A 72,089-nucleotide genomic window follows, 5' to 3' on the forward strand; every position below is an offset into this window, starting at 1 on the left:
GAGACACACAGAGATCCTAGTTAACTTGACAGATCTAATCTGGTTAAGAGCATCTCATCAAAAAACCACAACTTGACCCCAAAGAACTAGTTAATTATAGACCAATCTCGAATCTTCTGTCCAAGATACTAAAAAAGGTGGTATCCTCACAATTATATTCCTTCTTAGAGAAAAATGATGTGAGGATTTCCAGTCAGGATTTAGACCATATCATAGTACTGAGACTGCTCTCCTTAGAGTTACAAATTATCTGCTCTTATCATCTGATCGTGGATGTATCTCTCTATTAGTTTTATTGGATCTTAGTGCTGTGTTTGAAACAATTGACTACAACATTCTTTTGCATAGACTTGAACACTTTGTTGGCGTTAACGGAAGTGCATTAGCATGGTTTAAATCATACTTATATGACCACCATCAGTTCGTAGCAGTAAATGAAGATGTATCATATCGATCACAAGTGCAGTATGGAGTACCTCAAGGCTCAGTACTAGGTCCGCTACTCTTCACGCTTTATATGTGACCCTTGGGAGATCTCATCAGGTGTTAGCTTTCACTGTTATGCTGATGATACTCAGCTCTATATTTCTTTGCGGCCCGGTGAAACACACCAATTTGAAAAACTAATGGACAGCATAGTCGATATAAAAAAAAAAACTGGATGACGAGTAATTTCTTACTGCTAAATTCTGAGGTGTTAATTATAGGACCTAAAAACTCTGCTTGTAATAAACTAGAACACTGTCTAAGACTTGATGGTTGCTCTGTCAATTCTTCGTCATCAGTTAGGAACCTAGGTGTGCTATTTGATCGCAATCTTTCCTTAGAAAGCAACGTTTCTGGCATTTTTAAAACTGCATTTTTCCATCTCAAAAATATATCTAAATTACGGCGTATGCTCTCAATGTCAAATGCAGGAATGTTAATCCATGCATTTATGACCTCAAGATTAGATTATTGTAATGCTTTATAGGGTGGTTGTCCTGCACGCTTAGTAAACAAACTACAGCTAGTCCAAAATGCAGCAGCAAGAGTTCTTACTAGAACCAGGAAGTATGACCATATTAGCCCGGTCCTGCCAACACTGCACTGGCTCCCTATCAAACATGGTATAGATTTTAAAATATTGCTTATTACTTATAAAGCCCTGAATGGTTTAGCACCTCAGTATTTGAATGAGCTCCTTTTGAGAGGCAATTTGATAATACCTAGAATATCAAAATCAACTGCGGGCGGCAGATTATTTTCCTATTTGGCGCCTAAACTCTGGAATAACCTACCTAACATTGTTCGGCAGGCAGAAACACTTTTGCAGTCTAAATCTAGATTAAAGACCCATCTCTTTAACCTGGCTTACACATAACATACTAATATGCTTTTAATATCCAAATCCGTTGAAGGAACCAGGAACACTTCCCATAACACCCTATGTACTTGCTATATCATTAGAAGAATGGCATATACGCTAATATTAGTTTTATAAGTTTCTCTCTTATTCCGAGGTCACCATAGCCACCAGACAGTGGTGTCAAAAGTATTGGCATTCATTACTCAAGTAGAAGTATAGATACTAGGGTTTAAAAAGACTTTTGTAGAAGTTGAAGTATCAACTCAAGCTTTTTACTCAAGTAAAAGTGTAAAAGTACTGGTTTAAAAAACTACTTAAAGTATAAAAGTAAAAGTAATGTAAGGGAAAAAATGCCATTAAGAACAAAAGCTTGGGCCGTGCCACAGGGGCCTATTGTGCACTACCCCACCTCCTCAAAAAAAAAATTTTTCTAAAGGCCATAATGACTATAATGTTATATTAAAATGTTCATGTTGAAAAATTTGGGATGCACTATAGGCTACCTCTTTCAGCCGCATATATGCCCATTGAAAATGAACGCATTTTAGTACAATGCAAATACATTAAAGTACTAGAGATATGATGACTAGTTGCCAGTAAGTATTGTTATGGTGGAAAAAGTCAAACTTCAGAGGCATGTCATCAATAACCTTTAATGGAATGTAAATGTACATCCAAGCTTAGCTGCAGGAATCTCGAGGGCAATGGACAAGAACAGTGGTGCAGGCTTAGTAACAATTACACTTCTAAGGTTGTCTATATACAATAAACTTTATAGTGCTGTCAAAATGAATGATCAATCCAAGTGAGTAACCAAAACTAAAAATGAAAAATAACTCATAATCCTGATACCTTCTTGATTGATAGCTTCTCGTATTCGGTACATACGTCTGCTATGTCCAGTGTGGGAGGGGTAATGAGTTACAAAGTCGGTATAGCCTACTTATCACAACATTGTCAATCGCGTCATCAATCGCAAACGATAATTTATTAAAACGTCTCGCTACCGAACTACCTACAATAGCTTAATTTGCGGAGGAAGAAGAGAAAGTACTCATTTGGTAAATGAGCCAGTGAGAAATAATAACTTTTAAGTAAGGTCCAGTGCCTTTTCGATACTTTTATAATGGTACCGGTGCCTAAACGGTGCCTAAACTAATACTTTTAAAAAAAGAACCACAAAAAAAAATATGGATATGGATAACATTACAGAACATTAAAAATATTTAAAATAAATCCATAACTTTCACCTTGGATGCTCTCATTTTCCAAGATGTGCCTCCCTTAATCTAAGGTTAAAAAATTTCATTTACAATTTGGGTCATTATTTAATACAAAAGCACACATAATGTTTCTACTGTATCTCTGTCACTCACTCTGATATTTAGTTAAGATGAGTGCTGTCTGTCACTGTCTTATATCAGTTCTGTGAATTACTGTATGGTCATTCTTTATAAAGTAGCTACAATGCCGTTTTTAAAATACAGTACTGTGCAAAAGTCTTATGGAAAAGAAAAAAAATAGTATTTTCACCCCAAAAAAGGGTTTTAAGCCAGTTATTTATATCTTTTGCTGCAGTGTGTCAGTAGGAAATATCAGTTTGCCATTAATTTTAATAATAATCTAGTGAGATTTTGAATGCACAAGCAGTTTGACAACTGATATTTTCTACTGACACACTACAGCAAAATATATAAATAGCCGAACACCATTCTTTTAAGTGAAAATACTAACGTGCCTGATTTTGCACAGTAGTGTATGTATAAAGTACTTTTGATTAAATTAAGTATATTTAAATAAGTGTAATTAAAGTATGTGTTTGTTGTGTTAAGGGCTAGATTGTCGCTGGAGGAAACGGCTGTGGTGTGATGAGCTGTGACAAGCGAAAACTTTACAGTAGATGAGAAAGCGACTGCTTCTTCGTGACCTTTTGTAAACCGTATTTATGACAAAAAACTGCACAGATACGGACATTCTAACAATCTATCGATAAACACACACCTTGTGTCCTCTGTCTCGGTTTGAGCTCACGCTGCTCCGCCGCGGTCTGCGGATTGAAGAGCGCGTTGAAAGACGGAGAGGAGACCAGTCTGATGCCGGTTTCATATGAAATTTAAGCGAACTGACTCTGAGGCGATCGGATACCGGTTCCATACCCAACCCTACTTTTAAGAAATATATTTTTTGATAAACAAACCCAAAACTGGCTATGTCCTTGCTGGAGTGTGATGTGATCTGTGTCATGTGCAGGTGCGATGGATCGCCTACAAACCAATAGGGTGTCGGGATGGTATCTGTTTATACTTCTCATCCAACCACAATCCAATTCACTTCATCCGGATGGCGTGATTTATCTGGATACATTTTTTTTTTTTTTTATGATGACAAGCCGGAATGAAAACAAGCCGAAACGAAATAGCAGTAACGAAGCTATTTTTTAAAATGTAAGGAGTAGAAAGTACAGATACTTGTGTGAAAATGTAAGGAGTAGAAGTAAAAAGTCGGCTGAAAAATAATTACTTGAGTAAAGTATAGATACCCCAAATTTCTACTTAAGTACAGAAACGAAGTATTTGTACTTCGTTACTTGACACCTCTGCCACCAGATCCACTATGTATCCAGATCAGAGGGTCACTCTAGTCACCCGGATCCAGTACGTATCCAGACCAGATGGTGGATCAGCACTTAGAAGGGACCTCTTCTGCCCTGAAAGACAGCGGAGACCAGGACAACTAGAGCCCCAGATACAGATCCCCTGTAAAGACCTTGTCTCAGAGGACCACCAGGACAAGACCACAGGAAACGGATGATTCTTTTGCACAATCTGACTTTGCTGCAGCCTGGAATTGAACTACTGGTTTCGTCTGGTCAGAGGAGAACTGGCCCCCCAACTGAGCCTGGTTTGTCCCAAGGTTTTTTTTCTCCATTCTGTCACCGATGGAGTTTTGGTTCCTTGCCGCTGTCGCCTTTGGCTTGCTTAGTTGGATATGCTTTTAATATCCAAATCCGTTAAAGGAACCAGGAAGACTTCCCATAACACCCTATGTACTTGCTATATAATTAGAAGAATGGCATCTACGCTAATATTAGTTTTATAAGTTTCTCTCTTATTCCAAGGTCACCATAGCCACCAGATCCACTATGTATCCAGATCAGAGGGTCACTCTAGTCACCCGGATCCAGTACGTATCCAGACCAGATGGTGGATCAGCACTTAGAAGGGACCTCTTCTGCCCTGAAAGACAGCGGAGACCAGGACAACTAGAGCCCCAGATACAGATCCCCTGTAAAGACCTTGTCTCAGAGGACCACCAGGACAAGACCACAGGAAACGGATGATTCTTTTGCACAATCTGACTTTGCTGCAGCCTGGAATTGAACTACTGGTTTCGTCTGGTCAGAGGAGAACTGGCCCCCCAACTGAGCCTGGTTTGTCCCAAGGTTTTTTTTCTCCATTCTGTCACCGATGGAGTTTTGGTTCCTTGCCGCTGTCGCCTTTGGCTTGCTTAGTTGGATATGCTTTTAATATCCAAATCCGTTAAAGGAACCAGGAAGACTTCCCATAACACCCTATGTACTTGCTATATAATTAGAAGAATGGCATCTACGCTAATATTAGTTTTATAAGTTTCTCTCTTATTCCGAGGTCACCATAGCCACCAGATCCAGTATGTATCCAGATCAGAGGGTCACTCTAGTCACCCGGATCCAGTACGTATCCAGACCAGATGCTGGATCGGCACTTAGAAGGGACCTTTTCTGCCCTGAAAGACAGCGGAGACCAGGACAACTAGAGCCCCAGATACAGATCCCCTGTAAAGACCTTGTCTCAGAGGACCACCAGGACAAGACCACAGGAAACAGATGATTCCTCTGCACAATCTGACTTTGCTGCAGCCTGGAATTGAACTACTGGTTTTGTCTGGTCAGAGGAGAACTGGCCCCCACAACTGAGCCTGGTTTGTCCCAAGGTTTTTTTCTCCATTCTGTCACCGATAGAGTTTCGGTTCCTTGCCGCTATCGCCTCTGGCTTGCTTAGTTGGGGTAACTTCATCTACAACGATATCATTGACTTGATTGAAAATAAATGCACAGACACTATTTAACTGAAAAGAGATGACATCACTGAATTCAATGATGAACTGCATTTAACTGTCATTTTGCATTATTGACACACTGTTTACTAATGAATGTTGTTCAGTTGCTTTGACGAAATGTATTTTGTTTAAAGCGCTATATAAATAAAGGTGACTTGATAGAGAGCTGCTTGTAATAGGCAAGGAGGCCACCACCTGACTACAGCACTTTTCTGTCTCAAATTTCTCAGAATTAATTCAATTCAATTTTATTTGTATAGCGCTTTTATTATACAAATCATTGCAAAGCAACTTTACAGAAAATTAAGTTTCTACAATATTTAGTAGTAGCTTATCAGTGGTAATTGTCAGTTTATGTGCATATGGATTTTACAGGATGTAAATCCTGTGGCAAAACAGAGAAACAAATAGAACATTATTAGCGTAGCTGCTGTTCCAACCAAGTAAAATTTATTAGTTTAACCCAAGCTAAAGAACAATAATGTGCATTTGATCAGGTATAACTTTCTAATATAGATTTAAACAGAGAGAGTGTGTCTTAACCCTGAACATTATCAGGAAGGCTATTCCAGAGTTTGGGAGCCAAATGTGAAAAAGCTCTACCTTCTTCAGGGGAATTTGCTATCCTAGGTATTATCAAAAGTCCAGCGTTTTGGGACCTTAGGGAGCATGATGGGGTTGTAGCGTGGTAAAAGGGTAGTTAGGTGCTAAACCATTTAGAACTTTATAGGTAAGTAATAATATTTTGTAAATGGTATGGAACTTAATAGGTAGCCAGTGCAGAGACTGAAGAATTGGGGTAATATGATCATATTTTATTGACCTGGTAAGGACTTTAGCTGCTGCATTTTGGACTACCTGTAGTTTGTTTTTTGAAGATGCAGGACAACCACCTAGCAATGCAGTACAAATAGTCCAGACTAGAGGTCATGAATGCATGAACTAGCTTTCCTGCATCAGAAACAGGTAACATGTTTCGTAGCTTGGCAATGTTTCTAAGATGGAAGAATGCCATTTTTGTAATATTGGATATATGGTTTTCAAAAGACAAGTTGCTGTCTAATATAACACCCACATTTCTTTACTCTAGAGGAAGTAACAGTACAGCCGTCTAGTTGCAGATTGTAATCTACAAGATTCAGTGTACTGTTTTTTTTTTTTTTTTTTTTTTTCAATAAGTAATATCTTTGTCTTATCCGAATTTAATAGGAAATTATTGGTCATCAAATCTTTTTAACACACTTTGTTATCTTAGAAAATTGTGAAGTTTCATCTTCTCTCATTGAGATATATAGTTGAGAATCATAGAATTAGACACATAAAGAACAATAGTGTTATTCGAGTCAACAAGAGGAGCCAAAAAAGGAAAACTTCCTGTAACTTCCTGTATGACTCATCCATGCTCTGCCTAAAACCCCTGCGCTTAACTCTCGAGAGAGTCAAGCAAGGGTGGATTACTGTGACCGCATTGTGAAAGGCACGCATTTAACCTGAAGTTCAAATGACAGATTCTATCACTCTGAAGAGAATCATACGAGAACAGTTGCAAATGAATCTCTATGAGTGCCTTAAGGCCCCTCAATAGAAAAGTTTATTTTTATCACTTCTGAGAACTAACCACCTTACAGATTTTGTAGAGAGCTGAACCCACTCATGCAAATGCTAACTATCCCTCAGGAGAGAGCAGAAAGGAAAAGGTTCCTACCTGTTTCTTATAGACAGTCTCATGGATCATTATGCCTAGCGCATCCAGCTTGCTCAAAGAGAAGACAGAATTCCACCTAAAAACACATCCCATATTCCTCGAAAATAGGGATGGAACAAACATAGCTTTCATTGAGAAATCATTCAATGAATGGAATGTGCATCCTCCTAACTCATTTACAAACAGTCTCCGGAAGAAAAGAAAAGAGGATAACATATTTTACAGGTTTCCTTTAATACTCTCCAGTGGTGGACAAAGTACACAAATCAAGTACTTGAGTAAAAGTACAGATACGTATAGTAAAATATTACTCCATTAAAAGTCCATAAAAAATGCCAAAGTACTCCTTTTTCAATTTTACTCAAGTGAAAGTACAAAAGTACTCAATTTTTTATATGCTTAAGTAAAAAAGTACTGAAAGATAGATGTTTGCAATTTTATATAGGCTACTTAATTTAATTTTATATTAGTACATATTATTTTTATAATCCTACTGCTCAAAATACCTGGGATTTTTTCCAAAATAACCACTATATGGAGTCAAGATACATTTTTGTTGTTGATATGGACTACGTTTATGAGAATAATGTTCACTGTGAAGCTTACACTGTGATGTACCTGAGGGAAAACAGAGATGACCATCTGATTTTCACCAGTAAGAACAAAGTATTTTAAAGTTTTGTTTTACAGAACATCACAGCTATATATGACATGATAATAAGGCCTGAAGATTTTAAGGAAAATCTAAATATATTTTCTTAATGATTTCTTCCTTCTCAAACCTTGTCCGTGGTGTAAAAACACCCCTGGCCAAACGGGGTGGATTACAATTACTGTAGTTACCATGTTCTGAACCTCACATCCTTTCTTTTCTCCCCAGATGTAATCTTTATAATAATAATATAAAGATTATAAAATAAAAAGATTATATAAATAATATGTAAATATTTTGACATTAGTTATAAAAATTACCTCAAGTTAGCACAAGCAAGCTTGTTAGCTAGACAGTTAGCATCAGCTAACAATATTTACTTATTTTCAGTACGGTTATGAATAAACATTTATGTCTGTCTACTCGTCTAGTTAATCCAAACAACGATAATAAAATATAAAATAAAATAACGTTACTGTTGATAAACAATATAAACACAGATGTCACATAGGGCAGCATTTTAATAAAACTGTTAATATTACGGCAGCGGGGAATTTGAACATGCATGAGTTACTTTATTTAATCTGTGTTAGTTTAATGGTTAATTATTTAATTTTTGTACCTAAAGCACAGAGACGCTGATTAATGTGTCTGCATCGTCTGCACTCGAGCATTTCAGTGGGCTTAAATAATCACTCTTTACAACGGATTTAGTTCCCAAACAACTGACAATTTTGACCTAAATATAATTTTCAGTTTCAATAATTAATCCTAAATTTCGACATTAATAACTTACTTTTTTAAAATATTTTATTTAAAGCTTATATACACAGAAACATACAATATCCGTACATACTTATGTACAAATACACATTATAAGCATCTGCATACACATACATTAAAGTCAAATACTTAAAATAAAATGCCAATACCATTGATTACCCAATTATAGAAAATAGTGAGTTATTGCACCCTGCAAGATCCTATATGATCTACAGTACCACACCCATTAGAGCTTAAGTCCAAAATGTTAAATTCAATCATCCCCTTCCAGAAATTCCAGAAAGGACTTCCAGATCTGTAAGAATTTGTTCGGTTTACCAGCAATTTCATATCTGATCTTTTCCATATGTAGGACTCTGCTAAACTCTGCCAGCCACATTTCAAATTTAAGTCCAGACTCTTTGTTCCACATCAACAAAATTGCCTTCTTCGCTATTGTCATCCCATATTGTATCGACTGGATTCGATTAAAACTAAAGGTCTCTAAAGAAGGGGCCCAGCCTAATATTGCAACAAGAGGATCAAGAGGAAAATCCTTCTTAAGTACCTTTGAATAAAAACAGAAGATCTCAGACCAGAATTTACATATTTTGGGGCAGAACCAGAATAAGTGAGCCAGTGTGCCCTCATTGTACTTACATTTAATACACAAAGGTGAGACAGAGGGATATATAGAATGTAACTTTGTACGAGAATAGTTCAATCTATGCACAGCTTTGTATTGTATCAGTTGAAAATTAGAACTGATGGTGCAAGACTTAAAACCCCGGAGGGCCTCATTAATAACTTACTTTTAGCAACATCTGATGCACGTGCGCTCACAAGATCTCCCGGTTTTTACTGACTCTAACTAAATGGTTCATATGAATCAGTTAGTGGTCGACTCCAGAACAGCTGCAATCGGATAACTCTAATTCATAAACGAATCGTTTTGTGCGATTTGCGATCCGATTTAAAAGTTTATTTTGAAAACACTCAGTTCATTCATGATGAATCAGACACCGCTTCTGCGTGTCGGAGCACGTGATATATTATAGGGAGTAACGATAGGTTTTATGAGATGTAGTGAAGTTAAAAGTATGATCATTTGCTTTGAAATGTAGTGAAGTAAAAGTAAAAGTTACTCAAAATAAAACTACTCCAGTAAAGTACAGATACTTGAAAAATGTACTTAAGTACAGTAACGAAGTAAAGCTACTCCGTTACTGTCCACCACTGATACTCTCGATCACACCAGTTGTGACGTCATAGGCTGCCGCTTGCCACTGTCAATTTTATTGTTATGTTTAGAGTCATGCTTCAGACGCTGGTCATGCCGGAGGCATTCCCCATAGTGCCCTCTAGGGGACACATTGCGAGTGCCCATTCAGAAGTCTCAAGTCTCAAGTCTACTTTATTTGTAGAGCCCTTTCCACTACAAACTAGACCAAAGGACTGTACAGCAACATAACAAGATGAGAACAGTACAACTAAAATCAACAATAACAGAAAAAAAAAAAAAAAATACTTACTCCAATAATATACTCCAATAATACTCCAAAGTCAGCAATTAAAAGCCATAGAAAACAAGTATGTTTTCAAGAGTGATTTCAAAACATCAACTGAGGGTGCAGATCTGATGTCATGTGGAAGGGTATTCCACATTCTTGGACTAACAACCGAAAATGCACTATCCCCCTTTGTTTTCAGGGTGAGTTTTTGGAACTGAGAGCAGTAAGCTGTTAAATGATCTTTGAGATCTACCAGAGTTCAAATGAATCAGGTCCATAATATATTCTGAGGCCATATCATGGACAGCTTTAAAAACGTACAGCAACACCTTATACTGAATCCAATATTTAACCAGAAGCCAATGCATCTTTTCCAAAAGTGGAGTTGTGTTTCCATTAAGGCAAAATGTTTAGGACTTTTATTTTGATATGATGTAGACCTGGAGTTTGGGGTTAGAGGTTATTTCCTGTATGGAAGAAAGGAAGCTGACAGTACGTGTGCACATGTAATCCATCTGTTGTTAGCTCTAGAAGCAATGTCGTAAGTACAAAATGTATTATGTTAATAAGTTAATGTTACAGTACTGTTTAAAAAGAAAAGACTACGCAGTTACAGTGTTTATTTACGTGTAGATACAGGTATATTTCATTAGACAATATTTATGTTAAAAAATTCAATCTTTTTTCCTTTCTTACAGTTTTCACTCTGTCATGTAAGATGATGTTGAAAGCCACAGTAAACAGCAAGAAATCGCTTTAGAGATAGATGGCTGTATAGCTACAGTTGCTACAATGCAGTGAGGACAGCACAGTGAAAAGACAGAAAAGTTAGTGTTGAGCATTGTGGCAAGATGGAAGGAAAACATGCTAAGTCTTCTGTAGCAAGTAGAAGTTCTCACTCACCTGCGTCATCAAGCAGTGCATTAATCCGCGACGGGCTAAAGCAGCAGCTAAAGTATGTGCTGAATATGCAGAAAGAGAGGCTAAAGCTAAAATAGAAAAGGCAGCTAAAGAAGCTGAATCAGAGTTGGAGAAAATAAAAAGAGAGACTGAGCTTGAAACACTCGCCATGTGTCGGGAAGCAGCAGCTGCTGAAGTAGCCGTTTGGGAATCGGCTGCCACAATTGCTAAGTGGAGCACTTGAGGAGAAGACAAAATGGAGCGGACAAGCGAATACGTCCAACCTCATTTTGGCCGACTAGCTCCACAAAGCGAACAGCTACAAAGGCTTGCTCACAGGCTTTTCAGCCTGCTACGGATGGCACTCTCATGTTCAGTCCGAACAATTCCTTCTCTTCATACCGGCAGGTCTATATTCCATCACATGAGCCACGGCAGGCTAATAACATGGGAAATGTCAATTTATCAGAGAATGGTCTAAACAATGCTCATGTTTCACTGGCAGTCAAACTATCATATGGTGAGAATTTAACTGACAGAGGGAATACTCAATTTGATTCAAATAATTTTCATACTGACTTGAATATTTCTGATCCGTGCTATTATCCCCAGCTAAAACCCGACCAGGGCGTGTCTGCAACTGAACATCTTGTGCAATATTTAGCTCAACGTGACCTGGTGAGTGCAAGCTTGTATGAGTTTGACGATAAACCAGAAAATGATCGTGCTTGGCAGTCTTCATATAAAATGCTACACAAGGGCTGGCTCTCACTGCTACTGAGGAGCTAGACTTAATGACTGGTTGGTTTGGAAAAGAATCCAGCAACCAAGTGAAACGGCTGTGATCAGTGCATGTAGCAAGTCCAGACATAGCACTCAGAAAAGCCTGGGATGTCTTCAGGAATGATACGCAGCAACAGAGGTAGTTGAAAAAGCCCTGCGGGTTCAAGGTATAAAGAAGAAAACGGAGGACGGTTTCCACCATTTGAATTCTTTACCAGATTCGTCTGCGATGAGGCAAAGAAAATGAATGATCCCAGTTTTGCCTTTTTAAATGCTAGTGGATCTTCTGTAAAGGTTGAAAGTCCCTATCTTAAAAGCACCAAGAACCCCATTGCAGTTAATAAGACCGATCTCCCCCCCAGCAGAGTCAAGCACTTCCAGTAATCCAAATAAGAGCTGCCCAATACATGCAAAGCCACATCCACTGAAGAAGTGCAAAGCCTTTAGAGTCAAAGATCCTCAAGACAGGAAAGCCTTTCTGAAAGAGAGAGGATTCTGCTTTATGTGCTGTGGTTCAAATAGTCATGTGGCGAAGGACTGTACTGCAGTAGTGAAATGAGTGTGACAGCACCAAACATGTCTCAGCTATGCATCCGGGCCCTCCACCACAGACCATGGCTCCTGTAAACTTGTCGCAAAATGGCGGGGAGGGAGAAGAGGGTAACGACAGTATGGAAGTTGTCAGCTCAAGCTGTACTGAAGTATGTGGTGCAGGACAAGTTGGGAGGTCATGTTCCACGATATGCCTAGCAAAAGTGTATCACAAGGGCTGTCCAGATAAACCCATCAAGGCATATATCGTTTTAGATGACCAAAGCAACCGGTCATTGGCGACATCCAGTTTCTTTGACCTTTTCAACATTCAGAGTAAGCCATATCCCTACTTACTGAGAACGTGTTCCAGCACAGAGGACACATTTGGCAGAAAGGCTGAAGATTTTATGGTCAAAGTACATGATGTGAAAGTGACAATGCCTCTTCCCCCGCTTATTGAATGTAACGACTTACCTGAGAACCGGGCAGAACGCCGCTCTTCATCAACCTCACCTCGTCAAAGTAGCAGAACACATTCCTGTGTTAGACCCCACTGCAGAGATCCTCCTGCTGCTTGGTAGAGACGTAATTAGAGTGCACAATGTAAGGGAAAAAGTAAATGGCCCTCCCAATGCCCCATTTGCTTAACGTCTTGACTTGGGTTGGGTGTTGGTTGGAGAGGTCTGTCTAGAAAATGCGCACAAGCCAAACATCAGCACTTACAGGACAACAGTGCTTGATTGTCAACGGACCTTGCTCCTTCAACCATGCATTAGTTTTATGCATGTCAGCGATGAACTTCATGGCAAAGAGCCCAGGAAAAGTGTCTTAGGGCTCAGAAGGGCTAAAGAAGACAGGCTGGGCAACAATGTATTTGACCGTACCGAACAGGACAACAAGTTGGCACCATCAATTGAGGATGAGACTTTCTTGAACGTAGTGGACAAGGAAGTCTACAGAAATGATTCACACAGTTGGGTCGCTCCACTACCATTCAGGCAGCCTAGAGAACGGCTGCAACAAGAGAACAACAAGCCAAGCACTCAAATTATTTGTATCACTTCAACGCAACTTGAGAAGAAAGCCGGAGATGGAACAGCAATATGTGGCATTCATGGGTAAACTGCTGGAAAATGATCATGCTTAGGTGGCAACAGGACTAAGGGAAGACAAAGAGTGTTGGTCCTTACCAAGCTTTGCAGCGTTTCACCCACAAAAACCAGGTCAAATCAGGGTGGTTTTTGATTCGAGTACCCAACACTACGGCCTCTCCTTAAATAATGTGCTATTGACTGGCCCTGATCTTAACAACTCCCTTCTGGGAGTACTCAAGCGGTTCTGAAAGGAAAAGGTGGCTGTTATGGCAGACATACATCAGATGTTTTACTGCTTCCTTGTAGAAGAAAAACACATGAACTATTTGAGATTTTTATGGTTCAAGAACAATGATGTGGCAAGTGAAGTCATAGACTACAGGATGAAAGTCCATGTGTTTGGGAACAGCCCGTCTCCGGCAGAGTCAATTTATGGGCTTAGAAAGGCTGTCAGAAAGGGTGCACAAAGATATGGACAAGACACCATCAATTTTGTGGAACGTCACTTTTATGTCGATGACGGTCTTTGTTCTGTCCCTTCTGATGCTGAAGCCATTCTGCATCCAACCTCAGGCTCCACAAGTTTGCATCAAATAGTCCGGCTGTCTTGGCAGCCTTCCCAAGCGGCTTCAGAGTGGGATGCTCAAACACCTGAAGAGAAATTATGCAAGTGGGAGGCTTGGTGAAACTCACTTCAAGAGCACTTCCATATATCAAGGATGTACACAGGACTCTCTCTAACCAAGGCCGAACGGATGGAACTCTGTGTCTTCTGTGATGCTTATACTATGGTCATTGGGGCTGTAGCCTATTTGAAGACCATCCAAGCAGACATCGTTGATATTGGATTTGTCATGGGGAAGTCGAAACTTGCTCCTCAATCAGAGCCAACCATACCCAGACTTGAACTTTTGGATGTGGAAGTGGCCGAGCTGATTCAGGATGAACTGGACTTGAAGTTAGATTCCATTAAGTTCTACACTGATAGCAGAGTGGTTCTTGGTTACATTCAAACATTCAAACTTTTTTCTGTTACAGTTTTCACTCTGTCATGTAAGATGATGTTGAAAGCCACAGTAAACGGCAAGAAATCGCTCACTAAGACTTGTGGTCATTTTGCAACAGAGTTAGCTGGCTGTATAGCTACATTTGCTACACTGCAGTGAGGACAGCATAGGAGTAATATGTAGTTCTTTGTACTAGTAAGGAGCCTCACAGCTGCATTGTGGACCAATTGCAATTTTGAAATAAGAGCTTGGCTCACTCCCAAATAAAGTGCATTAGAGTAGTCCAAACAGGAAGAGATAACTGCATGAATGACTATGTCAAGTTCAGCACCATACAAAAAGGATTTTTTTTTTTTTTGCTGCACATTAGTTGATCAAAATGGAACTGCCTGCAAACTGCAACTAACAACCAGCCTGAATCAATGGCTTACAGTTGCTTAAACATAGCCACTATGTTAAAACTGTCTAAGAACTAGATGACTACCTTTTAAAGACTTGTCTAAGCGGTTTATGCAACATGACAAACTTCCTGCGAAATGTATAAACAAGTATCCAATATATATATATATATATATATATATATATATATATATATATATATATATATATATATATATATATATATATATATATATATATATATATATACAGAGGTGGGTAGAGTACCCAAAAACTTTACTCAAGTAAAAGTAAAAGTAATTCTAGAAATATTTACTCAAGTAAAAGTAAAAGTGCTAGTCTTGAATAGTTACTTGAGTAAGAGTAAAAGAGTATCGGATAAAAAATCTACTCAAGTAGTTAGTTACTAGTTACTTTGGGTCATATATACGGAGCCTATTTTTATTTAGATAAATAGATAAAATGTATGTAATGTATGTGTGTGTGTATAAATGTATATATTTCATCAGCCTTTACTCCAATTTATGTAATTTATTATAAAACCCTGTCTGTTTACTTAAGTAACAAATATAGGTGTCATGCCATAATATATTTTTAATATGACTGACTTTATATTAAATGTGAATTTAACATTGAAAGTTAATGTGATATAAATATTGCTACTAATCTTTCATTGTTCAGAAAGAGAGCAAATAACATTTACATTATCAAAGATCATTTTCACTGAATGTCTAGATTTCAATCACTCTCAGAAACTCCCATTAAAATCACTGAAACTGCTGTTAACACTGAAATCAATATCTTAATTATAGATTCGTACACACATCTGCACTTTGTTGTTTCTGACGAGAGAATTCGCCAGAAAGAGGTCTCCATTCAGTGAGCGAGTGAAGGAAGCGCCGGCATTTCAGCGATGACTCATCGGAACACCTCTGATTGGCCATTGCATTCAAAAGCTCAACAGAATCGTGTGTGATTGGTTATAATGCGCAGCGCTGTAAAAACGCGTCTGTCTCTGGCTCAGCGCCAGCAAGCGATCACAGATCTGAATTTAGCAGCTGATATGACTTGTTGAACGTACTCGCACCGGTGTGATTGTATTAAAATTAATAAAATCTTAATCGGCTATTTTTTTGTCTTTTGGAAGCTGCATTCAACTTGACTCCTCTCTGTTATAAGCCACACACGTACAACAAACTAATGTCACAGTGGTGTCGTGTACTGTAATCGATTGTAGCCCAAGTTATTACCTGTTAAACAGTAGACAGCACACGCGGTGTTCATCTAATAAGGATCTCCATCGCAAGCAAATAATAGCCTTTGTAGATTTGCTTTCAATTCAGTGCAGTTCCATAGCCCCGTTTTCAGCGCTGCTGATGTTATTAAACGTTACAACTCTCTGAGTGAACCGCTTCAGACGCTCAGCGCGTGCGGAGGGAGCTGAACGACTCATTCAAACTGATTCATGAACCAATTCACTCGTTTGCCAATTGGTTTGATCAAGCCTTTGAACAGAATTGACTCAAAAGAATGAATCATTCGCGAATGGGCATCGCTCATTGCCCAGAGAAAAGTAGACGGCGTGTTTGGAATAAACTGAAGCATTTATAACATTTATTGCTTTAAGATAAAGTAACGAGAGGGGCGTCGGCCACAGTAACGAAGTAAAAGTACAGATTTTTCCCAAAAAATTTACTCAAGTAAGAGTATAAAGTACCCATCTTTAAATATACTCCGAAAAGTATTAGTTACCCCGAAAAATTACTCAAGTAAATGTAACGAAGTAAATGTAACTCGTTACTACCCACCTCTGTATATATATATATATATATATATATATATATACACCATGTTATGTCATTAAACTCTATATGGTGCAGGCTGATGGGTTAATAATACATATTCACCCCAAAAAGATGTGATGTGGTTGAGGATTTGAGATTTCCGCAGAAAAAATAAAAATAAATAAATGAAGCGCTTTATTCAGCAGAGATCATACACTTGAGTAAGTCTCTATTTATTTATTTACAGTTGCAATCAAAATTAATCAACCCCCTAGAGACTGCAGTACTTTACAAGTACAAGCTTTTCTGAAGATCCAGGATAAAATAAAAATTGCATCTGTAACAGTTCACTGGCATATTAAAAGTGATATTGTCAATATATCATGTAATACTTTTGAGTTATAAGATTTTTTTATAATACTGCTATGTCATAATTATTCAAACCCTATTCAACATTGCTGTTTTTAAATCACTTATTTGCATGGTGGGGAATAAAACAGTCTCAAAACACAATTAAGCTTTTAGAAACCCTATTAAAAACAGAATTAGCTTGAGCCATTACACATACAGTTAGCCCATGCATGTGTTGAAGTTGAGTAGCAAAAATGTCAACAGACATCTCTAAAGCTAAAAGAGAATAAATATCGTAGTACTTTAGAAAGGCTTAGGCTATATGAAGATTTCCAAGACACTGAAAGTTCCTAGAGACACAGCTCTCCACAGCTCTCCTTAGCTTAAAGTGTGTTTTACCAGAAAATCTTTGAGGTTGTGGAAGAAAAATATCATAAAATGTTTAATCAGAGCAACTGAGAAAAATTTGCAATGTTAAGCCAAAGACTTGCAAGATGACCTGATGAAAGGAGGAAAACTGGAACTTTTTGGACCCATGGATCAGCGGTATGTCTGCTGCAAAAAAGGCAAAGCTCATAAGCAGAAGAACACCATCTCCATCCTCAAACTTGGAGGTGGATCAGTCCTGTTATGGGGTTTCTTTACTGTAGAAGGAAGTGGAAATCATTACTGTATGAAGGACATCATGGATTCTTTGAGGTATCAGGCCATTTTGACAAGAATTGTGATGGATTTGGTGCAAAGACTGAAGCTGATGATCAATGGACTTTCCTGCAGGCTAGTCATACCAAAGTACACATTCAGTTCTACTTCTGCTTGGTTCAGGGATCAGTCATATAATGTTCTTAAGTGGCCTGTTCAGTCTCCAGCCTTAATTCTCATTTAAAATATCTGGTGGAATTTGAAGAAAACAGTGGTGAATGTGAAAACTAAAGATTATCAGTGATCTGCAATAGGGCTGGGATAAACGATTATTTTTTAAACGATTAATCTAGCGATAATTTTTTCGATGCATCGATTAATCTAACGATTAATTTTTCCAGACCGATTCGATTTCGATTATCTCCCCATTAATTGACTACTAACAATTTATACATGTTGATTTACATATCTGAATGAAAAAAAAAAAACATGAATTCCTTAACATTGCAATATATGTTTATTGCTCTTAAAATTACAAAATAAAAGACTGGCTTAGAATGCATTACTTTGCACTTGTATAGAGATAGCATTCAATAAAACCTTGAAGCCTTGAAAATGCATAGCTTACTGAAACAAGCTTACTTAACACATAGGGCCTAGCTTACTAAAAAAAAAGTTATTCTTTCAGATGAAAATTTCAATTCAATTCAATTCAAGTTTATTTGTATAGCGCTTTTTACAAAATAAATCGTTACAAAGCAACTTTACAGAAAATTATGTTTCTACAATATTTAATAGTAGCTAGTAGTTTGTGCACATTTGACAGGATTTTAGAAAAAATAAAAATAATAATAATAATACAAGACGTAGTCAGCTAGACGATGAACTATCAATATTATTAATTAAGTTATTATATGATTCAGTCACACATTTAGCAATAATTGTTAGTTCTGTTTGTTGATTCAAGGTTAGCATCATCTGAGGTCCTCTGAGGGTCAGCATCATCTCTTCTCAGGTGTTCTGGATCCAGACTGGAGCTTGTTTAAATCCTAGTTTCCACGGGATGTAAATCCCGTGGCGAAACATAGAAACAAAATACAGACATCATTAGCATAGCTGCTGATCCAACAAAGTAAAATTAGTTTAACCCAAGCTAATGAATAAAAATGCAACTTTGAACAGATGCAACTACACTCACAATTAAAAAGATACATTATTCGAATGCTTGGCGAAAGAGATGTGTTTTTAATCTAGATTTAAACAGAGAGAGTGTGTCTGAACCCCGAACATTATCAGGAAGGCTATTCCAGAGTTTGGGAGCCAAATGTGAGAAAGCTCTACCTCCTTTAGTGGACTTTGCTATCCTAGGAACGACCAAAAGTCCAGCGTTTTGTGACCTTAGGGTGCGTGATGGGTTGTAACGTGGTAGAAGGCTAGTTAGGTACGCTGGAGCTAAACCATTTAGGGCCTTATAGGTAAGTAATGATAATTTGTAACTGATACGGAACTTAATAGGTAGCCAGTGTAGAGACTGTAAAATTGGGGTAATATGATCATATTTTCTTGACCTCATAAGGACTCTAGCTGCTGCATTTTGGACTACCTGTAGCTATTTTATTGAAGTAGGACAACCACCTAGAAGTGCATTACAATAGTCCAGTCTAGAGGTCATGAATGCATGAACTAGCTTTTCTGCATCAGAAACAGATAACATGTTTCGTAGCTTGGCAATGTTTCTAAGATGGAAAAATGCAGTTTTTGTAACATTGGAAATATGATTTTCAAAAGGCAAATTGCTGTCTAATATAACACCCAGATTTCTGACTGTAGAGGAAGCAACAGTACATCCGTCTAGTTGCAGATTGTAATCTACAAGATTCTGTGTAGTGTTTTTTGGTCCAATAATTAGTATCTCTGTCTTATCCGAATTTAATTGGAGAAAATTGTGTGTCATCCAATCTTTTAAATTTTTAACACACTCTGTTAGCTTAGATAATTGGGAAGTTTCATCTGGTCTCGTTGAGATATATAGCGGAGTATCATCAGCATAACAGTGGAAGCTAATTCCGTATTTTCTAATAATATTACCAAGGGGCAACATATATATTGAAAATAGAAGGGGACCTAGGACGGATCCTTGTGGCACTCCATATTTTACTGATGATAAATGAGATGACTCCCCATTTAAGTAAAAAAAATGGTAGCGATCGGACAGGTAGGATCTAAACCATCTTAGAGCCTGCCCTTGAATACCTGTATAGTTTTGTAATCGATCTATGAGTATGTCATGATCTATGGTGTCGAACGCAGCACTAAGATCAAGTAAGACTAGAAATGAGATGCAGCCTTGGTCTGACGCAAGGAGCAGGTCATTTGTAATTTTAACAAGTGCAGTTTCTGTGCTATGGTGGGGCCTAAAACCTGACTGAAATTCTTCATACATATCATTTTTATGCAGGAAGGTGCTCAATTGAGCAGACACAACTTTCTCTAAATAACAACAACTTTGATGTCTAGCATTCAATAAAAAAGGTCACCCAAAATACTTGTTTAGAGCAATTGAAAGAATACAGCAACCAATGTAAACTTGAGGGCTTTAAGCTAATACAGAGAGTGCTTTTGCAAAAAAAAAAAAAAAAATAACAGTGGGAGCCAGCAGCCTGTCATGGAGAAAAAAAAAATCTCTGAATGCTCCACGTGAAACTTTGGCGTTCCGCCCTTTTTCTATTGCGTCTAATGATTTTGGTTAATATGCACGAGAGAGAGAGAGAGAGAGAGAGAGAGAGAGAGAGAGAGTGCCAGACAGCGCTCGTGTAATTTGAAGACTGTGAGTGCGTGAGCGCACGTGAAATTTTGGTGTTTCGCCCTTTTTCTTTCGTGTTTAATGATTTTGATTAATATGCACAAGGGAGAGAGAGAGCAAGGATCGCTTGTGTTGTTTGAAGACTGTGAGTGTGCGCGCACAGCCGGGGTTCTCTCTCATACGCACCCTGTCAGGCGCAGCAGTCATTCTATTCTACATCACTCACCGATCAAATAAGGCTTTGACAGCCGCCAAAAAAAAGATCAATGCAGAAAACCCCATGGATTGGTTATATAACATTGAACAGAATGTTGATCCAGCCATCGCGTATATTCAGCGCACATGAGGTAAACGTTTTGCAAACGTTTTTTAGAGAAATAAAAACAGGTCAACGAATCGATGCGCATATTTTGCGTCGACGTATTTTTTGCGTCAACGTCATCGATGACCTCAATGCGTGTTCCCAGCCCTAATCTGGAAGCTTTTTCAGCCAAGGAATTGGCCAAAACTGTAGTAGAGAGGTGACAGAAGCTTCTAAAAACTTACAGACAGCGTTTATTGGTGATTTTAAAGAATAAAAGATTCTGCACAAAGGGGGTTTAATATTTTTGAACATGAATGTTTAGAGCCAATTCAAATTTTATCATGATTCATCAATGTTCCATTCTCAGAATCACTCAAAAGTGTATTAACAAACTTTCTCTTATACTTTACTGATGCCTTTGTTAAATTGATTTCATAAAATGTTATCCTCCACAGCAAACTGTCAGCAAAAAAGTCAAGAGGGTTGAATAATTGTGATTGTACTGGTTTGCACATAACATGTAAACATGTTATTAGTTAGACTTTTTCCAAAGACTTTTTCCAAACTATAATTCCTGACTAAATGTATAATCAAGTGAAATATTATGAAGTTTAATAACAATATACATTACTATACCATTCAAAAGCTTGATGTAAATAATATAACAAATAAATGTAACTGTAACAAATGTAATAATGCTGTTCTTTCAATTTATCTCCCTTCAAAAAACCTGAAAAAATATCCTCAGCTCTTTTCAACATTAATAATAATAATAATAATAATAATAATAATTAAAGCTGCAAGCAGCGATGAACGGGCCCTCGCACCCGGGCTCACCGCCATCGTGTGGCTTTAGTAAAAAGGTGAACGTTGAGAAATATGCATTTAAACTCATAAATATAAGTGCAATATATCAAAGTTTATTCCATATGTGTGCCAATCTTCCTGTTGCCAGCAGGTGGCGCTATCGTTATAATGGAATATTGGCCTTCAGATGTGTTCAAGCCAGGACCCTTATCACACATGTGAAGTTTGGGCAAGATCGGACATTTTATGCCTGAGTTATAACATCTTTTATTCCCATGACGAGACATCGAACTTCGTCACGGCACCATGGAAACGCCTTTTAACAAAAACTCAAGATCTTCACAACTAAACATCACACAGGTCTTTAGATTAGACTGACCACAAAAAAGACATTGATGTCATAAAATTTCTAGGAGTAGTCTGTCACAGTGTAAAATATGTCACTTCCTGTTGCCAATAGGTGGCGCTATGACTATAACTGAATATGGGCATGTAGATCTGTTCAGGTCAAGAGTCTCATCCAACATGTGAAGTTTGGGGCAGATTGGACATTGTATGTCTGAGTTACAGCAACTTCCTTTTTCATGGCGAAACATCGAAATTTGTCAGGCCGCCATGGACACGCCCTTTAACGAAATATAAAGATCTTCACAATTTAACATCGCAAAGGGCTTAAGATTACACTGACCAGGTTTGGTGTTGATCTGAATAAATCTCTAGGAGGAGTTCGTTAAAGTACAACCCCTGAAAATGGCAAAAACAACACCAATTTTGAAGGGAAAATTCAAAATAACCGACTTCCTGTTGGGATCCGGATTTCGTACCAAGAGACTTTTTTGTAGGTATTGGAGTGTTACATGTGTGTACCAATATTTGTACATGTACGTGAAACATAGCTCGAGGCGCACTCCGTTGAAAGTGTATAGGTGGCGCTATAGAGCCATTCTGCCACACCCGGTGGAATATTGGCCTGCAGATCTGTTCAGGCCAGGACTCTTATCACACATGTGAAATTTGGGGAAGATCGGACATTTTATGCCTGAGTTATAACATCTTTTATTCCCATGGCGAGACATCGAACTTCGTCGCGGCGCCATGAACAAGCCTTTTAACGAAATCTCAAGATCTTCACAACTGAACATTGCACAGGCCTTTAGATTAGACTGACCACAAAAAAGACATTGATGTCATAAAATTTCTAGGAGTAGTTCGTTGCAGCGTAAAATATGTCACTTCCTGTTGCCAATAGGTGGCGCTATGACTATAACTGAATATGGGCATGTCAATCTGTTCAGGTTCGGAGTCTCATCAAACATGTGAAGTTTGGGGCAGATTGGACATTGTATGTGTGAGTTATAGCAACTTCATTTTTCATGGCGAATCATCGAAATTCGCCAGGCCGCCACGGACACGCCCTTCAACGAAAACTCAAGATCTTCGCAATTTAACATCGCAAAGGCCTTTAGATTAGGCATACCAAATTTGGTGTTGATTTGAAGAACTCTCTAGGAGGAGTTCGTTAAAATACAACACATGGAAATGACCAAAATTACACAAAATATGCTCATAATATTAAAAATAACCGACTTCCTGTTGGGTTTAGAATTTCGCTCCAAGAGTCTTTTTTGTAGGTATTGGTGTGTTACATATGTGTGCCAATTTTCGTGCATGTACGTGAAACATAGCTGGAAGGCTGTTGATTTTCTTGGTATAGGTGGCGCTGTCGAGCCATTTTGCCACACCCTCTTCTGAATCCTATATCAGACGAAAATTTTCACCAGGTTTGACGCGTGTGCAAAGTTTCATGACTTTTTGAGCATGTTAAAGCCCTCAAAAATGCGATTCATTCGGGAGAAGAAGAAGAAGAATAATAATAATAATTAAAGCTGCAAGCAGCGATGAACGGGCCCTCGCACCCGGGCTCACCGGCAGCGAGTGGCTTTAGTTAATAGGTGAACGGTGAAAAATATGCGTTTTAAACTCATAAATATAAGTAGAATATATCAATGTTAATTCCATATATGTGCCAATCTTCCTGTTGCCAGCAGGTGGCGCTATCATTATAATGGAATATTGGCCTTCAGATGTGTTCAGGGCAGGACTTTTATCGAACATGTGAGGTTTGGGGAGTATTGGACATTTTATGCCTGAGTTACAACAACATCCTATTTCATGGCGAAACATCGAAATTTGTCAGGCCGCCATGGACACGCCCTTTAACGAAACCTCAAGATCTTCGCAATTTAAGATCGCAAAAGGCTTTAGATTACACTGACCAAGTTTGGTGTTGATCTGAATAAATATCTAGGAGGAGTTCGTTAAAGTGCAACCCCTGAAAATGGCCAAAACAACACTAATTTTGCAGAGAAAATTCGAAATAACCGACTTCCTTTTGGGATTCGGATTCCGTACCAAGAGACTTTTTCGTAGATATTGGTGTGTTACATATGTGTACCGATTTTTGTACATGTACGTGAAACATAGCTCGAGGCGCACTCCGTTTAAAGTGTATACGCACTCCGTTGAAAGTGTATAGGTGGCGCTATCGAGCCATTTTGCCACACTCTATGGAATATTGGCCTTCAGATCTGTTCAGGCCAGGACCCTTATCACACAAGTGAAGTTTGGTCAAGATCGGACATTTTATGCCTGAGTTATAACATCTTGTATTCCCATGGCGAGACATCGAACTTCATCACGGCGCCATGGACACACCTTTTAACAAAAACTCAAGATCTTCACAACTAAACATCACACAGGTTTTTAGATTAGACTGACCACAAAAAAGACATTGATGTCATAAAATTTCTAGGAGTAGTTTGTCGCAGTGTAAAATATGTAACTTCCTGTTGCCAATAGGTGGCGCTATGACTATAACTGAATATTGGCATTTAGATCTGTTCAGGTCAAGATTCTTATCCAACATGTGAAGTTTGGGGCAGATTGGACATTGTATGTCTGAGTTACAGCAACTTCCTTTTTCATGGCGAAACATCGGAATTTGTCAGGCCGCCATGGACCCGCCCTTTAACGAAACCTCAAGTCCTTCGCAATTTATTATCGCAAAGGGCTTTAGATTACACTGACCAAGTTTGGTGTTGATCTGAATAAATCTCTAGGAGGAGTTCGTTAAAGTACAACCCCTGAAAATGGCAAAAACAACACCAATTTTGAAGGGAAAATTCAAAATAACCGACTTCCTGTTGGGATCCGGATTTCGTACCAAGATACTTTTTTGTAGGTATTGGAGTGTTACATGTGTGTACCAATTTTTGTACATGTACGTGAAACATAGCTCGAGGCGCACTCCGTTGAAAGTGTATAGGTGGCGCTATAGTGCCATTCTGCCACACCCAGTGGAATATTGGCCTGCAGATCTGTTCAGGCCAGGACTCTTATCACACATGTGATGTTTGGGGAAGATCGGACATTTTAGGCCTGAGTTATAACATCTTTTATTCCCATGGCGAGACATCGAACTTCGTCGCGGCGCCATGAACAAGCCTTTTCACGAAAACTCAAGATCTTCACAACTGAACATCGCACAGGCCTTTAGATTAGACTGACCACAAAAAAGACATTGATGTAATAAAATTTCTAGAAGTAGTTCGTCGCAGTGTAAAATATGTAACTTCCTGTTGCCAATAGGTGGCGCTATGACTATAGCTGAATATGGGCATGTCAATCTGTTCAGGTTCGGAGTCTCATCAAACATGTGAAGTTTGGGGCAGATTGGACATTGTATGTGTGAGTTATAGCAACTTCATTTTTCATGGCGAATCATCGAAATTCGCCAGGCCGCCATGGACACGCCCTTCAACGAAAACTCAAGATCTTCGCAATTTAACATCGCAAAGGCCTTTAGATTAGGCATACCAAATTTGGTGTTGATTTGAAGAACTCTCTAGGAGGAGTTCGTTAAAGTACAACACATGGAAATGACCAAAATTACACAAAATATGCTCATAATATTAAAAATAACCGACTTCCTGTTGGGTTTAGAATTTCGCTCCAAGAGTCTTTTTTGTAGGTATTGGTGTGTTACATATGTGTGCCAATTTTCGTGCATGTACGTGAAACATAGCTGGAAGGCTGTTGATTTTCTTGGTATAGGTGGCGCTGTCGAGCCATTTTGCCACACCCTCTTCAGAATCCTATATCAGACGAAAATTTTCACCAGGTTTGACGCGTGTGCAAAGTTTCATGACTTTTTGAGCATGTTAAAGCCCTCAAAAATGCGATTCATTCGGGAGAAGAAGAAGAAGAAGAAGAAGAAGAATAATAATAATTAAAGCTGCAAGCAGCGATGAACGGGCCCTCGCACCCGGGCTCACCGCCATCGTGTGGCTTTAGTAAAAAGGTGAACGTTGAGAAATATGCATTTAATGTCCTAAATATAAGTGGAATATATCAAAGTATATCCCATATATGTGCCAATCTTACCGTTGCCAGCAGGTGGCGCTATCATTATAATGGAATATTGGCCTTCAGATGTGTTCAGGCAAGGACTCTTATCAAACAAGTGAAGTTTGGGGAAGATTGAACATTTTATGCTTGAGTTACAACAACTTCTCTTGCTGTGGCAAGACATCAAATTTTGTCATGGCGCCATGGAAACGCCCTTTAACAAAAACTCAAGATCTTCAAAAGTTAACATTCCACAGGCCTTTAGATTAGACTGACCACAAAATATATGTTAATCTCAAAAAAATTATAGGAGTAGTTTGTCGCAGTGTAAAATATGTAACTTCCTGTTGCCAATAGGTGGCGCTATGACTATAACTGAATATTGGCATGTAGATCTGTTCAGGTCAAGAGTCTTATCCAACATGTGAAGTTTGGGGCAGATTGGACATTGTATGTCTGAGTTACAGCAACTTCCTTTTTCATGGCGAAACATCGAAATTTGTCAGGCCGCCATGGACCCGCCCTTTAACGAAACCTCAAGTCCTTCGCAATTTATTATCGCAATGGGCTTTAGATTACACTGACCAAGTTTGGTGTTGATCTGAATAAATCTCTAGGAGGAGTTCGTTAAAGTACAACCCCTGAAAATGGCAAAAACAACACCAATTTTGAAGGGAAAATTCAAAATAACCGACTTCCTGTTGGGATCCGGATTTCGAACCAAGAGACTTTTTTGTAGGTATTGGTGTGTTACATGTGTGTACCAATTTTTGTACATGTACGTGAAACATAGCTCGAGGCCCACTCCGTTGAAAGTGTATAGGTGGCGCTATAGAGCCATTCTGCCACACCCGGTGGAATATTGGCCTGCAGATCTGTTCAGGTCAGGACTCTTATCACACATGTGAAGTTTGGGGAAGATCGGACATTTTATGCCTGAGTTATAACATCTTTTATTCCCATGGCGAGACATCGAACTTCGTCGCGGCGCCATGAACAAGCCTTTTAACGAAAACTCAAAATCTTCACAACTGAACATTGCACAGGCCTTTAGATTAGACTGACCACAAAAAAGACACTGATGTCATAAAATTTCTAGGAGTAGTTCGTCGCAGCGTAAAATATGTCACTTCCAGTTGCCAATAGGTGGCGCTATGACTATAACTGAATATGGGCATGTCAATCTGTTCAGGTTTGGAATCTCATCAAACATGTGAAGTTTGGGGCAGATTGGACATTGTATGTGTGATTTATGGCAACTTCATTTTTCATGGCGAATCATCGAAATTCGCCAGGCCGCCACGGACACGCCCTTCAACGAAAACTCAAGATCTTCGCAATTTAACATCGCAAAGGCCTTTAGATTAGGCATACCAAATTTGGTGTTGATTTGAAGAAATCTCTAGGAGGAGTTCGTTAAAATACAACACATGGAAATGACCAAAATTACACAAAATATGCTCATAATATTAAAAATAACCGACTTCCTGTTGGGTTTAGAATTTCGCTCCAAGAGTCTTTTTTGTAGGTATTGGTGTGTTACATATGTGTGCCAATTTTCGTGCATGTACGTGAAACATAGCTGGAAGGCTGTTGATTTTCTTGGTATAGGTGGCGCTGTCGAGCCATTTTGCCACACCCTCTTCTGAATCCTATATCAGACGAAAATTTTCACCAGGTTTGACGCGTGTGCAAAGTTTCATGACTTTTTGAGCATGTTAAAGCCCTCAAAAATGCGATTCATTCGGGAGAAGAAGAAGAATAATAATAATAATTAAAGCTGCAAGCAGCGATGAACGGGCCCTCGCACCCGGGCTCACCGCCATCGTGTGGCTTTAGTAAAAAGGTGAACGTTGAGAAATATGCATTTAAACTCATAAATATAAGTGCAATATATCAAAGTTTATTCCATATGTGTGCCAATCTTCCTGTTGCCAGCAGGTGGCGGTATCGTTATAATGGAATATTGGCCTTCAGATGTGTTCAAGCCAGGACCCTTATCACACATGTGAAGTTTGGGCAAGATCGGACATTTTATGCCTGAGTTATAACATCTTTTATTCCCATGGCGAGACATCGAACTTTGTCATGGCGACATGGACATGCCTTTTAACAAAAATTCAAGATCTTCACAACTAAACATCACACAGGTCTTTAGATTAGACTGACCACAAAAAAGACATTGATGTCATAAAATTTCTAGGAGTAGTTTGTCACAGTGTAAAATATGTCACTTCCAGTTGCCAATAGGTGGCGCTATGACTATAACTGAATATTGGCATGTAGATCTGTTCAGGTCAAGAGTCTTAACAAAAATGTGAAGTTTGGGGCGGATTGGACATTGTATGTGTGAGTTATAGCACCATCATTTTTCACGGCGAATCATCGAAATTTGTCAGGCCGCCATGGACACGCCCTTTAACGAAACCTCAATTCCTTCGCAATTTAACATCGCAAAGGGCTTTAGATTACACTGACCAAGTTTGGTGTTGATCTGAATAAATCTCTAGGAGGAGTTCGTTAAAATACAATCCCTGAAAGTGACAAAAACAACACCAATTTTGCAGGGAAAATTAAAAATAACCAACTTCCTGTTGGGATTCGGATTTCGTACCAATAGACTTTTTTGTAGCTATTGGTGTGTTGCATATGTTTACCGATTTTCGTACATGTATATGACATGTAGCTTGAGGCGCACTCCATTGAAAATGTATAGGTGGCGCTATCGAGCCATTTTGCCACACCCAATGGAATATTAGCCTCCAGATGTGTTCAGGTCAGTACTCTTATCAAACATTTGAAGTTGGGGCAAGATCTGATATTTTATGACTGAGTTACAACAACTTCTACTCCCATGGCGAGACATCGAACTTTGACATGGCGCCATGGTCACGCCCTTTAACGAAAACTCAAGATCTTCTCAATTTAACATCGTACAGGCCTTTAGATTAGACTGACGACAAAAAAGATATTGATGTCAAAAATTTCTAGGAGTAGTTTGTCGCAGCGTAAAATATGTCACTTCCTGTTGCCAATAGGTGGCGCTATGACTATAACCGAATATGGTCGTGTCAAACTGTTCAGGACAGGAGTCTCATCAAACATGTGAAGTTTGGGGCAGATTGGTCATTGAATGTCTGAGTTATAGCAACTTCCTGTTTCATGGCGAATCATCGAAATTCGCCAGGCCGCCACACACAGGCCCTTCAACGAAAACTCAAAAGCTTCGCAATTTAACATCGCAAAGGCCTTTAGATTAGGCATACCAAATTTGGTGTTGATCTGAATTAATCTCTAGGAGGAGTTCGTTAAAATACAACGCATGGAAATGACAAAAATGACACAAAATTTGCTCATAATATTAGAAATAACCGACTTCCTGTTGGGTTTTGGATTTTGCTCCAAGAGACTTTTTTGTAGGTATTGGTGAGTTACATGTGTATACCGATTTTCATACATGTACATGAAACGTAGCTCGAGGCGCACACCGTTGAACGTGTATAGGTGGCGCTGTTGAGCCATTTTGCCACACCCACTTCTGAAACCCATATCAGATGTAAATTTTCGCCAGTTCTGAGGTGTGTGCAAAGTTTCATGACTTTTCGAGCATGTTTAGGCCCTCAAAAATGCGATTCATCTTAGAGAAGAAGAATAATAATAATAATAAATATAGCTGCAAGCAGCGATGGCGGGCTCAAGCCAACAATGCCATCGCCACCCCGGTGGCATCAGGTAAACTGTGCCCAGCGGGCACATGCATTCACAATATCCCTCTGGCAGTGAGGTTTTAAAGGATATGGCGGTTAAATGGTTAATCCGAATCATCTAGACTTTAAAATCACATTCACAGAACAATATATATATATATATATTTAGTAACACTTTACAATAAGATTTCATTTATAAACATTATGTTAACATGAACAATATTTATATAGCATTCATTCATGTCAGTTAATATTCCAAACTTAAACATTAAAACATTGTTTTATTGTGATTTTTTTTCCAAGCACATTTTACCAATTCCAAGCCATATCAATCTTAATAACTACCATTATTTTTTATTTAATCATTTATGAGTGCTATACAATATTCCAGGAAAGCTGGAAGAGAAAAACTCCTTATATTCATGTGCAGAATTATTAGGCATGTTTTCTTTTACAGATGAAATGCGCTAAAAAAGAGTTTTAACTCAAACTGTTTTAACTCAAAGTCGAAAATTATGAAATACCCATGAGAAATATCAAACACAAATGCAATACAGAAATAGATAAGTTAAGACGTGACCATTGTACAAAAATGCTGACTGGGTCATGAGGTCAGAAAAGAAGAAGAAAAAAAAAATACAGGTCAAGAAGAACTGACAAAAATAATTGCAAAATAATTAGGAATTAATGTGAAGATTAATTTTTAGTCAATTCTGCAAGACAGACTTTCAGGAAAGGAGGTGGAATAAAAATGAGCTCCTAAATCTTAATCCCGGATTCTGGAAGATATATTCCTCAAACCATCGGACAAGAGGAGGTGGTGCTGGTCCTTCACGAGTCACTCCAATCTGTTCATAAAGCCTATATATAAAGTCTTAATATATAGTATTTCACAATACTTCATGGTATTCTAATTAAATCATTTTTTGGAATCTTTGATTTCTCAGAACCTGACACATTGTAATTCTGAGACTCCAGGAAAGTGGCAGTTCTGTAAAATGTTGGCACTGGAGACTAAATGCTCCCTGATAGTTTCACACCTAATTCACTTAACACACACACAAACACACATTACCCACAGTGACAGAGGGACAGAGTGACATCAGATGTATGATAGTTTTTTAATTTTCTATCATCCATATAGTGTTGTATAGTCATGAAACCATGCATATTTCCTCAGAATGACTTGTCTTCTATGTGTACATTTTTTTGAAGCGTTTAGAAGCTGCACTTTAAAAAAATAAAATACATTTACTGGTTACTTTTTTACTGTTATTTCAAAAAATCACCATGACAAAACCATTCAAGCCATTCAAAATTCATCCCCACCTGTACTGTTAGATACATTCTTTAAACAGTGGTAAAAGAGGATGTGGTGCTGAACCTTCAAGAGTCACTCAAAACGTATCTGTCCATAAAGCCTATAAAGAATTATTCTTAATATACAGTTCACAATACTTCAGCTTGTTATTCTAATTAAGTGAGGGTCATTTTATCAGTAAAATACATAAAATTCATATTATTTTTCTTTGAAAGATTTCTATAAATGATTTAAATCATACTTGTTTCTACAATAATTATTTAAAAGTGATCCTATAGCTCCAGCTGGTGGCCATTATTGGTACTAAGAATTGCAAGTTTGATTTATATGTTATGATAGTTTTAATTTTATGCTGGCTCTTGAAAATGATAAAGCTATGAAACTTACTGTGCTTCCTTCAAATGATGACTTCTACGTATATAAAAAATTATGAAGAGTTGGAATTAAAAATTTTAAAGATATAGTAAAATAACTATTGTATTTTTTATGTTACTTTAATAAATCGCTATGGCCACACCATTTAAGGTATCCTAAACCCATTCGCAATTTAATATCTTCAGTATATTGGCTTCATGTTAAAAAAGTTTGGTGTGAACTACTTGTGTCTTCTTGGAGGAGAATGGATTCATTTACAGGCTGAGTTTATCATAAATCCACAATAACATTTCTGAGTTCTGTATCAATCTGTTGTTGTTTGTTTATTTTCATTTTTTTTATTTTTCATAGGAAGATAACTGACCCTTTACTCTCCTTTTTAATAAATGTGCTTATAAACCAAGAACAAGCTATTTATAGCTGTATTTATAAACTACTACTGACTATTAATATTGGGACAAGGCTTTATGAAGCATGAACTGACTATTTGCAAATGAGTGAAGTTATTATAAAGTGTTATCAATGCATTTGCTAATGTTAACAAATTAAATATTATTTTACAGTGTTATCAAATCCCTTAAATGATTTGTAAGTGTTTTGTAATGATTTTATTTGCCTACAAGCATTTGTGAAAGTTCTGCTTGCATTACAGCTTAGTCTTGATCTGTGGGCTGAACAGATTTACTGTTACATCCATTAGATTATGTAAATTCAAATAAATATCATGTCACAGGATGTCAGAGGTCAGTATCAAATTAGTTTGAAATTATTATTTGCAGCACAAATAAGGTTTTTTAGGATTTTTAAAAATCCCTAAAACTGTCAGAAAAGGATAAGGCCCAAGATTTCTTTGTGAGTGGCTAAATTTGTTTGTTTTTATAACTATAATGCATAAACTATGAAACTATACAAAATGTATAAAAAAGTACAAGTTATTCTTTTCCAATGTTTTTTATTTAATTTATTTTATTTTTTTTATTTTTTTTTTGGATTTACATTTTACAAAATTAGCCTACGGCAATCATTCTAAACAGCTTGAATAAAACCAGTTAATATTTATTATAGACCACTGTAACTGTGTATAATCTAACAAACAAGTTTATTATGAAAATAAAAGCGTGTACACCAGATAAATTGAACGATAAAGAAATTGCTAACAATAGTATAATAAGGCATGTTTTAGGTTTTTAGGCGTTTAGATGCAGAAACGGAAAAATCAAATGTAAAATGAAATGTAATTGATTTAATTAAATATAGATTAAGTCTTGTTAGAGCAAAATAATAAATAAATACGTACACACATTAAAAAAGCAGCCAATGAATGAGTTTCATTTTTTATATAGATTAAAACTGAAGACAGAAGCAGCTGGTATATGCGGTCACTTAATATTAAAATCCAGTATATCCACTTCAGATTTATTTCTCAACAGTTTATGTTCACGTGGCTGTTTTCGTTTATATTCGCCAAGCTATTATGTATTTTGAAATAATCTTGTCCGTGATGTGTTCGTTCTTACGACGAAAGGCAGAATCCTGCAGCTCGAGAGATACATGTTATTCTGCCAGTCGCGCTTTCAAACAGTCTTGCGCACATAAACGGGTCACAACCACCTGCATTTAGCTCGTGTTGTGTTATAATGGATGTATTGTGTGCATTTATGGCAATAATTTATTTTAAAAAGCTCTTAAACAAGAATAAATTCGTTAGTTTTGAACTTGTGACACTGTGCGCGCTGATCGGAGGCAGTGATTTCATATAGGCAGCCGCAAATATTTCATTTTCACACAAACAGTTCAAAAACATCTGAATGTAGCTCCTGGTGTGTTCTAATTGGTGAATTGTGTAATATCGCTTTAATATTTTAATTTTAAAAGCTATACAACAAGAATAAACTCGTTTTTTCTGAGCTCATCATTCCACACGCTCCTGCTCAGAGCGTGATTCATCTCTCGTGTTTCTCACGTATCACTGACCACACATCAATTATTAATGAGCCCTGACCTGGTAATAATCATATATGTTGGTTTAGCTTGTCAGTGTGAATTAAATCTAAGTATTTATTTGTATTTTAACCGATTTAAAAATGAAACTAAAAGAGAGTCTCCTCCCTTTCAGTCGAATTTCCCTTTCAGGAATTGCACCTGTAGGGGCGCATTTTCTCTCAGACAATGTAAGTCTAAGCACATAATACTCAAACAGAGGGACAGAGTGAGATGAGATGTCTGACAGTTTTTTAATTTTCTGTTATCCATACAGTGTTGTAAAGTCGTGAAACTATCCATATTTACTCAGAATGACTTTTTTTCTGTATGAAAAAAGGTTTTGAAGTGTTTGGAATTTAAAAATGCAGGACAATTAATAATTCCATTTTTACTGTCATTTAAAAAAATCTCCACGACAAAACCGTTCAAGCTATCCAAAATCCTTTGGCAATTTAAGTTGTTTAAAATGTTTTGGCATCATGTAGACAAAGTTTGGTGTGTATAGTGTTACTCTCCTCTGAGCAGTATGCATTAATTCACAGCTAAATGTAAAAAAAAAATCCACATTCAAATCAAAATAGCTGACTTCCTGTTGATCGTAGCTGATGACTGTGAATTTGAAAGTTGTCCGTCTTGATAAGAACAATTTTTGTACCGAGTTTGGTATCTGTACCTAAAACTAACCCCCCCACTTTTGACAAAAGGTGGCGCTATAGAGTGCCTCTTCCACGCCCTCTTATGAACTTTTGCCAGTGTCTAGTTATCATAAATACTGATATGTGTTCTGAATTTCATGAAATTCTAAGTATGTTATATGCCTTAAAATCACCTGAGAAGTATTCAAGTTTGACATGTTGCCACGGCAACAATATTTTTAGATATCAATATCCCCCTAGCAGATTAATATAGGCTGTGTTTTAACATTATTCTGATGAAGTTTGAAGCAAATCGAGTAAAAATAAGATGCTGAATACAAAGCATTTTGAAAATGACACACTTCCTGCTGCCAGTTGGTGGCGCTATAACTTTGACTCCTAATAGTCACATATATGCGATCGACATCATACAAAGAATAATCTGATGAAGTTTGATTAAAATCAGGAAATGTATGTGGATGGTATTAGACACTTCCTGTTTCTCATTTCTCGCCATAATTTCAACGCCTCGCCACGAGCAAACCGTTTGAGATATCAAAAATCCCCTGGCAATTTTTCATCCCCAGTGTCTTGAGATCATGTTGACCGAGTTTGGCGGCAATCGAGTAAAAAACCTATGACAAGTATTTCAAATTCCAGAGCATGCGCTTTTTACATAACTCTAAATAGCTGACTTCCTGTTGGGCGGAGCCTATGACATGCAATACGCAAGTTGTTCGGCACGATGAGATCTATATGTGTACTGAGTTTCATATTAATATGTGCAAGTATGTGTGAGCTATACATCAACATTTATGACTGTGTTCCAGGGGGCGCTGTAGAGCCCCTGTGCCACGCCCGTGTCCCAGCCTCTGCAGGCTCCTAAAGGCCACAGATTCCAAATTGTGCGCAAACTTTCAAGAGTTTTTGAGTATGTTAAGGACTCCAAAAGCCCCCACAACTTTGACGACAAATATGAATAATAAACCCCAAATAGCCAACTTCCTGTTGGGCGGAGCCTATGATATGCAATACGAAAGTTGTTTGTATTGATGAGTTCTATATGTGTATCGAGTTTCGTACGTCTACGTGCAAGTATGTATGATATATGGCCCTCCATATTCCAGGGGGCGCTGTAGAGCCCCTGTGCCACGCCCGTGTATCAGTCTCTGCCCGGCCCTAATGGCCGCAGGTTCCAATGTGTGTGCCAATTTTCAAGACTTTTTAAGCATGTTAAGGGCCCCAAAAGCCCCCGAAACCTTGAAGAAAAATAATAATAATAAATAATAATAATAAATATAGCTGCAAGCAGCGATGGCGGGCTCAAGCCACCAATGCCATCGCCACCCCGGTGGCATCAGGTAAACTGTGCCCAGCGGGCACATGCATTCACAATATCCCTCTGGCAGTGAGGTTTTAAAAGATATGGCGGTTAAAGGGTTAAACCGAATCATCTAGACTTTAAAATCACATTCACAGAACTATATATATATATATATATATATATATATATATATATATATATATATATATATATATATATATATATATATGTTAGGGCCGGGACTTTAACGCGTTAATTGAGATTAATTAATTACACAAAAAATAACGCGTTAACTAAGATTAGTTAATTACAGAAAAATAAATTCCCGCATTTTTAACAACTTATTTTTGCACCGCAGAATGTTTCTCACTGGATTTGTTTCGGCGGACCGATTATACTGAAGCACCAACTGGCGTTCGCTTCGCATATCACTACTGTCTATGATATCACTGCAGCACATCGAGCCTCAAGTATAACCTCAACGCAAAACATATAGCAGCTAGCGTGGACTTTACACTTTATGTTGAACTATATATTATTTTGTTGGTGCAACAGTTTATGTTGAACTCGTTATTGTTTTGGCCAAGGTTATTGAGAGTTGGACTTAGTATGTTATGGCCTCTGAAGCAACAGAGAGATGTTTTCTAATAGTCAGTGTTTCCAATGTTCTGAATGTAATTGACAGTATTGTGTTTTACTTAAAAAACTCTTTACAGAAGGTTCCAGCACCTATAAGCTTCCTGAATTTCTGAAATGTACTATTTCTAAATTGTTTCTAAATATGCTATTGCTACACTTCATGGCAAAAATTGCTCTGGTCTGCTACACTTGGTTGAACAAAAATAAACAATATTTTGTTGCTTAAGCTTATGTATTCAGTCATTATTCAATGGTATATTATAAATCCATGTGAAAAATAATTACTTCTCACTGTTCTCAGGTCAAATGTTTATATGCGATTAAAATGCGATTAATTTCGATTAATTAATTACAAAGCCTCTAATTAATTAGATTAATTTTTTTAATCGAGTCCCGGCCCTAACATATATATATATATATATATATATATATATATATATATATATATATATATATATATATATATATATATATATATAGTAACACTTTACAATAAGATTTCATTTATAAACATTATGTTAACATGAACAATATTTATATAGCATTCATTCATGTCAGTTAATATTCCAAACTTAAACATTAAAACATTGTTTTATTGTGATTTTTTTCCAAGCACATTTTACCAATTCCAAACCATATCAATCTTAATAACTACCATTATTTTTTATTTAATCATTTATGAGTGCTATACAATAGTCCAGGAAAGCTGGAAGAGAAAAACTCCTTATATTAATGTGCAGAATCATTAGGCATGTTTTCTTTTACAGATGAAATGCGCTAAAAAAGAGTTTTAACTCAAACTGTTTTAACTCAAAGTCGAAAATTATGAAATACCCATGAGAAATATCAAACACAAATGCAATACAGAAATGGATAAGTTAAGACTTGACCATTGTACAAAAAATACTGACTGGGTCATGAGGTCAGAAAAGAAGAAGAAAAAAAAAACAGGTCAAGAAGAACTGACAAAAATAATTGCAAAATAATTAGGAATTAATGTGAAGATTAATTTTTAGTCAATTCTGCAAGACAAACTTTCAGGAAAGGAGGTGGAATAAAACTGAGCTCCTAAATCTTAATCCCGGATTCTGGAAGATATATTCCTCAAACCATCGGACAAGAGTAGGTGGTGCTGGTCCTTCACGAGTCACTCTAATCTGTTCATAAAGCATATATATAAAGTCTTAATATATAGTATTTCACAATACTTCATGGTATTCTAATTAAATAATTTTTTGGAATCTTAGATCTCTCAGTGCCTGACACATTGTAATTCTGAGACTCCAGGAAAGTGGCAGTTCTGTAAAATGTTGGCGCTGGAGACTAAATGCTCCCTGATAGTTTCACACCTAATTCACTTAACACACACACACACACACACACACACATACACACACACACACACACACACACACACACACACACATTACCCACAGTGACAGAGGGACAGAGTGACATCAGATGTATGATAGTTTTTTAATTTTCTATCATCCATATAGTGTTGTATAGTCATGAAACTATGCATATTTCCTCAGAATGACTGGTCTTCTATGTGTACATTTTTTTGAAGTGTTTAGAAGCTGCACTTAAAAAAATAAAAGACATTTACTGGTTACTTTTTTACTGTTATTTCAAAAAATCACCACGACAAAACCATTCAAGCCATTCAAAATTCATCCGCACCTGTACTGTAAGATACATTCTTTAAACTGGTAAAAGAGGATGTGGTGCTGATCCTTCAAGAGTCACTCAAAACTTATCTGTCCATAAAGCCTATAAAGAATTATTCTTAATATACAGTTCACAATACTTCAGCATGTTGTTCTAATTAAGTGAGGGTCATTTTATCAGTAAAATACATAAAATTCATATTATTTTTCTTTGAAAGATTTCTATAAATGATTTAAATCATACTTGTTTCTACAATAATTATTTAAAAGTGATCCTATAGCTCCCTCTGGTGGCCATTATAGGTACTAAGAATTGCCAGCTTGATTTATATGTTATGATAGTTTTAATTTTATGCTGGCTCTTGAAAATGATAAAGCTATGAAACTTACTGTGCTTCCTTCAAATGATGACTTCTAGGTTTATAAAAAATTATGAAGAGTTGGAATTAAAAATTTTAAAGATATAGTAAAATAACTATGGTATTTTTTTATGTTACTTTAATAAATCTCTATGGCCACACCATTTAAGGTATCCTAAACCCATTCGCAATTTAACATCTTCAGTATATTGGCTTCATGTTAAAAAAGTTTGGTGTGAACTACTTGTGTCTTCTTGGAGGAGAATGAATTCATTTACAGGCTGAGTTTATCATAAATCCACAATAACATTTCTGAGTTCTGTATCAATCAGTGTTGTTGTTTGTTTATTTTTATTTTTTTATTTTTCATAGGAAGATAACTGACCCTTTACTCTCCTTTTTAATAAATGAGCTATTTATAGCTTTATTTATAAACTGCTTACTACTGACTATTAATATTGGGACAAGGCTTTATGAAGCATGAACTGACTATTTACTAATGAGTGCAGTTATTATAAAGTGTTATCAATGCATTTGCTAATGTTAACAAATTAAACATTATTTTACAGTGTTATCAAATCCCTTAAATGATTTGTAAGTGTTTTGTAATGATTTTATTGACCTAAAAGCATTTGTGAAAGTTCTGCTTGCATTACAGCTTAGTCTTGATCTGTGAGCTGAACAGATTTACTGTTACATCCATGAGATTATGTAAATTCAAATAAATATCATGTCACAGGATGTCAGAGGTCAGTATCAAATTAGTTTGAAATTATTATTTGCAGCACAAATAAGGTTTTTTAGGATTTTTAAAAATCCCTAAAACTGTCAGAAAAGGATAAGGCCTAAGATTTCTATGTGAGTGGCTAAATTTGTTTGTTTTTATAACTATAATGCATAAACTATGAAACTATACAAAATGTATAAAAAAGTACAAGTTATTCTTTTCCAATGTTTTTTATTTATTTACATTTTTTTTTGGGGGGGGGGGTTTACATTTTTAAAAATTAGCCTATGGCAATCATTCTAAACAGCTTGAATAAAACCTGTCAATATTTATTATAGACCACTATAACTGTGTATAATCTAACAAACGAGTTTATTATGAAAATAAAGTGTGTACACCAGATAAATTGGACGATAAAGAAATTGCTAACAATAGTATAATAGAGCATGTTTTAGGTTTTTAGGCGTTTAGATGCAGAAATGGACAAATCAAATGTAAAATCAAATGTAATTGATTTAATTAAATATAGATTAAGTCTTGTTAGAGCAAAATAATAAATAAATACGTACACACATTAAAAAAGCAGCCAAGATGAATGAGTTTAATTTTTTATATAGATTAAAATTGAAGACAGAAGCAGCTGGTATATGCGGTCACTTAATATTAAAATCCAGTAGATCCACTTCAGATTTATTTCTCAACAGTTTATGTTCACGTGGCTGTTTTCGTTTATATTAGCCAAGCTATTATGTATTTTGAAATAATCTTGTCCGTGATGTGTTCGTTCGTACGACGAAAGCCAGAATCCTGCAGCTCGAGAGATATATGTTATTCTGCCAGTCGCGCTTTCAAATAGTCTTGCGCACTTAAACGGGTCACAAACACCTGCATTTAGCTCGTGTAGTGTTATAATGGATGTATTGTGTGCATTTATGGCAATAATTTATTTTGAAAAGCTCTTAAACAAGAATAAATTCGTTTGTTTTGAGCTCGACACTGTACGCGCTGATCGGAGGCAGTGATTTCAGATAGGCAGCCACAAATATTTCATTTTCACACAAACAGTTCAAAAACATCTTAATTTAGCTCTTGGTGTGCTCTAATTGGTGAATTGTGTGATATCGCTGCAATACTTTATTTTAAATAGCTATAAAACAAGAATAAACTCGTTTTTTTCTGAGCTCATCATTCCACACGCTCCTGCTCAGAGCGGTGATTCATCTCTCGTGTTTCTCACGTATCACTGACCACACATCAATTATTAATGAGCCCTGACCTTATAATAATCATATATGTTGGTTTAGCTTGTCAGTGTGAATTAAATCCAAGTATTTATTTGTATTTTAACCGATTTAAAATCGAAACCAAAAGACAGTCTCCTCCCTTTTTTATTCCGGTAACTGCACCTGTAGGGGCGCTATTTCTCTCAGACAATGGAAGTCTAAGCACACACACTCAAACAGAGGGACAGAGTGATATGAGATGTCTGACAGTTTTTTAATTTTCTGTTATCCATACAGTGTTGTAAAGTCATGAAACTATGCATATTTACTCAGAATAACTTTTTTTCTGTATGAAAAAAGGTTTTGAAGTGTTTGGAATTTAAAAATGCAGGAAAATTAATAATTCCATCTTTATTGTCATTTTAAAAAATCCCCACGACAAAACCATCCAAGCTATCCAAAACCCATTCACAATTTAAGTTCCTCAATGTTTTTTCAACATGTACACCAAGTTTGGTGTGTATAGTGTTACTCTCCTCTGAGCAGTATGCATTAATTCACAGCTAAATGTAAAAAACAATCCACATTCAAATCAAAATAGCCGACTTCCTGTTGGTCGTAGCTGATGACTGTGAATTAGAAAGTTGTCCGTCTTGATAAGAACAATTTTTGTACTGAGTTTGGTGTCTGTAGCTAAAACTAACCCCCCCACTTTTGACAAAAGGTGGCGCTATAGAGTGCCTCTTCCACGCCCTCTTATGAAATTTTGCCAGTGTCTAGCTGTCACTAATACTGATATGTGTTCTGAGTTTGATGAAATTCTAAGCATGTTATATGCCTCAAAATCACCTGAGAAGTATTCCAGTTTGACATGTTGCCACGGCAACAATATTTTTAGATATCAATATCCCCCCAGCAGATTTATATCGGCTGTGTTTTAACATTATTCTGATGAAGTTTGAAGCAAATCGAGTAAAAATAAGATGCTGAATTCAAAGCATTTTGAAAATGACACACTTCCTGCTGCCACTTGGTGGCGCTATAACTTTGACTCCTAATAGTCACATATATGCGATCGACATCATACAATGAATAATCTGATGAAGTTTGATTAAAATTAGGAAATGTATGTGGATGGTATTAGACACTTCCTGTTTCTCATTTCTCGCCATAATTTCAAAGCCTCGCCACGAGCAAACCGTTTGAGATATCAAAAATCCCCTGGCAATTTTTCATCCCCAATGTCTTGAGATCATGTTGACCGAGTTTGGCGGCAATCGAGTAAAAAACCTATGACAAGTATTTCAAATTCCAGAGCATGCACTTTTTACATAACTCTAAATAGCTGACTTCCTGTTGGGTGGAGCCTATGATATGCAATACGAAAGTTGTTCGGCACGATGAGATCTATATGTGTACTGAGTTTCATATTAATACGTGCAAGTATGTGTGAGCTATACATCAACATTTATAACTGTGATCCAGGGGGCGCCGTAGAGCCCCTGTGCCACGCCCAGGTCTCAGCCTCTGCAGGCTCCTAAAGGCCACAGATTCCAAAGTGTGCGCAAATTTTCAAGAGTTTTTGAGTATGTTAAGGACCCCAAAAGCCCCCACAACTTTGACGACAAATATGAATAATAAACCCCAAATAGCCAACTTCCTGTTGGGCGGAGCCTATGATATGCAATACGAAAGTTGTTTGTATTGATGAGTTCTATATGTGTACCGAGTTTCGTATGTCTATGTGCAAGTATGTATGATATATGGCCCTCCATATTCCAGGGGGCGCTGTAGAGCCCCTGTGCCACGCCCGTGTATCAGTCTCTGCCCGGCCCTAATGGCCGCAGGTTCCAATGTGTGTGCCAATTTTCAAGACTTTTTAAGCATGTTAAGGGCCCCAAAAGCCCCCGAAACCTTGAAGAAAAATAATAATAATAAATAATAATAATAATAATAATAATAATAACAAATAATCCTAAGGAAAACAATAGGGCTCTCGCCCTCCAGGCTTGAGCCCTAATAATAATAATAATAACAAATAATCCTAAGGAAAACAATAGGGCTCTCGCCCTCCAGGCTTGAGCCCTAATAATAAACGGAGCAATTCCAAGAGGGTCCTCACACCATCGGTGCTCGGGCCCTAATAAAAAACAAAGCAGATACAAGAGGGTCCTCGCACCTCGGTGCTCGGGCCCTAATAATAAAAAACAAAGCAGATACAAGAGGGTCCTCGCACCTCGGTGCTCGGGCCCTAATAATAATAACAATATATTTTTTAAAAAAATCTGGTTGTTAAAAGGATTAATGGTTTAATGCACATGTGGTTCCAAGTCAGTTTAATCACCACATACATTATTGTGCTGCTTTATTTGATGCACACAAACACAGACAGACAGTCAGTGTTTTATTTTATTTTTTATTTTATTTTTTTGTAATCAAATGTTTTATTTATTTATTTATTTTACATATAACAATAACGGTTGATCTGTACTCGATGGCGCCGCGCATGGCTGCTTCAGTGCTTGGCTCTCCAGTGTTTGTACTGTTTTTGTTCGTTTTTCCTGTTTTTTGTTTAACAAACACTATCAGTTTCACCAGGGATGAACTGCTGAACATTCGGCAGAACACACCACAAGATCTTTTACCAGATTTAAATTATTCAGACGTTTTACTGAACGTTGTTATCGGAGGAGCGGCGGCGCTGATCAAGCGCTTCAGGACGCGCAGACGGGGGAAGCGAGCGGGAGCGCTCGTCAGACTCAGGAAGCGCGGATTTCGAACGCCGTTGCCTAGCATCCATCTGGCAAATCTCCGCTCTCTACCCAACAAAACAGACGAACTCCTTCTGCTCTCTCGGACAAATAAGGATTTCTCTCACTCTGCTGCTCTGTGTTTCACGGAAACCTGGCTGAATGACACCATACCGGACAGCGCGCTCTATCTGCCGGGCTTTCAGCTGTTCAGAGCGGATCGCGAATCAGAATCCACGGGGAAATCGCGCGGCGGCGGGACATGCTTTTACATCAATGAGCGGTGGTGTAGAGATATAACTGTGTTAAAGAAGATGTGCTGTCCTGATGTAGAAATGCAGTTTGTCAACTGCAAGCCGTTCTATTCGCCGCGGGAGTTTCATTCGTTCATTCTGGTCAGTGTTTACATCCATCCGCAAGCGCATGTGAGCTCAGCTTTACAGAAACTTGCTGATCAGATCACAGAGACAGAACAACAACACCCGGACTCTGTTTTAATCATTCTGGGGGACTTTAATAAAGCCAATCTCTCCCGTGAACTGCCAAAATACAGACAGCATGTTACATGTCCCACCAGAGACAGTAATATATTGGATCACTGTTATACCACAATAAAGGATGCATATCACTCTGTTCCACGAGCAGCTTTGGGAAATTCTGATCACTGTCTGATTCATCTTATACCATCCTACAAACAGAAACTTAAATCTGCTAAACCTGTAGTAAGGACTGTGAAGAGATGGACCAGCGAAACGGAGCAGGATTTACAATCTTGTTTTGACCTCACTGATTGGAGTGTTTTTGAAGCTGCTACCACCGATCTGGACGAACTCACAGAGACTGTAACATCCTATATTAGTTTCTGTGAGGATGTTTGCATTCCTACCAGGACTTATTTAACATTCAACAATGATAAGCCATGGTTTACAGTAAAACTCAGACATCTTCGTCAGGCCAAAGAGGATGCCTACAGAAATGGGGACAGGGTCTTGTACAATCAGGCCAGGAACACACTGAACAAAGAGATCAGAGCGGCTAAAAAGAACTACGCTAAAAAGTTGGAAGACCAGTTTTCTTCCAACGACTCAACTTCAGTTTGGAGAGGACTGAGGGCCATCACAAACTACAAGACACCATCCCCTTGCACTGAGGCTAATCAACGGCTTGCTAACGACCTGAATGAGTTTTATTGCAGATTTGAAACCCCCAACACCCATTCTGACCATCTCCCTGCACAACCATTAACACCTCCTGCAATCCCCCGTTCCACACCTACTGCTCTTCAAATCTGTGAAGATGATGTGCGCCAGGTCTTCAAGAAGAACAAAAGAAGAAAAGCACCAGGCCCAGATGGTGTTACACCAGCCTGTCTGAAAATCTGTGCTGACCAGCTGGCCCCCATCTTTTCACAGATCTTCAACAGATCCCTGGAGTTGTGTGAAGTACCTTCCTGCTTCAAACGCTCCACCATCATCCCCATCCCAAAGAAACCCAAGATAACAGGACTTAACGACTACAGACCTGTGGCTCTAACGTCTGTCGTCATGAAATCGTTTGAAAAACTGGTTCTGGGTTATCTGAAGGACATCACTGGACCCTTACTGGACCCCCTGCAGTTTGCTTACCGAGCAAACAGGTCCGTGGATGATGCAATCAACATAGGATTGCACTTCATCCTGCAACATCTGGACAAAACAGGGACTTATGTGAGGATCCTGTTTGTGGACTTTAGTTCGGCTTTCAACACCATCATCCCAACAACCCTCCAGACCAAACTGACCCAGCTCTCTGTTCCTAGCTCTATCTGTCAGTGGATCACCAGCTTTCTGACAGATAGGCAACAGCTAGTGAGACTGGGGAAATTCACATCAAACAGCTGCTCCACCAACACTGGTGCCCCTCAGGGATGTGTTCTCTCCCCTCTGCTCTTCTCCCTGTACACCAACGACTGCACCTCTAAAGACCCCTCTGTCAAGCTCCTGAAGTTTGCAGATGACACTACAGTCATCGGCCTCATTCAGGACGGTGATGAGTCTGCTTACAGACAAGAGGTTGAGCAGCTGGCTGTCTGGTGCAGTCTTAACAACCTGGAGCTGAACACGCTCAAAACAGTGGAGATGATCGTGGACTTCAGGAGAAACCCCCCTGCACTTTCCCCACTCACCATCATGAACAGCCCTGTGACTGCAGTGGAGTCATTCAGATTCCTGGGAACCACCATCTCTCAGGACCTGAAGTGGGACAATCACATTGACTCCATTGTAAAAAAGGCCCAACAAAGGTTGTATTTCCTTCGCCAGCTGAGGAAGTTTAACTTGCCACAGGAGCTGCTGAAACAGTTCTACTCAGCCGTCATTGAGTCTGTACTGTGTACTTCTATAACTGTCTGGTTTGGCTCAGCAACAAAATCAGACATCAGAAGACTACAGAGAACTGTTCGGACTGCTGAAAGGATTATTGGTGCTCCCCTGCCCACCCTTCAAGAACTGTATACATCCAGAGTGAGGAAAAGGGCTCATAAAATCACTCTGGATCCCTCACATCCAAGTCACCCCATTTTTGAACTTTTGCCATCTGGCCGGCGTCTCAGAGCCGCAAATACCAGAACAGCAAGGCACAAAAACAGTTTCTTCCCCCAGGCAATCTACCTCATGAACAGTTAAATGTTCCCCACTTATGCTTATGCAAACAAAGTGCAACATCCTTATATTTATTTGTTACCCCTCCATCCTAGTACATCCCTGCATCTTTTTCAATCCTATTCCATTATCATTTATAGCACAATTGTTTATACACTTATTTATTTGACTACCTTTTTTTTTTTTTTTTTTTTTTTTTTTTTTTTTTTGTCTGTGTGTTGGTGTCTCTGTGTACTGGAAGTTTATGTCACTAAAACAAATTCCTTGTATGCGCAAACATACTTGGCAATAAAGCTCTTTCTGATTCTGATTCTGATTCTGATTCTGAGGATAAAGGTGTAAACCATATTGTTGTTTTTTTTTGTTGTTTTTTTTTTTTTTTTTTTGCAGCTGTAAACAGGGCTCTGAACTGGTTCAAGGAACGAAAATGAAAACCGGGAAACGAATGAAATTTTGACAGGAACAGAACCAGAACCAGAAACTAAATCCAATTTTATAGTTATGAACAGAATCGAAAATTTGAAATGCCCATTAACCGTTTAATAACGTTATTTTATCGTTCCGTTTAATATTTGAAATTTGCTGTCAACCAATCACGAATTCCAGCAGTTCGGCATATGCAAATGTAATGCTGAAGCGAGTGAAATGTCCCTGTGTACTCATCATAGGCAAGTCTCAAGGGCAATGCACTGCCTTCAGGGCCGGATTGAGACCAAATTGGGCCTGAGATGCTGCAGTTCACAGTCACCGGTTTCTGAGTGAGCATGGATGCAGCAAACTGTATCAGCTAATTTTGACCAATTAATAATCAGTTAAACATCAGTTATAAATCAGTTTTTAGAAAGAAAAAAAAATATATTATTTCATTCAGAAATAGACATAATGCAGACACAAAATGTTTACAAACATTAGGCTATAATTAACACTATAAACATACCATTTTCATAATCATTTTGCATTCAAATGCATCGCGAATACAGAAACATTAGATTTTTTGTTGAATGATACCCAACGTTGGTTTCAGTTTCGTTTTAGCCTAAATTAATACGTTTTGTATTGTAATTAATATTGCTACAGCTCCTTATATTTGTAATTATTGTTATTTTCTAAATACTGTTAATTGAAATTATTTGTTGTGGAGTGAGGGCAACTAAAATAGCATAATGGAGCTTCTCAAATTTCCCGGAAGCTGAACAGTTTTCATTTGCTATATTAACCTCAAAATAATTCTTAGAATGAAATTTGGAGTCCGACTTTAGGATGCATATACAGCGTTACTTATTATACAGCAACTATTTTTCTATATTCTTTGCGCTGTGACGTTACTGACTAGGGATGTTAATTTATGTTATTTTTCCTAACCGATGCTCCTTAACCGATTATTAACAATTTACTGACAAGATTGTTTTAAATAATAATAACTGAAAGTACAAACACTATATAATAAATAACATTTTAGCATCCAGATATGTCGGGAACATGGAAACATTTGGATTTGTGCCGAATGAGAGAGGTAAGCATCAGCATCAACTTAGATTAATTAGGTTTTAGAGTGACGAATTTATAGCCTAAACTTTTCTAGGATTTGTTTTGGAGAGAAACTAATAACAGTTTTTATAATGTTTGTAAACATTTTACTTTAGACTACAGGCATTTCAGCCTTCATTATTTCAGAAAGTAATAGGGCTAATTAATTGCGAGCCGCGACTAAAGTATATATATATATATATATATATATATATATATATATATATATATATATATATATATATATATATATATATATATATATATATTTTTTTTTTTTTTTTTTTTTTTTTTTTTACAATACAGCAAACATGTTTTTTTTTTTTTTTTTTTTTTTTTTTTTTACAAATTTAATTGATTTAATTGAAATTGTGCCATAAGGTGCAGTGTTACAGAATTTGAAGGGTCCTCCCATCAGACATTCAACCATTTTCCAGATTCTTCTAGAATTAGCTATACCCAACTAGAAATTTTTCATGTTCTGGAATTTTTTTCAGCAGGAAGTTTTATTTTAGTTCCCAGAATGTGACCTATCCTACAGAAAAGCATTAAAAACTGCTAGATTAAATTAATTTTCTTCTCTTTTAGAAGGAAACAAAAATAACCCCAGGTATTTATTAAATACAGTGGCCAAATTAACGAAAAATAAAGCCTCAGCAAGTGTTGACATTTTCCCGGAATGTCAACACTTGTTTTCCCATTTCTTAACACCACAGCAGTAATGACTTTATGAACTACTTTACTTCTAAAATCTATACTATTATAGATAAAATTGCAACCATTCAGCCGTCAGCTACAGTATCGCATCAGACAGTGCACTATAGACCCCCTGAGGAACAGTTCCACTCATTCTCTACTATAGGAGAGAATTGTATAAACTTGTTAAATCATCTAAACCAACAACATGTATGTTAGACCCTATACCATCTAAGCTCCTAAAAGAGGTGCTTCCAGAAGTCATAGATCCTCTTCTGACTATCATTAATTCCTCATTGTCATTAGGATATGTACCCAAAACCTTCAAACTGGCTGTTATTAAGCCTCTCATCAAAAAAACCACAACTTGACCCCAAAGAACTAGTTAATTATAGACCAATCTTGAATCTCCCTTTTCTGTCCAAGATACTAGAAAAGGTGGTATCCTCACAATTATATTCCTTCTTAGAGAAAAATGGTATATGTGAGGATTTCCAGTCAGGATTTAGACCGTATCGTAGTACTGAGACTGCTCTCCTTAGAGTTACAAATTATCTGATCTTATCATCTGATCGTGGATGTATCTCTCTATTAGTTTTATTGGATCTTAGTGCTGCGTTTGAAACAATTGACCACAACATTCTTTTGCATAGACTTGAACACTTTGTTGGCATTAATGGAAGTGCATTAGCATGGTTTAAATCGTACTTATATGACCGCCATCAGTTCGTAGCAGTGAATGAAGATGTATCATATCGATCACAAGTGCAGTATGGACTACCTCAAGGCTCAGTACTAGGTCCGCTACTCTTCACGCTTTATATGTTACCCCTTGGGAGAGCTCATCAGGAAACATGGTGTTAGCTTTCACTGTTATGCTGATGATACTCAGCTCTATATTTCGTTGCGGTCTGGTGAAACACACCATTTTGAAAAACTAATGGAATGCATAGTAAATATAAACAACTGGATGACGAGTAATTTCTTACTGCTAAATTCTGAGGTGTTAATTATAGGACCTAAAAACTCTGCTTGTAATAACCTAGAACACTGTCTAAGACTTGATGGTTGCTCTGTCAATTCTTCGTCATCAGTTAGGACCTAGGTGTGCTATTTGATCGCAATCTTTCCTTACAAAGCCACGTTTCTAGCATTTGTAAAACTGCATTTTTCCATCTCAAAAATATATCTAAATTACGCCCTATGCTCTCAATGTCAAATGCAGAAATGCTAATCCATGCATTTATGACCTCAAGGTTAGATTATTGCAATGCTTTATTGGGTGGTTGTTCTGCACACTTAGTAAACAAACTACAGCTAGTCCAAAATGCAGCAGCAAGAGTTCTTACTAGAACCAGGAAGTATGACCATATTAGCCCGGTCCTGTCAACACTGCACTGGCTCCCAATCAAACATTGTATAGATTTTAAAATATTGCTTATTACTTATAAAGCCCTGAATGGTTTAGCACCTCAGTATTTTAATGAGCTCCTTTTACATTATAATCCTCTACGTCTGCTACGTTCGCAAAACTCAGGCAATTTGATAATACCTAGAATATCAAAATCAACTGCAGGCGGCAGATACTTTTCCTATTTGGCGCCTAAACTCTGGAATAACCTACCTAATATTGTTCGGGAGGCAGACACACTCTTGCAGTTTAAATCTAGATTAAAGACCCATCTCTTTAACCTGGCTTACACATGACATACTAATATGCTTTTAAAATCCAAATCCGTTAAAGGATTTTTAGACTGCATTAATTAGGTAAACCGGAACCGCAAACACTACCCATAACACCCTATGTACTTGCTACATAATTAGAAGAATGGCATATACGCTAATATTTGTCTGTTTCTCTCTTATTCCGAGGTCATCGTAGCCACCAGATCCAGTCTGTATCCAGATCATAGGGTCACTGCAGTCACCCGGATCCAGTATGTATCCAGACATGATGGTGGATCAGCACCTAGAAAGGACCTCTACTGCCCTGAAAGACAGTAGAGACCAGGACAACTAGAGCCCCAGATACAGATCCCCTGTAAAGACCTTGTCTCAGAGGACCACCGGGACAAGACCACAGGATACAGATGATTCTTCAGCACAATCTGACTTTGCTGCAGCTTGGAATTAAACTACTGGTTTCGTCTGGTTAGAGGAGAACTGGCCCCCCAAATGAGCCTGGTTTCTCCCATGTTTTTTTTTCTCCATTCTGTCACAGATGGAGTTTCGGTTCCTTGCCGCTGTCGCCTCTGGCTTGCCTAGTTGGGGTCACTTCATCTACAGCGATATCGTTGACTTGATTGCAAATAAATGGACAGACACTATTTAACTGAACAGAGATGACATCACTGAATTCAATGATGAACTGCCTTTAACTATCAATTTGCATTATTGACACAGTTTTCCTTATGAATGTTGTTCAGTTGCGTTGACGCAATGTATTTTGTTTAAAGCACTATATAAATAATGGTGACTTGTCTCAGGCTGTTGACCCCTTGAGTCACTATGTAATATGCAACTACCACCATACATTAGATTTGGTGAAACACTGTTGGGAACGCTACTTTAAAAAAGTAATTAGTTATAGTTACTCACTACTTGTTCCAAAAATTAACTGAGTTATTAACTGAATTACTCTATAATAAAAGTAACTCGTTACCAGGGAAAGTAACTATTTGCGTTACTGTAAAAGAAAAAAAAAAGTTGCTATTTGTCAAAGAATTTTTTTTTTTTTTTTTTGGAGCATTTTTCACAAGTCAGTTAATATATGATGACTACATATATGATGATGTCTTAACCATCAGCAAGAAACCAGCGTCATCTAACTAAATGTTCTCTTGCTGTTTTTGCCATAATAAAGATTACAGCAGATAGAGAACAACACTGAAAATCAAATTGCAAACTTTAATTTTTTCTAATATTTTTTTGTTCTAATATGTTCTAACAACATTACCATGGATTGTTCTAACAATGTTTTTAGCAGGTAGTTTCATTTTTGTTCCCAAAACGTTCTCTCAAAAGATAGGATAACGTTCTCTAAAAACATTCTAAAAATGTTTATTAATAAAATTATTAGAACATTATCCCATAACTTAGAAGATTTAAGCAGAGGTTTAGATATTGATGTTGATGTCTGTTTAAAAGTAATAGTTTGGTTTGATGTCACCATAATGGTGGTAAGTGTTGGCTTTAGTTGTGCAATTTGACACTTGATTTGTCAGTATTGTTCTTTATCTGCTGTAATCTTTATTATGGCAAAAACAGCAACTGAACCAATCTTGATATTCTCCTCTCCTGGGCAGTTAAGATCACCACCACCACCATGGTTGTCAAGTTTCCCTCGCTGGACAGAGGAGATTGAGATGGTATCTATTGCCTTCCTGTTGCTCTGCATAGTTGCAACATACATGTGCTGGTCATATAGAATATCATCAAAAAGTTGATTTTCTTCACTAATTCCATTCAAAAAGTGAAACTCATATATTGTATTCATTCATTACACACAGGCTGATATATTTTAAATGTTTATTTCTTTTAATTTTGATGATTATAACTGACAACTAAGGAAAATCACAAATCCTCACATTACTTAAGACCAATACAAAGAAAGGATTTTTAGAAATCTTGGCTAACTGAAAAGTATGAACATGAAAAGTATGAGCATGTGCAGTACCCAATATTTAGTTGGGGCTCCTTTTACCTGAATTACTGCAGCAATGCGGCATGGCATGGAGTCGATCAGTCTTTGGCACTGCTCAGGTGTTATAAGAGCCCAGGTTGCTCTGACAGTGGCCTTCAGCTCTTTGGCATTGTTGGGTCTGATATTTCACATTTTCCTCTTCACAATACCCCATAGATTTTCTATGGGGTTAAGGTCAGGCGAGTTTGCTGGCCAATTAAGAACAGGGATACAATGGTCCTTAAACCAGGTGCTGGTAGCTTTGGCACTGTATGCAGTTGCCAAGACCTGTTGGAAAATTAAATCTGCATCCCCATAAAATTGGTCAGCAGCAGGAAGCACGAAGTGCTCTAAAACTTCCTTGTATACGGCTGTGTTGACCTAGGGCCTCAGAAAACACAGTTGACCAACACCAGCAGATGACATGGCACACCAAACCATCACTGACTGTGGATCTTTACACTGGACCTCAAGCAACATGGATTGTTTGCCTCTCCTCTCTTCCTCCAGACTCTGGGACCCTGATTTTCAAAGGAAATGCAAAATTTACTTTCATCAGAGAACATAACTTTGGACCACTCAGCAGCAAACCAGTCCTTTTTGAAGTGAGACGCTTCTGTCGCTATCTGTTGTTCAAGAGTGGCTTGACACAAGGAGTGCGACAGCTGAAACCCATGTCTTGCATACGTCTGTGCGTAGTGGTTCTTGAAGCACTGACTATTCCTATTGCTTGTACATTTTTTCTACCACATCTTTTCCTTCCCTTCGCCTCTCTATATGTGCTTGGACACAGAGCTCTGTGAACAGCCAGACTCTTTTGCAATGACCTTTTTTTGTCTTTCCCTGCTTGTGCAAGGTGTCAATGGTTGTCTTTTGGACAACTGTCAAGTCAGCAGTCTTCACCATGATTGTGTAGCCTACATAACTAAACTGAGAGACCATTTACAGGCCTTTGCAGGTGTTTTGAGTTAATTAGCTGATTAGAGTGTGGCACCAGGTGTCTTCAATATTGAACCTTTTCACAATATTCTAATTTTCTGAGATACTGAATTTGGGATTTTCCTTAGTTGTCAGATATAATCATCAAAATGAAAAGAAATAAACATTTGAAATATATAAGTCTGTGTGTAATGAATTAATATAATATACAAGTTTCACTTTTTGAATGGAATTAATAAAATATATATGAATTTTTTGATGACATTTTAATTATATGACCAGCACCTGTATGTCGTCTTCTACGGCTGTGAGCTGATAAAATCGTCCACTTTCTGAGGAGAGTCGAACATCATCTGCTCACTGTTGTGCCGTAATTTAATTGCTGCTGGATACATTAGAAAAGGCTGTATATCCAGAGCTGTCATCTTCTTCAGGATTGGGCTGAAGATCTTTCTCTTGACCATAGTGATTATATTAAAATCTGGAAAAAATAGAGCATGACATTGTCCTGTGTGTATTTCAATGGTTACACCTGCCATGCACTTTTCAGGATTGCTAACCTGTCTTGCCATCTTAGTGTACGAAAGATGAGAGTATGTGGCCGATAGGAGTTACTTTTTCTTCTGTCATAAAAATGATGAGAGTTATCAATCTTGATGATGCAGCCTTTCAGTGCAGGAATCCACTTGGAAACATTAGCACTGAGAAAGCCGGCTGCGTCAGAGCCCTCCACCCCCTCTGGTAAACCCATCAGTTGCAAGTTGTTTCTCCTGCTTCTGTCCTCAATGTCCGTCATTTTATCGGTAATTTGTTTTAGCTGTTTTCTCAAGTTTGCGACTTTACTCCTATCCTCACGTGCAGCTGCCTGAACAGAATTTACCCGGTTGCGTGTCTGTTTTGTCATGCTAGATAACTTTTCGAGCTGTGCTCTTAGGCTTGTAACAGAATTGTATGTCCATATGTAGGTCATGCAATGCTGGGGTCAGTATAGAGCCTATCTCGTCTTTTACTGTTGAGGCCACAACCGAACCCAAAGTACTCTGTTGTAATTTAAGTGCAAACTTGATACCATTAGCAATGGCGCTGTCAAGGTCCTCTCGGGAGATGTTGTTGACCGTTGAAGTACTCATGATGGGTCAGATAGAGATTGGTTTGAAATTTACTTTCAGGATTATAGAATATTATATAATTATATTATATAATTCTAATTATTATAATTATTACTAATAATTAAACATTATGCTTTTATCATTCACTCTGCTTCAGCTTTAACTATATTCCTCTACCAGAATAAGTGTGTGTTAATGTTGGACTATGTTGAAGTATTTAGTGTAATTAATACAGTTTTGTTTGTATCACACCTGAAGTTGTTCGTTGTTTTGCTCTCAAATGAGAACTTAATTATGCTGATCACAGCTACATGCTGTTAAAGTGTGTTGGGTGAGTATTGGGATATTATTATCTAAACTATATGGCCAAGAGAGTAATATTTTTCTATAGTCTGCAGACATTCCCCCATAACATTTGCTTGACAAATATATACATATATATATATATAATTTCCTTCTATGGTTAATATTGTGATTTTGGAGGTAAAATGTTATCTAAGCCTATTTTACCATTATGTGATATTCCAAAAAGACGTGGTTCCCATAGCTGTTATCCGCACATACAGTGAGCTCTCAGTAGTCAAATAAATTAAATAATTATTAGTAGTATCTAATGTCTATTGGGAAATGTTAATAGATCAGTTTATCAAAAAACACAAATTCTCAATACACAGTGCTGGTCACTACTCAGCAATATATTTTATTTTGTGTTTATATAATAAAATAAGCATTTTCTCTTTATGTTTCTATGGTTGTATTCCCCTATCAGTAGGGTGAATTCAAGGACATTTCAATGGCAAAAATAGTTTACATTTACCTGATATCTTCCCTATATAATTTCTACTGAAAATGCTGATTTCACAATGCATTACTTTTAGTAAAGAATTGTAACAGAATTGAATTCTCAAGCCAACTATTTACATCCCCTACCTACAAGTATACCATGATAGAGTATATGTCAAGAAATTCACTTGTGACTGAAGAAACAACATAAAGAGTACTTTAAGAAAAAGTTTAATATTTATCTCAAATAATACTTTTCAAAATATTTGTCATTTAACAATCTGCAGTACAGTTCTCTAGGGTTCATGATTTTGCTAATGTCAAAGAACTCATACGAGCTGAGTATTTCATAAAAGCTCATATAAATTGACATTTGTAGGAAAATCTGAAACCGTAGATATATACTTATGGGTAGATAAACAATTAATTTACATTTTTATACAGTAAAAACATTTATTTTAACAATTTTACCTACATTAATCAAAAAAGTACATCATATTTAATAATTTTACAAATTCTGCATAAAAAATATATTTCTGTACAAAAACATCTTTTGCACCTACTTCAAGTCAGCAGCACATGATCGAATGATAAATGGCCAGTAGCACGATTGTTGGTTTGAATGCAGTTTTACAGCTTGACAGTGGCGAAACTATTTTACAGTCGGAAGGAAACAAAACTGTACAAAATGCAACCAAACAAAGAAACATTATTGCAGCAAGCCTGAGAAAAGGCAAGACGTGGATCATCCGCAGTGTGAAAATCAACACCGCTCTTTAGGCCAACCTGGCGAAACCAATGTACATGGAAACAGTTCGATCTGAGATCTTGACTCAATGGAAAACAAAATCTGGTTTTGATTGAAAATACAATCAATGTGAAAATTATATGATATCCGACAGTGAGCCTACAACTATGTCATTGTGCACATTTTATGCTCAAAGCTGTCGATGTGTAGCACGCAAGTGCATATGGTAACATAGCATTGAGAAAACATCAGGCATCATGTTGTTCACGTGGAAAAATGGGAGCACTTACAGTTTTAGCACATGCACTAGAATCAGCGTGTTCATGACATTTAAATCACAGTGAATATGCACCCCAGCAGCCCTACCATCTTCATCTAGGTTAATTTACGAATGATATGGGTCATTGGGAACCGGTGTGGCCTGGTCATGCTTCTGAATCTAATAAGGCAGTGTTTCTTCAAGAGTAAGTTTGATTTTAACCCCACTGATTTTCGTTCTAATGGGCATGAGAGATGCACACTGGTTCAGAAAAAAAAAATAAATAAAAAAAAAAATCATCAACTTGTGGGCTAAGATAAATCTTGTATAGGCATCCACACAGAGTTGATAAACTCAAAATCTGCGCCATCAAAATACAGTCATGTTCTGAACTAGAGGTATATTTGATACGTAATGAAAGCAAATTGGTGATACGGCAAATTGTGAGTAAAGCTGTTATGATTTCCAACGTAAAAATGAAATGTAATTTGTCAGCATATGCTAGTCCAAGCAAGTGATTGGACACACCATGAAGGAACAGTACAACGTGTGCAATGTGAAGTATGAGGAATGCATTAAAAAGCAACCAAAAATGATTCAATTGTGTCCTTATCACCTTGTAAACATAAACAGAACTTCATTTTAAAAATAAATTCAGTCTCTCTTGATAGGTGTAGCATGACATCATGCTCTCTGTGGATATGGGTTTATGTTAATATACATATGGTCAATAAAACCCTGTATATTATTTTTTGTTTCTTCCAATACATTGATTTAATATCCATTTCATTCTAGTGCAAAATTTGTGCAATAAAGTTTATTCTTTTTTTCAACGCAGCGGTTGAGTTCCGTCCTCCATCTGGAGGTGAGTGTTTCTTGTAGCATTTTGTCACCTTCTTGGTGGAGATCTATTAAGTGTGCTAAGCCACAGTAGTCCAGTTGCTTTCTCGTTTTGTGGTTTGTCTTCACTGAAGAAAATACATTGTGTCAACAGCTTTGTAGCTTTCCCAGGAAGTCTTTTAAAGGAGGAATAAAAAAAAAAGATATATAAAAAAAAAAAAACTTCATCCTTAAGTGCCATGAACAGTACAGATCCTAGAGAGAATGTTGACCTTAGTTCTGGCTGAACAGGCGTTAAGTGAGCTTCGTTCTTTGAAAAGTATTTTTTCTTTGATGTATTTTGTTGTTGTTGATTTAAGTTTTCTTTCTTTCTTTTTTTTCTTTCTAAAAAAACATAGTCATTGGTTTTGTTTTGTCCATTGTATGCTTGTGACAAAAGTAACATCTAAAGCAAAGTGAAGTCAGTCGTAAAGGAGTATTGGTGTCTGGTACCCACTGCTCTACTGCTTAACCATGAGGCCGGTCGGTCCAGAGCTGATCATGAAGGCTATACTACTGTGCAGACTGTATTGAGGGTCGTATCAAACCTCACAGCTTTAGCCTCTGTTGGTTTCATGTTTGTATCATACATGGGATTTTCAAATGAAGCTTGTCCATTAGTGTTCTCGTGACCTGCATATCCGTTGTACTGAATTTTTGGTCTTGTTCTGGAAAGGTGGAAACACAAAGACAGTCAATGGTAATAGAGAATAGGGACTACTTTCAAAGCCATGTTTACATTTATTACAACACATTCCAGTGTAATTTCCATTATGGAAGAACAACATAAACATTAAACATGTTAGATAAAACTTAAAACAAAAGGTCTTGATGTCCTCTTCTAACAATGGGAAGTGACAAATGTGTTAGCCGGGTTAAATTACAAATTTAGGACAAGAAAAAAAAAAAAGAAAAAAAAAAATTATATATATATATATATTATATATATACAAACCAACTGAATATTTTTCATTCTAAAACAGAAGCTGTTCATCACAAAATTGAAATTTGGGCATTTACCCACTCTTATGTCATTTTTAACCCTATACATTCTTCCAGGAAAACCTAAATGTTAGTATATACTGTATACATAAATGTTAATATTATGTTGAATGTCTGAGCAGCTGTCCTGTTATCCACAGCACTGTGAGAGCATTATAAAAGCAGTCCATATGGCTTGTGTCCTTTATAGAAATATCCTTACTACTTGGAACACTGTATCTCACAATGTATTGTGGTCGACTTTACCTTCTACTTTAGGGACATTTTTTTTTTTTCGCAACACTGAATGCAAAATAATAAATGCAGTATATTTTTCAAAGAGGATGAGAGGAGGCCCCTTGCTTGATTTTCAAATGTAATGTGATGAGGTCTTGACAAAGAGGTCAGGAGATAATGTGGCATAATACTGCTTGAAACATTTATGGTGAAACAATGCCTATGGAATAATAGCATAGTCTGTGGTATATGCTGTATCATTGCCTACTTTTTCCCCAAATAGTACACATTTCAGCACTATGCTGCATTTTAAAGCATTGTTGTGTTTGTCACATGACACATTTTTTTACATTTGATTTCAATTTTGAGTAAAACTCTTGGCTGATCTCATCAAATAATGAGTTAAGAAAAAATATGCTGTAATTATTTTCAATTAATTTAGCATACTGAAATGTGAAATCAAATGGAGTGCATTTTGTATTACCATTCCAGGTGCATTATGCTCTGTTGTAAAATTCATTTTGGCAAATGTATTTGATAATCTAGGTATTCTACTATATGTATGTGTATAGTAGTATGCTATTTTGATCATATCAGTTTTACATTTTCTCTCCAACTGGAAACTTTGCTGCTTCTTACCAACAATAATAATAATAAAAAAAGGTCACTACTTCATGATCTAAATTTTGAATTCTCTGTTTCCCAGGCTTGCTCAGATGGCAGTGGATGATTTATGATCCGGTCAAATTGTAGGGTCCAAATAAATCTAAATAAATAACCTATATCCCACGCCCAGTTCGTATTTCCACTGACTAACAGACACTGACGTGTCACCACATCAGACACAATTCTCATGATATTCCGGTGGCAATTGTACACAAACAGAAATAAACAGGATGTCTTTTAGTTGATCAAATTAGGTTTGACAGAATTTACCTTCTAATATAAGACTACTAGAAGTAATGCAAGTCACTTAATTTCCCATAATTTCTGTGCTCTGCCATGACTCAGACGAGATGAGAAAATAAAATGTAGACAATGAAGGTGAGGTTGTAAAGGGCTCGTTGCCTGTGGCATTAGCTTCCGGTAACTTACCTGGAGACTGCCGGGTCTTTGGGCCTCTCATTGTCATCTGTGCCTTGTGATAGAGCCCTGCCAATTTTTATTTTTTTGATTTTAATATTGGATAACTGTCATGTTTCATGACAACTTTGTCAAACTCTTTTGTGTGCAAAGGAAAACTCCCATGCTGCTTTTTAAACATAGACTTGATTAGAACTCATTGGTATTTTAAGAGATTTTAATTGCTAACTATTTTTAGGCAGATACAATTTCAGTCACAATGAATGGCTTGGCAAAGAGTTTCCTATCACTGCAGTGACACAATGCTGATTCACTTTCATTACGGACAAATAACATCAACACACTAGACAAAGTCAGTTCCTCTTACCTGTGTTTGTAGAGGTAAAAGGCAAACCCTGATAAAATAAGAGCAAAAAAGGGCACTAGAATGGCAGCTGCCACAGAACTGCTGTTTGTGCTGTAGTAAGGATTAGATGGATCCATATCAGTGGTAATAAGACCTGACGGAGAATTCAGAGTAAAAAATGTGAAATTTCGACCTGCCTGAAAATCTGTTCAGAATCATAAATTAAATAATTACAAAATCTATAACCATTATCAATTCTAATACTAATTAATGTACTAATATATATATATATATATATATATATATATATATATATATATACACACACACACACGCACACACACACAGTATTTATCAATATACCTTGTCTTGTTAGCTGAAACTTCCCAAAATCCTTGCTGTGAATGTGCCCTTGGTAAACAAACATTTTTTTCTCAGTTTCTGTGGTAACCTGTAGAAAAAAATAAATAAACAAATATATATACATATATGCAATTCAAATTTAGGAAATCACATAAACGTTTAAAATATAATGGTTTATTAACTTATTATTACCACTTTTGTAATACTCACATATCCATCCATTGCCCAGTTATCATTTTTGAATTTGCTAAAATATTGTTCTGTTGGGCCTCTTATCTGGTAAACTTTTAATAAAAGATGATTTTCTTCTTTTTTGTAAGTTCCTGCAAGAAGAAGAAGAAGAAGAAGAAGAAGAAGAAGAAGAAGAAGAAGAAGAAGAAGAAGAAGAAACCTTATAAGGAAAAGTAAGGTAAGGTAAACTGAAATAGTTCAGCACTGAAGAAATAAGATGCAATGCTAATTCCATTATTCCATAACATTCCATAATCCATCTCCCATCAAAGTAAGAAAATCCTTCTCTTTCAGCATGTTTAAAATGTAAGAACAGACTCCTAAAATGTTCAAGGATGATAACAGTTGGATTAATGGAAAGTCATCTTGTTACCGCAGCAGCTGACCACATTTCAGTTCACTTTTTATATACTCATCCACAAATAACTTGGTTTCTATGTTGTCACTATCAACACTCCTTGATAACATTCTATGTTTCTTACTGTGATCAAGTGTAACCTAAAAGTAGTCATGCCCACTGATATAAGTGGGATATATTTACAGGTATAAAAAGTATAGCAAAATTTCTACCGACTGACAGATGTTTAGTCATACAATATATCCATCACCCAGCCCTAGAGTCTTCAGTGAACATGGTGTCTAAAAAACCTAGCAGAAAACTCAAACTTACCAGAGAGTTTGATGTGCACCCCACTCTGCTCCAGAAGAGTGACGTTGACCCGGCTGGTGGTGGCATTGAATGCATTGACTGTTACTGAGGCAGCCTGTCTCTTTCCCAGATACTCATAGAATCCAGCCCACCCAGAGTTTAAAGAGAACACGTCTGCAGGAACTAAACAACACATACAGAAAACATTTCTACATATGTGTAACACGTGGAAATGTATGAACATAACTGCTAAGGCAACAATATATATATAAAGAAAGACTTTTCTTTCCTTCAATGATGAAACATTAATTGTATGTTGTTAAACAAATGCATAAAAATGTAGACACTTTATGTTTGGTGTTTAGATATTAGTGGAACAAGAATGTGATGAACGTCATACTGGTAAATGAGCTGATATAATTGACTTAAAAAAAAAAAAATAGTACTAGCAGCACTGAATGGAATTGCAAAAACAATATTTAAACATGCTTCCCAAACAATACAACACCTACACAATTGATTTGTCAAATCATCATATTTAAACACCAAAAAAAAAAAATAATCACCCTTCACCTTTATATTTGTTACTCTGACATTTACATTTTTTTTTTCTTAGAAATGCAACATGACATGCCCATTATTTCCAATGACCACAGTTCAAATTCATGTAGGCAAAGTTTATTTTGATGACTGCAATATGGATCATATAAGGGGAACTTAAAAGGTTTTATACCACGAATCTTGTTTTTCTGCAGGTCTGGATCCTCATTTGATTTGCTGTTTATTTTGGGTCCAACTAGAAAATAGAGCAAATAATTGATCATGTGACATTTGTGGATACAACCTGTACAGTGGTAATGACAGTTAATCGAAGTTTCTTGCTGTAATTTTTCTGAGAATGAGTCACTGCTACAACAGCTGGACAGACATGAAAATCTTACATACTGTACATTTATAAATGGAGGCACTACTATCATGTCTATATATTTAATCTTAAATTGTACAAATATTGTAACACAGTAGTTTAGGGACCAATTCTCACTATGAGCTTGCATTTACATTACTAGCATATTGGCTGTTTTTAGCATTTATAAAGCAATTATTAATGCTTTATCCCACATTAATATATTTTACATCCCTTAACCCTACTCCATTCCTAAATTAGCCCTGATATTTCAGTACCTTTGCAGACTGGAGGTTTGCCTGACCACCTCCCATCTGCTTTGCAGGTCCTGTGCTCTGATCCTCCAGATAAGTAGAAACCATCTTGGCATGTATACATGAGTGTGTAACCTAGAGTAGGCAGGTCTATAGCCTTTACGTCTACATGAGATGGGGTCTCAGGCTGTCTACAGGCATGTGCTGAAAATGAAAGAGAAAGAAACAATAAGTGATGTTCCAACTGATAAACCATATTGGAGCCAATATTTCTTCCAATGGGCAATTCCATAAACCAAAGTATTTTGGTGATTCCGAGGAAATGAGCCTAATGGTCAGACTTAAGTACCACTTTCATGCCATCTTTCTTTCTTTCTTTTAATATGTTAATTTTTTGGGATTCACATTTTGATAGTCCACTTAAAACATCATTCTACTACCTTTAAGTAACTTTGTAATGGCATGCCAACTAACTCCTAGAACCTGAGAAATTGTTTAAATTGCTTGTCTTGCATCTGTATCTACTTGTTTAGTGTTATGTTCAGTAATGTTTCTGTAATGTGTATATAGCTGTACATAGTACACACACACAGTACAGTGTGTGTGTGTGTGTGTGTGTGTGTGTGTGTGTGTGTGTGTGTGTGGGGGGCTTATTTGAACTAAGGTGGACATATTATGAGATCACTACTGATATTAGGACACATTAATAAGCCACACACACACACACACATATACACACACACACACACACACATATATATATATATATATATATATATATATATATATATATATATGTGTGTGTGTGTGTGTGTGTGTGTGGCTTATTTGAACTAAGGTGGACATATTATGAGATCACTACTGATATTAGGACACATAAACTACATATACCTTATTTACAGCTTAAATTCCAGATAATTATTTCATGTATTTTTTTGTTTATTTCATTAATTTGATAACACAAATAAAATAACATATACGTGGTGCAGAAGTCACATTTATTTTTTATGCCGTAAATTTTATGACTCCTCATAGATCCATTGCAAGGCTTACACATTACCTCTATGATGATCTAGTAGTTACTTGTTACACGACGTCCAGGACCTCCAGCAAAAATATAGGCCCACGACATAAAAAATACAGTTGTATATTTCATTGTACACACGGGGTACTTTCTATTCCTGTGTTCACCAAACCCATCTTAAGTGTCTGCTGCTTAAAAGCTCTTTTTTAGTTTCATCTGACCATAGAAGCCAGTCCCATTTGAAGTTGCAGTCATGTCTGATAACTGAATATGCTGGATTTTTTTGGATGAACTTGGAACATTTTTCTTGAAACCCTCCCAAACAACATGTGTTGATGTAGGTTCTGTTTGACAAGGTTTTCTGACCCACTATGAGACTCAACTATTTTCTGCAGTTCTCCAGCTGTGGTCTTTTGAGAGTCTTTAGCCACTCGACTCTCCTCCTCACCATGCATTAGGACAAAATAGACACATGTCCTCTTTCAGGCAGTAATTCTTAATTATTGCCCTGATGGTGGAAATGTGAATTTTCACTGTTCTAGCTCTTTTCTTAAAGCCACTTCACCAATTTGTGAGGCTCAATTATCTTTTGCTGCACATCAGAAATATATTCTTTGTTTTTTCTCATTGTGATGGATGATTAAAGGCATTTGGGCTTTGTTTTCCCTCCTATTTATATTTCATAGAAACAGGAAACCATGGCTGGATAAGTTCATGTTCATAATCACCATGGAGTGCTCAAAATTTTGAATATGAATGAGAATAAACTTCAGAAATATTTTGCTCAAAATAATTTCTAGGGGTGCCAATAATTGTCTCCAACGTATTTTTTGAAAAACATTAATTTCATAATGATATTTTCCCCCATGATATTTTCAGATTTTTGTGATTTTTATTTTTATTTTTTATTTGTTTTTATTAAAAGATCAAAAGGATTAACAGTTCAGTTTCTCATCCCCCTTCTGTGATCACAATTTCCAAATGTGCCAATATTTTTGGCCATGACTGTATAATAGTTTTATAATTTGAGCCAGCGTTGTTGTTTGAAATGTATATCTGAGCATTGAATTTTCAACAAAGTTACAGTTACAGGGTTTCATATAAAAAAATATATTATTGGTATCAGCTGCTTCTGACGACAGGAAATTGATAATCTGTAATACATTTAAAAATTCTGACTAGAGCATCCCTTAAAATCCCTGCAATAAAAGCTGTATCAGAAATATTTCGAGTGGAGTCTCAGCTTCATACTTAAGAACAGTTGAGATAAAGCCGCACCCCTGACAGAAACATTCTGGGACATGCCTTGAGTGCTCCCATTTTCCATAATATATGAGCCATGTCCTCACACCTCACCTTTTGTCAACTCAATTCTCACAGCCTCTCAGCTTCTGACAGTTTGACTGCTTTACACAGGCAAGATGCCCTAAGGATTTGGTGGGGCGCTCTGTCAAAGTGGTTCACGTATCTCAAATTTATGTACAAGCTGTTTAGACTCAGCTGACTTTAATTATTTTGGCCACATTTGTTTCTCTTCCAGGAATCAATTCAATATAAAAGAATCACAACGTGGAATTCACACATACAGCTTTAGATCATCACTGGGACAGTGGCAAGGATCAAGTGCATGACACTGCTCAGAGAACTTCTATCAAAAAGTAGATTTGCAAGAGCAAACTTCTCTCAGCTAAGCTGTCAGCATCTTTAACATTAGCACCCTCAGCCATCCTAACTCTGAAGTAATCTGTACTTCTTCAAACAATACCCTTCTGCAGTAATTTCCTGTGTAAAGATCTCTCTCTCTCTCTCTCTCTCGGTCTCACTATCCTCACCTACTTTGTTTTCCTGATAGTACATCATCAATCACACATCTTGTTTCTGATTTAACGCTATGGCTGTGTTCCTAAACCTAAGGAACTGACTTGCTTTCAGACACCTACACGAGAATCTTCTTTTTGAGGCAGTATGCTCAGTGAAATGGAACCTCATAAGTGCCCTACTTTGGCAGCATATAGTGTTCTTCACATAGCAAATATCATATCTCACTCCCAACTGATTTCAATAGAGTTTGCTGTTAGCATGTTGCTAAGCTAAAACTTCAGCTTTTAGACTAGATTTTCTGGTCGCTAACAGTAAATGGAGATGGCATGACAATAGAGGACTGAAAGCAGAGGCCAATATATGCTTTGTGAGATGATCGCGACCTGATAGATGCATTGCATATGAGATATTTTAAGAGATATTTGAGATACATTGCATAAGAGATATTTAAAAGTTTGGAATAAACCTGAAGCAACTCCAAGTAAATCAGTGCAAAACGTGTTTTGACTGGAAATGATGACAACAGCAATATATATTTATTAAGGTCCAATTCTCATTGTTAACTAACTACTAACTATGACTTTTGCCTCAGTAAACTTGTCAGGATCCTGCCCTGACAGTCTTGTCTGTACTGTCTTTGTTCAATGTGTCTTTGTTTATTTTGTGCCTGAGCACATGGTTGTGTCTCTTGTGTCTACCACGTGCTCCTCTTGTCCCACCTCCTTGTTTTCCCTGGTCACGCCCTCTTGTCTAGTCCCCATTAGTCAGAGTGTTGTCACCTGTTTCTCATGTCTCTGTATGCTTTTATTGTGATCATTTCCCTCATGTGTTGCCGGTTCGTTTTGTGTGTGAGTTAGTGTCTGCTTAGCGTGCTAGCTGTTCTATACTAATAGAGTTTTTCCCTTGTCAGTTTAAGTCTGGTATTTGTTAGTTTAAGTTTATCTCGTCACTGTTTATTCTAGTCTAGTTTAAGTGTTTCTTTTTGTTTGGATCTCACTTTTAATTTGACTTGAGTTTGACTTGTTCTTTGAAGTATTTATTTTCCCCTTTGAGTTATTCTCTTGGTTAGTCTTTCCAGTTATTTCTAGAACTTTATTTTGTATTTGTTTCTTTACCTTTTTAGTTTACTTTGGTTAGTTAGCTTTGGTTACTTCCCTAGTCATCTTGTTTCTAGGTCATAGCTCCCCGGTCTGATTTTTGCCCTTGTATTACTATTATTATTATTATTATTATTATTATTATTATTATTATTATTATTATTATTGTTGTTGTTGTTGTTGTTCTCATGTTGTCTTAAGTCTTGTCTAGTGTTTTGTGAGTTCTGTCTGTTCCTGTCTTGCCTGCTGCCTTCTCCCTGGCTACTGGGCCTCCCCGCCTGGAGATCTGACGTGTGTGGCTTTACCTCTATAGTCAAGTGCCCTTGGTTCCTGGTGTTGTGGTCTGGTCCCTTGCACAGCCTCCTCAACAGTCCTGCACTCAGTTATCACCCAGAGCCCCCTCGGCGGTCATCCCCCCCATCTGCCTGCTCCACTGTCTACCCATCTACCCAATCCTACTGTCTGGACTGTTCAAGCCACTCCCTCCTGTCGTGCTTTGTCTTGTTGTCAATAAACGTTCCTTGTTCACTCTGCATCTGGGTCCTCTCCCTCAGTAACCCTGACAGAACGAACCGGCCCAGTCAGGACCCAGCAGAATGAGTATCAAGATCCTACCGCCTGCAAATGCTCAGGAGAGACTGGCCCGCCAGCAAGGCCTGGGTGCACTTCGGCAGCAGGGGCAAGAGGTGAGGGCCTTTGCCCAATTCTTTTGGACTATGTGTAGGGGCCTTGAGTACCAGAATGCAGCCCTTAAGGATGTCTTCAACCTCTGTTTGGATGACCCACTGCCTCAGTGGGAGATGGAGCAATTGAGGATCTTGGACTTTTGGAACTTTTCCAATTATTTGCACCACCGCAAGGATTGGCAGATACTTACACCACCAGAGTCCCCCTACAGTGATCACCCCACTCTCACTCGATCGAGTCATGTCCCTGATCATCTTTTGACTCCCACTGAGAAAAGGAGAGTGAGAAGGAGGGCGGCCAAAGCTGCTGCATCTGTCATGGAGGCCTCTGTGCTGGTTCCAGCCTCCGAATCGGCTGTATCCCTCATAGTCACGTCTGAGTCAACCAAGTGCTCTGAAGCAGTCAAGCTCAAGGAAGCCATGAGGGAGGTTCCCCTGTTAGCCCCTGTTCCTGTGCCAGTCAAGCCTGTTTTAGTCCATTCAAAGCCAGTCAAGTCCAGTCCTGAAAATTCTGTGTCAATGTCAGTTCATGTAAGTCAAGATGTAGGTGACATGAATGCTTACAGGCCTGGGAGACGAAAGGGTAGGAGGGCCTGCGCCAGGAGAGCTAGAGACCTTAGTCTGGAGATCCCTCCTGCAGTTTCCCTGGGTGATCTCAAGTGGCCTGCTGCTTCAGTCATGACCATGGAGTCCAGTGGTGAGCAGCCAGCTCCAGAGCTCACTCCAGTGTCTGCTCCAGCCCCTGTGTCTAGCCCACAGAGGACTCCAATCTTGGTGGCCCCAGCGGGCAATTCCACAGCCCTCGAGGGTGGTCAAGAACCCACCCCCGAGTCTGTTCCAGTAGCCCTGGAGGGCAGCTCAGCAGCCCCCGAGGGAGGTCAGGAACCCACTCCCGAGTCAGTTCCAGTAGCCCCGGAGGGCAGCTCAGCAGCCCCTGAGGGCGGTCAAGAACCCACTCCCGAGTCAGTTGCAGTAGCCCTGGAGGGCAGCTCAGCAGCCCCTGAGGGCGGTCAAGAACCCACTCCCGAGTCAGTTCCAGTAGCCCCGGAGGGCAGCTCAGCAGCCCCTGAGGGCGGTCAAGAACCCACTCCCGAGTCAGTTCCAGTAGCCCCGGAGGGCAGCTCAGCAGCCCCTGAGGGCGGTCAAGAACCCACTCCCGAGTCAGTTCCAGTAGCCCCGGAGGGCAGCTCAGCAGCCCCTGAGGGCGGGCAAGAATGCACTCACGCGTCAGTTCCATTAGCCCCGGAGGGCAGTCCAGGACCAAGTCCGGAGCCCATTCCTGCAACCCCAGGGGGCCCTCAAGAATCAGTCCCTGAGTCCATTCCTGCAGCCCCGGAGGGCAGTTCGTCCACCCGCCAGGCCACTCAAAGGTCAGTCTCTGAGCCCGTTCCTGCCGCCCCAGGGGGCAGTTTATCAGCTTCTGAGTCTCTTCCTGTGGCCCAGGAGGGCATTTCAACAGTCCCCACAAACCTTCCACAGTCGCCTTTGGAGCCCGGTCCAGAGAACCCTAATCTCTTTAAAGCCATTCCAGAATCCCTTGCTAGTCATGTCTTGCCAACCAAGAATACCCCGCAATCCAACCTGAATACCCAGTCCAGTTGGCAACCCTTGCCTGTGAGAGGTGTTCCTGTAGGGAGAGGTGCCACCAGCCATGCCCCCACCTTTGCAGAGTCGGATAGACCGGGTTTCCCCAAGCCGGCAGCACCCTGGCCTAACCATTCCCTGGAACTTTTTCCACCCCTCCCAGCCCACCCCCTGTTTTCCCTGATAGGCCTGGATTTCCAAGGTTTTCATCCCACCCACCCCCCCAGTCAGTACCATCTTGGCCCCCTACCATGCCTGTGCCCCCTTTCACTCCTCCACCCAGGGTGGACGCCTGGAGGCGTCCTTTGGAGGGGGGGGGGGGGGTACTGTCAGGATCCTGCCCTGAAAGTCTTGTCTGTACTGTCTTTGTTCAATGTGTCTTTGTTTATTTTGTGCCTGAGCACATGGTTGTGTCTCTTGTGTCTACCACGTGCTCCTCTTGTCCCACCTCCTTGTTTTCCCTGGTCACGCCCTCTTGTCTAGTCCCCATTAGTCAGAGTGTTGTCACCTGTTTCTCATGTCTCTGTATGCTTTTATTGTGACCATTTCCCTCATGTGTTGCCTGTTCGTTTTGTGTGTGAGTTAGTGTCTGCTTAGCGTGCTAGCTGTTCTATACTAATAGAGTTTTTCCCTTGTCAGTTTAAGTCTGGTATTTGTTAGTTTAAGTTTATCTCGACCCTGTTTATTCTAGTCTAGTTTAAGTGTTTCTTTTTGTTTGGATCTCACTTTTAATTTGACTTGAGTTTGACTTGTTCTTTGAAGTATTTATTTTCCCCTTTGAGTTATTCTCTTGGTTAGTCTTTCCAGTTATTTCTAGAACTTTATTTTGTATTTGTTTCTTTACCTTTTTAGTTTACTTTGGTTAGTTAGCTTTGGTTACTTCCCTAGTCATCTTGTTTCTAGGTCATAGCTCCCCGGTCTGATTTTTGCCCTTGTATTATTATTATTATTATTATTATTATTATTATTATTATTGTTGTTGTTGTTGTTGTTCTCATGTTGTCTTAAGTCTTGTCTAGTGTTTTGTGAGTTCTGTCTGTTCCTGTCTTGCCTGCTGCCTTCTCCCTGGCTACTGGGCCTCCCCGCCTGGAGATCTGACGTGTGTGGCTTTACCTCTATAGTCAAGTGCCCTTGGTTCCTGGTGTTGTGGTCTGGTCCCTTGCACAGCCTCCTCAACAGTCCTGCACTCAGTTATCACCCAGAGCCCCCTCGGCGGTCATCCCCCCCATCTGCCTGCTTCACTGTCTACCCATCTACCCAATCCTACTGTCTGGACTGTTCAAGCCACTCCCTCCTGTCGTGCTTTGTCTTGTTGTCAATAAACGTTCCTTGTTCACTCTGCATCTGGGTCCTCTCCCTCAGTAACCCTGACAAAACTCCTAATTTGCTACTTACTTATAGTTAGTAAGGTAGTTGTTTAGTTTAGGAATGGTGTATGATTAAGGGATCTACAATATGTTCACGCAGAATAAGGCATTAATATGTGCTTTATAAGTACTTATAAACAGCTGATAGGCTAGTATTATGCAAGCTAGTTAATAGTGAGAATTGTTCCTTAAAATAAAGTTCTAGCAAAACTATCATAGTGTGTGGGCGGTATAATGATACGTAGATACACTTAATGTGGAAAATCTTCTATTTATAATCAGTTTTTTATTTTTAGAATTTTTTTAATATCTAAGAGTCTTATATCTTCCCCAACTTGGTTTGATTTTATTATTTAAATTAATTTATATATATATATATATATTTATTTATTTTTTATGTTTTTTTACATTGTCACAATGCAACCTGGTATTGTCCTCTGTGCAATGGATACAAGCAAAGTTAATTTAGAATTTGGCCTAAAGAAGGTTTCTCAGAATAGCTTTCATGCTCAAGGCACTAAGATGCTGCCAGCATGGGCAGCTCACTAGCTTTTGGAACACAATCTGTATATATTGATGCTTACCAACACACTCTGGTTGTATCCCACTCCATGTTAAATTTTCTAAACACGTTCTTGTTGTTGAGCCGAGGATGTGATAGTTTTTCCGACATCTGAAGAAAACTTTACTTCCAACCTGAAAAAAGAGAATTACATTATTGGGACTGAAACCCTGAAACCAAAGAAACACAAGCTGTTATTTACTCAACTAAAGGACAGGAAATTATTGAATGTCATTTGTTCTCACCTCAAATCCCTGAGCCTGGACTGGAATTCCATATGCTGGGGTTCCGGGATCCTTACATGCATTGTTGGTTGGATCTATAAACAGACATTCACATATTTTAGAAGAATGTATTTAAATATATAAATCAATATTTATGTATCGCATGGCAGTGGAATTGCATTGCTTTTATTCAAGGTATATAGTGGATCACCGATGCATGAAGGCTGTATTCCACTCCATGAACCGTCCGCCTCACAAACTCTTCTTGAGGAGCCCACCAGCAGGAATGGAGGTCTGCAGTAGAATGACACCTCTGATTTGTAGGTGAACTGCCGGCCCTCTATGAAGCCCTCTGCAGGAGTGCCTGGATCTCCACATAACATGGCTGTAAAGGAATTATATATATATCGGTGTGTGTGTGTGTGTGTGTGTGTACCACCATTATGCCTATGGGATGTCCTCACTTTTCACAGAAATCAAACATGAGTGTGTGTGTGTGCTTGTGTGTGTGTGTGTGTATACAGTATATGCAGTAGACTGTCATTAAAACAAGATAGTCAAGCATTGGAAATGCAAAGGAATAATAAAAACCCTCAGAAATTGATTAGACTGATTTGTTTGATCAAGTGTGCTGTCAAATGATCAGATCAAACGGATTCATTTGTTTGCTATGATTGTCTATGAAGATATGTTTTCAGTGGACTTCAACAATCTGCTTTGCTTGAGAAAACATGAAAATATAGTTACAATTTATCTTTTTTTTCCCCCATTTGATTTAATCAATTATTTAATTTAATTATTTTTGTATCAAATACATGTACAATGTGATATTTATTCTGCATGAGCATATTTTACATCCCTAATCCTACCTAATACCTAAATTAATGTAACAATTTCCTTACTAACTGTCAATAAGCAGCAAATTAGGAACTTATTGAGGCAAAAGTCCTAGTTAATGGTTTGGTAATAGTGAGAATTGGACCTTAAAATAAAATGTGACCAAAATTTTGTTTAGATGATCAAAGGTATTGATCAACAAGTTTGATTTCAACAAGTTTCAAAGCAGCATACAAAACCACTTCTGGAGAAAACAAGCATTTGTGTCTTGTGCCTCCAAACTTTACTTACTGAGATATACGCAGTCTTCCTGACATCTTCTCCGTCAGACAACTAGCCCTGTTCTTTTTCATATAATAATACTTCTTGGTGTGTGTACTTACAATAAGGTTTCTTTTTTCTGTCACTTTTAACAAGGATTTTTGTTGTAACATTGTGTCAAAGGCTTTCAATAAAAGCTAGAAGGATTTAACAGTGATTCTCTGCATGCACCTCGTACTTCTCACGCTGCATGCTGGAAAGCCAGGCTACTTGAGGGATCCATTTGTGATGTGTTGACACTTGTATTGAAAATGTCAAAACTGGTTTTATAATGTGGTGTAGCTGCATTTCACACAATTTCAGTCAAGCCATGGACCTTCCATCATAGCGACACAATACTCTAAAGACAACAACAGTCGCCGCAGAAAATATCAACTTTTGGCCCATATGTGGATTTACAGCTGGGCGCTATGATGGTATGAATGGTGTGATGGCAGAAAAATGTCAAAATGGTAGAGATCTTGCTATATTATTAATACTGAAGAATATGTGTTTAGGTGGTTATTAGTTATTTTATTATTTTTATTTTTTCTTAAATGTTAGAGCGAACTACAGAAAGTGTTAGCTTAGCACAAAACAGACTGTACTTTTATCCTCACATGATCATTATCATTCGTATATGCTGGATCTTTTCATGGATGTGTTAATGGAGTTTAATTTTGTTTTCTGTCAATGGAACATAACAGTACTTACGCAGACACTGAGGGATTTCGCCACGCCATATGCCGTTCCCTTCACATGTGGCTATTCCAGGAGAGGACAACTGGTATCCTTCAAAGCAGCTGTAGGTAACACTTGAACCCCACTGCAGGTCTGAGCCCTCCACTCGCCCATTGGGTATAGCTGGTGGCTGGCCACACATGATGACTGAAAAACACCACCACAAAAGTATTCAGTATTTAATAATTGGCCCCCTTTTTTTCATTGAGTGGAACTGGGATAGTCCAATGATCACTGGATAGAGTCCTGTAATTGAAATTGCATTGCAATTTAAATAAATTTAACACTCTCACAGCTAAAGATTTTCATTAATCCAAGTTTTGTAAGAAAACACATAATTAAATTAATAATTTGACTAATTATGTCAAAATTTACTCAGTGACACTGTACGTAGAATACATCTTTAACTGATTGCACATATTTTTAATACCATCAAAAAAGAAAAGAAAAAAAGGAACGACATTGAAACACATTTTAGGGTAAAAGTATTGCATTCATATAACCTTTAAAAAATAAATACTAACATCAAAATTTGACATAAATTAACGCATTATGGAAATGGACTTTCACCATTGTCAACTGATGCTTTACACCATTTTTTTATTACTTATTTATTTATTTATTTATTTATTGACATTAACTAAATGTTACAATAAAATCTATAAGAATGCATTAAATGAATATTTTTGTTGCTGCAACTGAACACCATGCCTTGTACATTTTGCACTGTTATTGATCACCTTTTTGCCATCATGAAGGGTCCTTAGGTGAAATTAATTTGTTTATAAATGCTGTGTGACTAATCATTATGCTATAATAAGAAAAGTGTTTTTACATAGCACATCACACTGCAGGATGTGTCTGAAAATATTTCATCTCAACTACACATATATAAATTAAATACAAACCTCTATAGGTGGCTTTTTAAACATT

The 72,089-nt window shown here is 37.7% G+C and overlaps 1 protein-coding gene and 1 long non-coding RNA gene across 2 annotated transcripts in view; one reads left to right on the forward strand and one right to left on the reverse strand.

The window, feature by feature from the left end:
- Nucleotides 1–21,461: 21,461 nt before the first annotated feature.
- LOC128026682 (uncharacterized) lies at nucleotides 21,462–27,831 on the forward strand. Its single transcript, XR_008186478.1, has 3 exons — nucleotides 21,462–22,326; nucleotides 24,726–24,809; nucleotides 26,715–27,831. It is a non-coding gene; the product is annotated as an uncharacterized LOC128026682 (long non-coding RNA).
- A 26,084-nt stretch (nucleotides 27,832–53,915) lies between these two features.
- The window catches only part of LOC128026620 (CUB and sushi domain-containing protein 1), a 386,318-nt gene continuing 368,144 nt past the window's right edge, over nucleotides 53,916–72,089 (reverse strand). Inside the window, exons 60-71 of the mRNA XM_052613862.1 lie at nucleotides 71,130–71,303; nucleotides 69,490–69,663; nucleotides 69,300–69,373; nucleotides 69,077–69,188; nucleotides 60,938–61,117; nucleotides 60,489–60,551; nucleotides 59,777–59,938; nucleotides 59,086–59,198; nucleotides 58,876–58,963; nucleotides 58,534–58,666; nucleotides 58,179–58,235; nucleotides 53,916–56,533 (exon numbers count right to left, since the gene is read on the reverse strand). Coding sequence (XP_052469822.1) covers nucleotides 56,374–56,533; nucleotides 58,179–58,235; nucleotides 58,534–58,666; nucleotides 58,876–58,963; nucleotides 59,086–59,198; nucleotides 59,777–59,938; nucleotides 60,489–60,551; nucleotides 60,938–61,117; nucleotides 69,077–69,188; nucleotides 69,300–69,373; nucleotides 69,490–69,663; nucleotides 71,130–71,303 — 1,490 coding nt within the window. The 3' untranslated portion in view covers nucleotides 53,916–56,373. The remainder of the gene's footprint in view (nucleotides 56,534–58,178; nucleotides 58,236–58,533; nucleotides 58,667–58,875; nucleotides 58,964–59,085; nucleotides 59,199–59,776; nucleotides 59,939–60,488; nucleotides 60,552–60,937; nucleotides 61,118–69,076; nucleotides 69,189–69,299; nucleotides 69,374–69,489; nucleotides 69,664–71,129; nucleotides 71,304–72,089) is intronic.

The sequence above is a fragment of the Carassius gibelio genome, chromosome A13 (genome assembly GCF_023724105.1).
Source record: "Carassius gibelio isolate Cgi1373 ecotype wild population from Czech Republic chromosome A13, carGib1.2-hapl.c, whole genome shotgun sequence".
Classification (NCBI taxonomy): Eukaryota; Metazoa; Chordata; class Actinopteri; order Cypriniformes; family Cyprinidae; genus Carassius; species Carassius gibelio.